The sequence below is a fragment of the Opisthocomus hoazin genome, chromosome 8, assembly GCF_030867145.1.
Source record: "Opisthocomus hoazin isolate bOpiHoa1 chromosome 8, bOpiHoa1.hap1, whole genome shotgun sequence".
NCBI classification, from domain to species: domain Eukaryota; kingdom Metazoa; phylum Chordata; class Aves; order Opisthocomiformes; family Opisthocomidae; genus Opisthocomus; species Opisthocomus hoazin.
The window spans coordinates 44,189,626-44,261,714 of NC_134421.1; the positions used below are offsets into that span (position 1 = coordinate 44,189,626).

The following is a 72,089-nucleotide window of genomic DNA, read 5'->3' on the forward strand; positions in this document are numbered from 1 at the left end:
TACCCATAAATGTCTATCCTTGAACTTGAAACCTTGATGCTAAAAAAGCTTGCAGGGACATTGTGCAGGCATGTTGCTTCTGTCCTTACCAGATAACTCCTAAAATCAGCATGCTTTTGCTCTATGTATCTTTTACACATGTTGAGAGTTTGGGTTTTGGGGATTTGTGTTGTTGATTTGTTTTCTTACTTTTGCATTGACAATTTCATTTTAGTGAAAAGAACTCATACAATGAAAGAAATTGAAGCTCTGGGAAATCTTCTGTTTGACTTTTTGTTTTGTTTTTTGAAACTCATCCCAACCTAACTGGGTCGTGGAAATCCCCAAAGTCACTAATGAAATCACCACTTGTGAGTCTTTCCTTAGAACTGTCTTAATTGTATTTCACGACTAATTTTATGTCCCTCTATTCACGTATATTACTGTTTCATCTGTACATACTGTATTTATATTTTAGAGTCCAGTTTCTTATTTTGTTCCATTATGAATATAAATATTCTGAGGCCTTTTGGATACAGAAAATATATCATGATAAAGCTTCTACTAGCCTAATTAAGACGAACATCCATAAAGATTACTGACAAATAAAAATAATAATTTTTGGTTTTTTCACCGTTACTTCCAAGCGTTTCAATCAGCTAATGTCAAGAAGCCTATCAAATAGAAAACATATTCTGTAGTATGCAATTATATTTTATTTTTTTGTACTCCATTTTTCAGCAGGTACTAGTTACAGAGAGTAGGAAATTCAATGAGGGATATTTTCAGTTTTTTCATTCAGTCTAATGCAGGACAATTTTCATGCAAAAACACCACAACAATGTAACATTATGCCATGGACTTTAGGTGGTGTTTCCACACAGAAGATAACAATCAAGAGGGAACTGTGACTTACCCACTTCAAGTGATTTTCTCTGTGTTTTGACCCACTGCTATTTCGCAAGCAGAAAATAAGTCTGAGTACAAATCTTGCACTTGAAATGGTATTTTTCCTTATCTTGGGAACACTGACATATTTTTCCACCATATCTGAATTTGGTTTACACAGTACTATATTAGGTTTCCCTTACAGTGAGTAATTCAGTGCTAAACTAAACACCTGACTTGATAAAAACTGGAATTACCTTCAAAGCCGCACCCCATGAGTTGTATTTCCAATTTAAAGCAGATGTTTAAAGTCCATGGATGCCTGGGTGAAATGTTCCTGAATGCCTTAAACCTGTGTGTTACAGAACCCAAGACTACTTAAATGCACCATGAGCATGACATTACAAACCTATGTTTAGATGCCTGCAAATTCTAACCTTGCCGTCTGAGTGGCCACAACAGGGAGAACTTACCGCAGTTTCTAAAGGCAGCCAGAGGTAAATAAAGGCAAATCCTCAGCAGCCAAAGATGGACAATAACGAGCGTTTTGAAACGTCACAGAAACTCGCCTTCCTGAGGAGGAAGCATCTACTTTTACCTAGGTGAAAGCCTAAAGAGACATTAAATTATATTCTGCCTCACAGATACACTGCAGGAAAACTAGCAAACACCAGGCTGAAACAGGCCATGCAGTCATACTTGACATCCTTTAGACATATCAGAACATGAAAGATAAAAGACAACTTAGTAAACTGTGTGTATAAATTGTTCTAAGATGTTTGTATCCATGACGATATGGTTTTGGCTGTGGATTGTCCGTGCCCCGGACGCAGATGACAATTTAGGTCCAGCAGGTGTGTGACAGCATCCCTTGCCAGCCCTGGCTTGTGGGTTTGGGAAGGATTTGACTCCTTTCCATATGGCTTGGAGATGGAATGAACAAACCCAGCTGGCTCCATGGAGAATGAGCTCATGCAAATCTGCAAGGTGCTTTCAGAGCTGGAAGCACTTAGAAACATCACAGCAACACCCAGCTGATACCCCTGGAATCAAGATGGCTTCTGCCATGTCTGTTTGCTTTGCCCAGGTAGGACCTGAACTGATTTTATGTTGCTCCTTTAACTTTTCTCATGCTTCACAGTACTTTCTACATACCCTGTAAGAACACTTTTAATTTGAGACCAGTACTATTAGGACACAGGAACCATCTCAAGACCAGCAGTTTGCCCAGCCTGGCGAGGCTTGTTGAAGGCACAATGACAGCACAGAGCTCCTTCCTAGCTCTGTGGGAACCAGAAAAGGTCCAGAAACACTGATAAAACCAGTATCCCAGCTGGACCAAACTGCTGCCTTGGACAGACAGCAGAGTGCCTGTAGTCTCTTCAGCTGTTTTACCGGAGTTTCAATACAACCTCAACCACTGGCTGCCCATTATTTCAGATATGGAAAGCTGCTACTTCTCCAATATGCTTTTGTGTTGAATTAATGCTGCTGTGCTTTTAAAAGGCTAGCAGGTGACTGAACTGCCCTGTAATGGCTTCAAGGAGGGAAGGATTCAAGTGCAGAAATAGATTCTGGCTTGCCAAGATGACTGCAGTGAATTGGTGCCAGAAGTATTGGCCTGGAGGAAGAGAATTGATGAGGTTCCACAAAATCAAAAGGCCAGTTGAAGCCTGAGGTGCAAAGAAATGAGGCACTGCAGTCATGACTGGACCTGCTTGTATGTGTAGTTTCCAAAGAGAATGCTGGTCTAAGTAGGGAAAAAACTACAGAACTGGACATCAGACACCTCCTCAGCCAGCAGCCACCATCTGCCTGGAGCAGCAGTGCTGGATCATTGTTACCCTTTGTGACTGCAAAATTTGTGGGTTTGCAAAGCGCTGAAAGTATGAGTAGGATCCATGTCAAAGAAAAGAAGTCCCAGAATAACTCTCAGTATGTTAAAACCATCAAGGTACGTGAGATCTGCTTCTCTCAACCACAAGTGACCTTTCTTTGCTGTTTCAGCCCCCATATCACTTCAGCTTTGAAAGACCAGTGTTTTCTGGCTAAAGCCAAGATTCTTGGCTGTGTAGCGCTTCATACCTCTCCAGTCTGGGTGGTAATCTCTGCTTTTGTCTCAGCTGGGACAAGAGCTGGGTGCAGAGCATCTGCCTTGGTCTCCTGTGCGGGTAGGGAAGCTGAGGACCTCCTAGGGCACCGGTGGGTCAGGTCCCAGCTGGGGGCACCCAGGGTATGGAGGCCCTGGGCATGCCATTTATGTTTGATTTTTAGACATGGATGAAGTCATTCTTTCAAAACACACTGGATTGAAGTGGCTCATTGCTATTACCATCTGTAAATATTTTTTATTCTTACTCTACAATAAATTTTGGAAGGGTGGTTGTAATATTGACTTCAAACAAGGAATCATCATCCCGAAAAGACTGAGGAAGACTGGCCTAGAACACAAAGAGGTTATTAATGCTTTTGAAAAAAATGCCACCTGAGCGTGAGTCAATAGCCACTGAGGCAATTAATAAAGAGCAAGACGAACAATATATTTGTATTCTCTTTGTGTACAAAATGTAACTGAATAGACATAAAATCCATCCTGCCATTGTCTTTCTCTTCCTGTGGTTTTGATGGAAAGGAGATGAATGGATTTAAGAGTGGTTTCCTATACAGTGGTAGTCTTGTACAGTATCCCATTAACGTTACAGAATAGGATTGGTGCTGCAATGAATTACCTAGACAAGAAGCTCTATATAAATTTCTATATCACTCATGCAGGTATGTGACTAGACTTTCATCCAAATTCACCAACTTTTCACAGAATTAAAACATAAAGTATGACTACTGTAAATTCTGTCTTTAGGGAAGCTGGAATCCTGAAGGTTTTAAAAATACCCATTTTGAGGAAAGTAAAATAATTTCTGATAAAGGCTTTTTATGCACTGATTTTGCAACATTTGGTTTATAAGGTTACATTGCACTAAATCTCTCACTCTATGTTAGATTGTTGGGATGCACGCTGACAGCTGATTTTAGAGCAAAGTGCTGCTGGAAAGGCAGGTTGCCTTCTCCTCACAGCCCCAGCTGCCTTGCTTGCTTCTTCTCTTCATACTGGAGCATCCCTTTTTGTGGTGAGATGGGTTCAGTCAGCAGGTTATTTATTTTTCTGGCATTCCAGGTGGACCCTGGTCTGAGTGACAATTTATGTCACATCCTAGTAAGTGGGTGCAAACCATATCAAGTTTACTTTATTCATATTACAAGGTAGGTTATTAGCTCAGGTATATTTCCAAGCCAGAGTTGTATTCCAGCACAGATATATATCTGTTTGTACATACCTTGAATGGTTCACTCCCAAGCAAGTTTTAAAGTTGTTTTACAGTAACAAAGATTAACTCTAGGCGTTTTGCCAAAATAAACACAATATCAAACAGAAGCAGACCTTCCTGATAGCCAGTCTGTACAGTACTGTTCCAACCACTGGAGCACCTGCTGCTGCGAGTCCCAGTACCGAAAGTCCGTGTGGGAAAGCATAAATGGATTGCAATATGCATCACAAGGCAAGGCATTTCGGTCACAGGTGACGAAAGAGTTGCGACTTGCTCTGTGCCTGGGTGTTTCAAGGACCTTAGAGGCAAATTCCCTCTTTACTGAAAAGATGGCTAAAAGAAGATAAAAACTGTAGAGTAAAAAAAATATCGGGATGCATAAACAAAGCCATTCTGAGCTTTTCTGAGCAGCTTTGTTGAATTTGGTCTGATGCATTGAACATTCCTTTGTCTATATTCCAAGTTTATTATTTCAAAAATGTTGTCAAATGCCATTTACATTCAAGGACACACCTTTTTCTGTGAAGCAGCACAAATCTTTGGGGGGATAAAAAAAAAGCACAGAGAGAAACTACGTCCTTGAGAAAAAAAATTGCCAAGAAAAAAGATGCTGCAAGTGGCCCAGCCACGGATTACAAGAGGACCTGCTCAATGAACACTGAATTTTCCCCATACAAATACTTGCTTCACCTTCCAACAAGTTCTTTTGTGTGCTATTCCCACTTTCCATAAACTGCATTTCGCATACTTTAAAGGTGATGACAAAGAAAAGAAAATCATATTTTAGAATCTCTGGGAGGCAGAATTAATGAGTGGCTTAACCTCAGTTCCTTTGAATGGGCATTTATTGATTCTCACCAGAACATAAAGAAGTGAATGATGGAGAATTCACTTACTCACTTTGTCTAGTTCATTTCTCTGGTGTGGTGGACTGAAAAGGACTGAGGCTAATGGTAGTGAGAGTGTGAAACTAATATACGAGACCTAAGAAACTTGTGTCATTTAACATATCAGGCACTCTTAGTTTCCTCTTACATTCTCACTTTTACAGTTTGCAAAGGTGCACATATGCTATTTTAAAATGCAGAATTTGAATAAATTCACACAAGAAAATTATGTGCTCCCTTCACAAGGTCAAAAGCAGTTTTTTTTTCACTAACAACTCAGCTTGATGATGTCGGACATTTAAAATTCTATTTGTGTTCTTTCTGCCAAATCTAGTACCTAAGCATCAGCAATAATGATTTGGGCCCACATATCTGTACAGTTTTAGCTGTTATTCCTAATGTGACCATAACTATAGCATCTAGGTGGAGTACTGATAGCCTTGTTAAAGATTCATGCAGCACCTGGGACACAGCTCTGTTCTGTAGCTACATCAGTGCTGCCGGGCTGACTAATACAGCATTGTTTTTCTCACTGCGGTGTGACTCACGAGCAAATCTCACAGTCACAAGATAATACTTTTGTAAAATAAGCTTCTGAGCACTGCAGGATGCAACAATAATTTGTGAAATAAAAATAACAATAAATGAAAAACTAACATTTTAACTAACCATCTGTAAATCTCATTCTCATTTAGCTTGTCTTACTGAAGAATTAACATCAGTTATAATATCTAAGATCAAACTGCTTTGAAAACAGTGATACAAACTTCAATTTATGCTGTTATGTCTTAGTGTAAACTGTAATAATTCAAGAATTTTACAACTGCTATTCAGCACATGACCTTATTTGTCCTAATTTTATACAAGTCAAGATCCTAACTCTTGGAAACCATCCTGATTTACCCAGGTGTGAGAACAGCGGTGGGCCCTTCTGTGCAAACACTGCAGGTGCAAACTCTGTGCTATCTCATGACCCACAGTGCCCTGCTGACTGCGGTGTGACCACATCATGTGTGAGCCATCACAGCTAATATTTCCAAAAGCAGCTCCTGTGCCCATTGAAGATGCCTGGCCCATATTCTATTTCAGCCGAGCACCTAAAATCACAAGGCACCTTCACAAATGTGCCAAATGTTATGCCTCTTTCTTAACATTTCTGTTGTGAGCTCTCCTATCATTTTTTCCCACTGGCCAGCTTAAAGTCACATCTCGACCTGACAGCTTGCTGAAAGAGTGTGTGCTGCAGGGCGTCTAACCTGCCACAGGAGCTGCTTAGATTCACTGAAGAAATACGGTCGGCCAAGCAGATCTTTGCTTCCCATTCTGCTCGTTGTTTCTCTGCTACCTCTTGAGGAACTGCAAGGAAAGAGGTGAGCAGTAGAAATTATATTTAATCCACACTATGTGTCCCATGTGTCCAGATCTGGTTTTAATCCAGAGAGGAAGATTCTGCTGCATTCACAGAGTTCTGCTCTGCTCTGAGATGCTGCAAGTTCTCATTGCTCATAATGTGCAAAAAGAGCAAAGGAGATACACACAGACCTAGAGATGCTAGGATATACACTTCAGGACATAAGGCTGTGTTTTGGTAAGAGAAGCCATAATAATAACCAAACAAGCACCGAGCAGCACACCAGACTTCAGCATCTCGCCAGCTGCAGGGCGCAAAAGGGCAGTGGCCAACGCCGCAGCACTGCCTCCCATCCCGTGCCGCTGCCGGCAGATGTGTTTCCCATCACGCGGGCCCACACTAATCCACCTCTGTGCAGGCTCTAGACTGAACCACTACCACCACATGTGGCTGATCCTCACATCTGTCTCTGACCCTGAAGTGGCGTCCCTGTGAACAGCTGCTTTTCTGAGCACTGGATGCAGCCGCACGGGGTGCCATGGGCTGGGTGTGCTGGCCAGCAGCAGCATCGCTGCTGAGAGCTCGCAGAGGACGGCACACTGTGGGATGGCCAGAGATGTGCTGCAGGACACACGGGTGTGGGGAAAAGGCATCGTGGGCCATAAAGAGGTGGGTCAGGCACGTACGATGACTCTGCACTCAGTGCAGCATGGGTCTTTACTTGTTAGAACTTCATTTTTTCCCCATTTTATTCTGTGAGAAATGAGGTTCTGAGACTAGCTTTATTTTGGGGCTGGCTCAGGATGGTTTATCTCAGACTTAGTGCAGTCCCGTTTTGACTGGCAAAAAACTGTGGCCTTATAACTGTTAAACAGGTAATAAACTACAAACTTAGAGTGTTTTTCCCAATTAAAATAAAATCTGCCTTAGTTTTATAGAAATAAAAGTGCTTTACAACTTTACATCCTAATTATAGCTTTAAAGTGCCGAATTCTTTCAAAAATCTTTATGAGCCAGCTAAAAGGAGAGGTAAAAAATGGATTTCTCATAATTATACAATCTGAAAGTTTTGTAATAAAGAAGTATTTCAGAATTTGCATTTGTCTGAAATGCCTTGTAGATTTCTCCAGTGATTTAATTGCACAATCAAAACCAAACACCTGTTTGAAATTAGCATAGATCCAAACAAGATAAAAAGACCTGTATTTTTGACAGCGAGAATAATTAACTGCTGGAACAGACTATCAAAGGATACAATACATTCTCATTCACCCTCTTTAAATCAAGAGTAGGTCCATTTTTAAAAGATGCTGTCTCTTATCCTGGGATCGTTATCTGAAGTTCCATGATCTGTGCTACGCAGGAGATCATAATAATGATGGTCATTTTTTGCCAGAGATGTCAAAGAACATTTTGGCTCCTGGGACACTCACATACCACATCCCTGAGCTGTGCCTCCAGTTAGCTGCCATCAGCCTGCAACCCCTCTTTCCTGCAGATGAAACAGCCAGCACATTTTAGAGGTATTTGTCCCCCTTTGGTCTGCATCTCTCACACTGCCCTTATTACACCTCTCCACCTGGCCTTGAAATCTCTTTACTTGTGAGAATAAAAATAATACAGTAATTGCTCTGAAAACATTTTACAAAAGAAAAAGTTATCCCGCATCTTTTAACAAGATGTAAGAGCCCAATTAAGAGGTGTTTTAGCCGTCTTCCATTGATTTCACTACCCTAATACCTTTGAAAACACAGCTGTTACTTCTTAAATATTTGGACCTCTTTGTGCCAAGAGAAGAGGTGTTCAAACACTGAATTAAATGCTTGCCCAGGCATGAATAGCTTACTTACCTGCTGCAAAGCTGTGAGCCAAACTCTACCCCGATGCAGACTTTTTCCCATTTCTACCCTCAGTATTTCACAACCCTGCTGTGCTAATACTGCTTTCCACTAATACTTTGAGTGAATTAATTCTAAGCATCAATATGAAATTTTCATCAGTTTCTTGAAACCGCAATTGTGTCATTGCAAAATGACACAATGAAACTTACAATTTATACTTTTTATTTATTTATATGACATCAATAAGATTTTATGAGCAAATCTAGGTGAAGAATTTGTCTAAAGTTCATATATTTCAGACTGGGATCTGTGGAATAATTTGCTTGGGTAGACTTTAATCTTCCCCAGCCACATTCAGTTCCTCAGCAACTTCATCTTTACTCAGTCAATATAAGAGCTACTTCTTCCTTTCCTCCAAGCAGGAGTGGGCTCATTGTGCCGTACTTTGCGCCAACCAAAGACCTCTTTCCCGTCCCAGGATTTCAGAGTAGTTTATTCCAGGAAGAGCTGACCAGGCACGCTTGGCAGAGTGCTTAAACATTTTTGCCCAGCAGCAGAGCAGCCCCATGCTGACCCAGTGTAGGAGCCAACCAAGCCTCTGCCTGCCTGCAACGCACCATTTAGAGATACCTACAGTCACAGCACAGCTTCTGCGGCAGCCTTCACGCCAGGAGGGGGAATTATAGGGTGATTAATAAACAGCTTTGCCATTGATGGTGAATAGGAGGGAAAATATTGTGAAGACATTAAGGTGGGTATTTGAAGGATGACCGCAATTTTTAATGATGCAGTTAGAGAGGTTGCCCCTGAAATCTTCAGCATCTGTAGTCCTGGAAGAGCTCCTGTTCTTTAGAAGAGAGGCCATTCAATAGACATTGCCAAGTCAGGAGCTTGAATTGTCTGCTTTTGCAGTCAGTTCTCTCTAGACTTGCTATAGCGGAGCTCTACCTGCTTGACTGCCAGCCTATCTGGCGTCAGTCTGTTTTGGGACATGATATGCCTATCAGTAATGTGATGGTAATAAATTAAATAATCCTATGGTTTTTATTTGCATATGAGTGAAACATCTGCTATAGCTTTGTGTATATATCTCTTTGTGCTAGGCAGAAGTATGAAAAAACGACTACAGTCTCTGTAAAGTTGAACTGAATGGAAGTTCTTGTAGAATATGAACACCTTAAAGGACATAAGTATTAAAGAACTGGGCACCTGAAAATTACATTCTCTTGGTTATAGCTATGATGCCAGACAGGAGGCAAAATACTGTCAAGAAAAAAATAAAGTAGATATTGAAGGGGAACTTCAAGTTTTTATTACTAACTTGTTTAGGAGTAACATTAAATTTGATTCCAAATTTCTGTCTCTTCTTGTGCTCTGAAGAGTCCAGATAATGTTAGCCTACATTCAATAAATGTCTTTGGTGCTTAAAACAAGAATTAGGCAGAGTTGAGTTATGTAAAGCCAAAACTGTAATCCAGTTACTCAAGATGGCTTTTCCTTGTAAGGCAGGGTCCACAGTGTGCCCCAAGTTATGGTCTCCTGGTTATCCCCATCAGGATACCTGACACATACCTGATGTCCCTTCCTCTCAGTGACTCCAGAGAAGGAACCACAGATATGCAGAGGAGTGGTGGGGCAGACCAGTCTCCCTCAACCTGGAGTTCAGAGCAGGAGCTCTCTCAGAGTAAGACTCTCCCGAGTATTGGCACCTCTTCCCCACTCTGTACACTCAGCTGTGGCTTCTACCTAATTCTGGATTTATTTAGACTCACAGGTGCCTTTCTGTTCAAAAGAGAGATGAGACCTTGTTCAGTGGGTTCCTGAGATGTCATTCTGAAATAGCTCATTTTCCATTGAATTGGATGGCGAGCACAGAGGCCTTATTCCAGGCTCTGGGTTGCACTCCCAGCTGGTGGCCACCTGAGCCCTCCACTGGGTCAAGCCCCATGGACTGTGAAGAAAACTTGCCCACAACAGTATGACTGGCTTAAATATCCCACAGATCAATCAAACATGAAAATTGTGATGTCTAGTGCATAGCAAAAAATGTAGCTTTGTATCCACACAATAGAACATGGTTTAGCACTAGTTTATTAAAAATACGATTAATGAGATCACAGTTGTCATGAATCTAATTTATAATCAATGTTTATTGAACTTGTAAGTTCTTGACTTTTGTACAATTAAAAGAAAAGTACATCTCAAGGCACGCTACTGCTTTATGCAGTATCAGACAACACACTTTTGAAAAATCATAATGTTTGCTACTCGCTCAATATGTCTACACTAAAAGATGATGTACAGCTACAGGTGGAAGTCTGTCCAGATCAGCTAGTCTAAAAGGTCGCAGCCCCAGTTGCTGGTGTTGAGTTTCTTGCACTTTATATCTTGCAAAGTTTGATAATTTCAAGATAATGAACAGCTTATTTAAACATTTCCTCGTACCAAATTATATATCATGTAATGAATAAAACAGTACATTACTGTATGTGCAGTTTTCCACGCACTTCAGCTTAAGATCAAAGGCAAATGTCTGTGCTTCAGGACATAAGTGCCTTAAATGATTGATAATGGTCACGTGAGTGGGTGTACGTGAAATGTGGAAGCAGCATCCCAGCAAAGTGGGCTGTTAGCACGTCCAGGCCACACCATCCAGACGCTCTGCACCTACAGCAGCCTGCCCACCCTGCCTGCAAGGCTAGCAGAGGCATTGCCTTCACCCCCAGGAACACAACCTTCATCAGTCAGCTTGCTATTACTGATTCTGTTGTTATCACTAACATACAGTGGGGGAAAATGAAAAGGCTTGTCTGGACTTGCACCCTTTTCTGGAGTGCAACATGTCTTAGAGAACAGCGATGTGTTGATCACAAGCTTAACTTCAACTTAGAAGAGTAAAATTCTCCTATTTCTGAATCTTTTGCCTGCTATGGAACAATGCAGACGCTTGCTTGCTTTTATCTCTCCTTTCCAGCTCTCTCTTGCTTTTTTCTCTTTGATTTTGAAAGGTTTGTTAATAATTCTGCCATAATTCTATAAAAATACTGCATTATATAAAAGGATTATACACTAAAATTACATCACAAAATTGTGTAAAAGTTCTAGTTAGTACTTAGAAGGTCCTTTTATTAGGCAAATACTTTGGTATGGATAAACCAGTAGTCCATCAACAAGTATTTCTCTTTCACACATCATTTCTTATAAAAGCCTGACTTCTGTCCCCCATAACATGAAATTATGATGGGTAGAAGACAAAAGCCCCTGTGACTGCTGGCTCACTTTCCATAGGTTTTTCTGGTTCTCAGGATCATCACAACATTGCTTAGTGTTTCTGACTGTCCCAAGCTATTCAACAACCTAAACCACTCAAGGAGGTAAGAAACCTGCATGAGAGAGGCCTCTTACCTTTGTCATCGGTCAGTAACTGATCCTGCCCCATTCACAACACAGAGGAACAGACAGGCATGTAGCTTGTGTGAAGAAATACGGATTTCTGAGGAGCTTGATCAGTACTTTCCCTCAAACAGGTCATTCTTGTATTTAAAGAGTTCAGGCGGCTCCTAATTGTCCCTGATTGCCCTGGGAGGAGAACGTATTCCTCCCTACTAAAGGGGTTTTAATTAGTAAGCTGGCTCTTTCACTGCCTATCCCTTGGCAGTTCTAATTCCCCCTCCAGAGACCCCAGGGAAGTATGGCAGTATGGAGCTGTCTTCTGCCTTCCCCTGGAGAAGGCAGTGCCAGGAGCACAAGCAGTTGGCATGCTCAGCCCCAGGAAGAATCCCTGGTGGAGAGGAGAAGACATTTCAGCATAAATACCACCAGTGTTATGGACCGCATGAGTCTATATGTCCTGTGAACTCCCTGCCATTCCACATATGCAAGGCACTCTCATGCCCTGTGGTCCCTGGGAATCTGAATGCCCTCCTTCAGCCATGTATACTAAAAAAAAATTGAACAAGTTCCTAGGTGGCTCTGAACTATACTAGACAACACAGGGACTGTAGGAGCTTTTCTTTTTTTTACAGATAGTTTTATATTTCTGCATTAATAACCACAGGCTAACATGTACTTGTTTTCTCCTGATGCACATAGCTTCACATCATTCGAAACTGACCTAAGTAATAGGCCACAAGGCAGGTTTGTGGCTCCAGCCGGAGGCTGTCCCTCCCTGGAGGGCTATAGCATCCTGAGAGGGAGCCTGTGTTTCTGGTCCTCAGAGCTATGGTCCAATCTTGAATCACTGAATATTAAGGTCAAGGGCAAGATATTCTCCACTATAATTCCATGAAGTGGTAATTGATAAGTTACAAAAAGAAGTTAACATATACTTTAATTTTTACTTCTTTATATAGCTAATACTGTATTTGTGTTATCTGTCCAACCTACTCAGAACTTTTTAAACTTTCATGTCTCTAGAGAAGGCTGTTCAGAAACTTTCCAATTAGCCATTCTGTTTATTATTTCTCCTCCATTCACCCATTAAACCTAGTTCTCACCTTTCCACCCACTTGTCCTAGTGCTACCCACACACACATGCACACACACCTCATATGTACCACCAAGTCATACATACCTCACTCGTTAAATGACTAAGCTCACCTAGTTCATGCCTGCTCAGAATGCAGAAATTTTCAGTTCCCTTCAACATACCCAGCCTGTTTCACAAATATTGTTCTTACTCAGGCATATTTAGTTTTGGTCAAAAAATCTCCCCTGACACCCAAAGCATACCACAGCTCTGGATTACCACCTCAACTCTGAATCCTCTGCAGCAGCAAGAGCTGCTGGATCAGCAAAGGAACCAGAGTCTCATCATTATCCGTGTACCTCTATGGTCTCCTTTGCAGACAGTGCTCTCATAAGAACTGCAAGTCTTAAAAAGCTCAGCTGAGATTCACGAAAGGACATGGCTGCCTGAAGTGGGACTGTGTTGGCGTTTAAGCACTTTTGTAGGTCTAAGAGAGAAATCCAGAGATTCCACCTGTCTTTAGATGTTTACACATTTCACCAGTCCAGTTCCTTGGTCCAGTCTATGTAACTGAGTGGAGCAATCCTGACTGTGCTTGATCAGAAGGCGCCTGACCTTAAAGTACAGTTACAAGATCAAGCTCTTCAAAAGCCACAGTGTGCTCAGCCATTGGACATGTTATGCCTCTTGCTACAACACCTTCATGACTAGAACAATTCTCCAGTCCTGGTTCATGAGGCATTGGTGTAGGCCTAGAAGAGTCACTTTATAGACTAAGGGAGAAGTTGACCTGGCTGAGGAGATATGAAGGTCTTGGTGTCAGTATTGTACTTTATCTAACTAGAATTTCACATAAAAAGCACAAGTTATTCTTGGAACGGGGATTATATTCAAATATCCCTGCTTAGTTGAACGTCCCAATCCATGCTTTAAGGGGTTAAACTGTTCCTTTCTGCAGCCCCAAAACTCTGTCATTGCTTTCTGCAAAGCGTTCTGTTTCTGAAAGCAGCAGCTTAGCTACCTCAGTGCACAAGAGAACTGCAGGATATGAAACCTGATCTGACAAAAACATGTCCCTGCGACCCAGCATTAAGTATCTAATCCCTCTGACAGGGCGAGGGTATAAGACCCAGCCCTGCCATCAGAGTTTCCTATTAGATAACTTTGGTAGCTCCATATTTAACACATTGTCTATTTTGATTCTCATTCATATGTTCGATGACTAGAGAGCTTAGGTGTTTTATTCAGGGATGCAGATACCACTAGGCACCTAAAATTTAGTATAGTGACTCCAAATATTACTATGTTAACCTTCCCTTAGGGATCTAGGTCATGCTCAGTACTCCATATTTTTCATTTGCAATATTAAATAGATCTTTGAAGTCTGTAGCTTGTTTCTGTAGCCTGTCTACTGTCAAGTCAAACGTCATTGATGGGTAAGAAGCAACAAGCAATTAGAAGCAACAAATATTTGAGGCATTGATGATGTGGCTTGTTCCCGCTATCTTCTAGTAAGGTGTCTGGGACTTCCTCCCACTCCTTTCCCTGCTGCTCTGAATTTAGGTTTAAGTAAATTCAACAGATTATAGATGCCACAGTACAAAAATTAATGTATTTGTTACACTTGCAGCTCAGATGACAGCCATGAGACACACCTTCATGGTATGGGATGTATATGCCTCATATATTGTGGTAATGCAAGCAAGCCTTTTCCCACTATATTATTTTTAATCTCTGTATTATATCAGAGTTGAGCCTTTCATGACTATGGGCCTGCTACATAGGATCATTTCTTTCTGCTGCACAGCCTAAAAAAAAAAACTAGAAACTACTAGAAATAAAACTCTTGACTAAAAATATGTTACTGAGGCCTGGTAGGCAAGCTAAAGATGAATCGTAAAAACGCAGTGCACCACTTATTCCCTAAAATAAGTAAAAGCCGAATATTTTGCCAATGTTATATAGGTGTTGTTTTCATACTACAAACAAAAGTAAGAGGATTTTTAAAAGATAGCTTATCACATGATAAATAAAAAAGATAAAATTACTTGCTTTGTTGTTTTAAGTACATAAGTACTTAGAAGTTCAGGCACCTGTGTTCACAGATCAGTCTAGAGTCCTATTTTGCAATCATAAGGTACGATACGCTGACTAAATACCTTAAATATAGAACATAAAATCCCGTTCCAAATCTGAGAAATGCTAACAGTATTCCACTCGTATGTAGATGAGGTATGCTTATTCTAACATTCAAATATTTACCCTAAATTCCAACTCTGAATGACTGTACGTGTTAGAATGGCAGACCCAGATGTTTAACCCATTGCACACAGGAATACAGCTGTTTGAAATTAGCTTTCTGTAGGGACTGAAGTAACTTAGCTAAATTTTAGCTGATATTTAGCAACTAGTTTAAATATGTTATGACACACACTAAAAGCCCACTAATTTTTAATGAATGTCTGTATTAATAGATCCTCTCTATTTATCCCCTGCATTCCTTTTGCAGGTCATATTGACTCTCCTGGGCTCTCCGTAACATTTCTCTGCTGTTCTCCAGAGACTGATTCAATTCAATGACTTTCTTCCACTCGTAGTCCTGGGCCCATCAATTATCCCTGACCCCTTTTCCTGCTGTGCAACCAGCTGAGCTGAATCTTAGACAACCGACAAAATATTTTGGGTTGAAATAAATGAAAGAATTCAATTTCAACTTGCATGTTACGTAGAAAGAACCACCACACAGAGGTTCTCATGGCTCCAGGATGTCATGGCTCCCAGGTAAAAGAGCAAAAGCTTTCCCAAAGTGCACATTCCTTGGAGTCCCCCAGATTCAATAAGAAACGCAGCCAGGCTTTCCCACTTCCACGGTGGCTGAACTGCTCAGCTCTGCTTCCAATAAGGCCCGTATGCCAGATATTGAAAAGTATTTAGCTATCTCGGATGCTTAGGCATTTGGACTAAGTCTGATTTAGATTTCTCTAAGAAACAGACATTACCTATCTCTTTCAGGACCAAAGCTCTCGGAGAAGAAAACTCCCCTGGGATGTGAGCTGCAAATAAAAGTCTCTACCCTCAAATGGAAAGCAAAGTAGCTATTATTTTGAGCAGAGAACAACTTTCAACTTAACTCCATTGAGAAAGTAGAAATCCACCTATGCACTGAGGTACCTCCAAACCCTGGGGACCAGAATCCTCCTGACAACAACAGTAGTCCAATGGTCAAAGTACATCCTGCTGGATAGAAGACCCAGTTTTGGTAAAGCTGAAGATATTCTAACATGGGTTTGAATCCTGTGGTTTAGTGAATAGAGCATTCACTTAACAGGACAGGAACCTGGGTTTTGGTCCTTGCTCTGAATTTTGTGAATTTTGTTTTAAGCAGTTATAGGGTAAATTAGACTGAAGAAGGCTTCGAACTGGGAACTGAATCTAAGAATTCTTCTTCCAAGCATGGTGATTTTAACTATTAGACTGAAATCTGTCTTATGTGCTTATTCTCTCTGGCCCCAGTAGTCTGATACTTGACTGCATGGTGACAGTTTCAGCAGGAGAGATGCATGGTGCTTTCTTCACCTTTTTACCCTCTAACTGAGGGCCTGATTCTGTCATAATAGATTAGACACTACTCAAGAGCTCCCACTATACTGGGAAGTGAAGAAATACCTGACGTCTTTATCCCAGTGAGGCTGAATTCTGAACCAATTAAATCAGGGACTTGTCACACTGCAGAGAGTGAACCACCAAAAGTAAGGGAATGTCATGCTTTTTAAAAAAGTGCCTATAAACACCATGAAAAGGCTAGGTTCTTTTAGTGTTTGTGGTCTCCAGGTAAAGAAAGGTTTGCGATCATTATTTTGGGCTTACACAGATTCAACCTCAATCCTGCTTTGAGTCTAAGCCTAAGCTTTTTATTAGATCTAGCTGCTAATGCCTATTGAATTAATTTCTTTATCTCAATGAACATTTATCTCCTACATACCTTTGAACATCTGGACCAGTATTGCAGCCTTCCGTGTCACTCCTTAATGCCTGTAGCCCATCACTACAACTCATTCATGGATTGCTGTCAAAAGCTGTCAAGGTATCCAGCCGCCAGCACACACACCAGCAATAGATCACCCGCACATTTTCCCACCCCACTGAATGCACTGCTCCCAAAATGCTCCAAAGTTTTGTCCCCCTGGAGAACAGGAATGCCAAGGTGCCCCCTGTAGCAGTCTCCTAACACCCTGAACCATGTGAATAAATTTAAGTGGACTTAAAAAGATTTATTTCAGAGCTCAGCTAACAATTAAGTAACTTCACTATTATGTAGCTTCAGCCATAGATTGCAACCAAGCCTTCACAGTTGATGTGGTATTTTACAGTAGGACGAGTGAAACAAACAAACAAAACTTAAAACTAACTCTTTTTCCTTAAATTCTAGGGTTCCAGTAACATTACGTAGCCTTGGTGCTTCTTTTAACATACTACCTATGATGGCGTTTGTGACCGTCATTTGGAAAATGGCTGAAGCACAACATAATCTGTCCATCCTCTTCTTTCGGGACAAACTTTGGCCATGACCCCACGGGTGACACCCGTGACGTCAGAGCAGCAGAACCGCCAGCATGCCTGCCCCATGGGGCACCTGCTGTGTGGGATCAATCTGGGCTCTCCTTAGGGCAGATACCAGGCTTTTCTGCATCACCCAAACCATGCAAAGCAGCCCCACCAAATGCCAGGGCTATGCCCTATGTTTTCTCTTGGTGTTTGATTATCTCTAGGTAACAAGATGTAGAAAAAAACAGTAAACCTAATTCAAACATGCTCAACACAGTCATAGCACTCCTTTGTAAAATTTATTTAATGCTTTGTAGATAGACTCAAGAAACACTGATGAAAAAATGTCATTCAAAGCCTATGTCTGGAATAACAGTTGGTTCAGTGCAATTGTTAGTCATGTTGCAGAGATCTTAATTACAAAAACCATAAACATTCATGTATGTGAGTGAATGGTGAGAGGCCCGTGGCTGTAGCCTTCAACCTTTTTAGAGTGGCAACAGCGCTTCTGTTCTCCTGTGCAGTTACATCCTGAAAGTGACAGGATGTTACCGAAGTCAAAGCATTGCATTTTTCAAAAACAGGGGTGTCACTGGAGCTCTAAGTCAAAACAATGAAATAAAAATTTGGCAAAAAATATTAACCTGTCAACAGATGTCATATTTCTTAGAGCACTGGCTAACTATACTAGCAGATTATCAACTGCAATGTCAGTACCACAGTAGTGAGTTAGTTTTTATACCATTCCTTGTTTTGCTATGTACTACACAAAAGCTTAGAAAAAACTCACAGAAAAATACAAAGCTTTACTGCAAAACAAATTAATGCAAGAAAATGATGGGTTTAAGTACTAAAGAGATACGAAGCATTGCTTCTTCCTATCCTGCTAAGGAGCCACAGCTGTACTTCATTTTAACTTGACGTGTTTCGGAACTCATATTCATATAGGTATTTAATGATCCGAACATAATGGTCCTATGTAGTATAATTACTTATATGAAGGCTCAACTTCATATGTAATCTTGGAAAACTTGATTTGGTTCTAACACTGAATAAGCTCTTTAACAGTGAAAATGCTTTGGAGGGCTTGGAGGCTATTGATTATGGATCTTGAGCACAGTTGACAATCATTGTTATTCTTTCTTGACAGACTCCTTGTGTCTTCCTCCTTCGCAGTATAGCCAATACATGGAGAACAGGTAGAGTGCAAGACAAACCATCAAATCATAGTGGTAGAGTGTTGCAGCAAATAAAAGAAAGAAGAAGAAATAAAAGATATTGGAAGTAATATGTTTTAAACTTGCAGACTTCAGTGCTTCACTCTTCTTGTTAGAAATATCTGCAGAATCAGAAATGTGCTGGCTTTCCTTCTGTGAGTCATCAAGCCAGTTTAGCGTTTTCCCCGCAGTTATTAAACGGTCAGATAGAGACCCTGTCCCCCCAGCTTCTTCGGTAGGCTTACCAATTAAAACCTCTGGCCCTGATAACTTCTCTTGTTTGAACTCTGCTTGATGGAAACATTGACCTGTATTCCTTCCTCTTCCTTCTCTAGAAATTGCTATGTCTGAAGTGGAAGGTACTTCTTTTTTTTCAGCTTCAGGGGTCAGGTTTTTATTAGTACAAGCCACTTCGTTTGGCAGACTTAACTTGTACCCTGACTCAGCAGCAACCTCGTCAATGACTTTGAATTCAAAGTGTCTGTACAGATGCTCCATATCTCCTGCCACAGTGGACCCTTCAGAAGATGCCACTGAAGAGCTTTTATAATGGTAACTGGGCACAGCATTTGTACCAGAAGGTGGCATTTTTGTTTCAGCTTCAGCATGTAAATAGGAAAGGGCACCAACATGGCTTGCTTTCCTACAGAGCGCTTCTGCTTCCTCACTGTATAGATGCTTCTTGGTGCTCGGGGGACATTTGGATACTTCTGAATATAAACTTTGCTGCAAATCTTCTTTCTTTCCTGTAGCAGAAGCCTTTACTGCTTCTCCTACAGGTAGAATATTGCCGATGTCTGGTTGTGCTTTGGCACGTTTTTCCCTGCTATTACATACAGACATCGTTTCTCCTTGCAGTGTTTCATGTACGCGTGCATTATAAATATCTAAAACTGATTCCTTTTCAAATTCAGTGTCATATAATACACCCACTGTGTTGAGTTGACAAAGAGCATAATGTGAACCATCATTTCTCCCTTCATGTGTATCAAATGCTGTTTCCTTTTCCTCTGTGGGCCTGTCACTTAGTGCAGTCTCTTGAGGTAGCTTAGCAATTACTGCTTTTTCACTGGCAGACATTTTTTCTGGAGCACTTTCTGACGTTGTTTTAATTATATAAGCTGTACCTGCCTCTGCTTCCTCTGTAATACCCTGCTCGGAGACAGAAGACTTTTCACAACTCTCTGCCTCCTGGCAGGTAAACAACCCCTTTGTGGAAGCCACACTCGGAGGCCCTGCGCTCCCTCCGGCTCCCTGCCGAACCTCACCGCCCGTTCCCTGCCGCCTCTGCTCCGCGGGGCTTGCCTTGCTTTCCTTTCCTATCAGTCTGCCTTCAGTCGTCTCATCTGACTTTTCCCTGTCTTTTAACCTCATGAATGCTCTGCGTTCCCAAACGTCTTCAGCTCTCCTTTCATCCCAAAGAGAGGATGCCGGGGGATCTGCCGCCGCGGGCCTGGGTGCCTGCTTGTTGTCTTCGGCTGGCAGAGGCGTTGTGTTCAGCGCCATGGCGGCGTGTTTTCCGTGGGACTGGAAAGGCTTGGGTGCTTCCTCCTCGCCGATTAGTGCTAAGTCTGCTACTTCGATGACTTTCTTCTCCTTTCCTGCATCAGTGTTATAGTTCTTTCCTGACACTTCCCCAACTCCTTTTTTTTGCGTATATTGGCTTTTTGTGGAATCTATTGAGACATCAGCATGTGCAAAAGTGTCGGCATATAAATCTCCTCTTAAATGTACCCGAACTTTGCTTTCAATCATGTTGATTTTTCCTTCATTTTTGTCAGCCTCTGACAACGGTGAATCCAGAGTTTGGTGAGACGTTTGTGGCGCTGGGTGCTCCGGAGCTGGATTACCATTGCCATCCAGCGTTCCTGCTATGCATGCATTTAATTGCGTGGATTCATCATGCTCTGGAGAAATGGTTTCTCGTCTCACTTCACAGGCCCCTTTCAAGGTATCAGCAGCATCCTCGCTGATGAATAACCTCTCCATCATCTTACTTCCCAAGGAGCTATCCGTTTCACCTTTCGAAATATCTGTGTGGCTCTCTGCCTGTCGGCTGGAGACAGTAGCCATAATATCAATAGCCTCATTCTGCTTTGTCCCAGCAAAATGTTTTGCCGATACAAGGCTCTCACTGGTACCAGTATGTTTCAAATACTGCTCGCCACTGTTTGCCGAGCAAGCAGTGGCTTCCTTCCCTGATGGCTGACTATTATAATCTCTTAGTGAATACTTAACTTTGTCTTTTAATTCTCCTTCTATCTCTTGTGAAGTGTTTTCAGATGAGGAACCGATAGGCACAGGGTGCCTTAGGAAGTCACTGCTTCTGTCTGTATACGTTATCTTTTTCTCCAATCTTTCAGTTTCACTTGGAAAATTAACTGGTTCAGTTGTGTATAAATTCCTTTCAGCTCGCGAAGAGGTACCTCTAGCTCCTGTGAAGTGCTGATTTAGCTGAAACAAAAGAATAGAAAAGAATGATCAAAAAGTGCTTTGCAAAAATGTGCCAAATAAAGGAGGCAAGATTTTGTTATGGAAAGTTTTGTTTTCAGTAGCAAAGCTTTTATGGAAACATGTTCCAAACCATTTGCAAAATTTGCATTGTGTGTATTTTTTAACATAGGTAATGAGCTTTATGGTGGTGCTGAAAGGAGCAGGAAATAAAATAGCATTCAGACCCCCCCCTCTTTATTCATGAGTTCAGTAAGCTGCTAGTGCATTTTATACAAATCAAAGCAGAAGAGAACATTCCCTTAAAGGAAGGCTAATTCATTCTCTATATATTCGGTTCTAGGTTTGGAGAGAGGGAGGCGTGAGGCGAGGGGGGAGGATTGGCGCCTAAATGAGGGCATTGATACAGTACATCAAAGCCTGGTAATGTATAGTATTGTCCAGAAAAACAAAGACACATTTCACACTGACAAATACTGTAAGGATTATCTGTGCTTCAGTTCTCTCAGGGACCATTTTATAGGCTTCAAACTAGACTGTTTTTAGACAACCTGGTAAGACATGTGTTGGAAATGAGATTAGCAAAGTAAAAGGCCAGAAACTAATCACTCTCCCTCCTAGCTCCCAAACATCATATTGTATTATTCAGCTGTGCCTGCTTGTCATTGCACTCTCTTCTCACTTTAGCATAGTCACAGTGATAGCACTAGCTGATCAATTAGAGGCTAGCTTCTTGGGCACCGCTTTATGCATTTGCACTTGCTGTAGATACCCCCATTACAGTTTCTCTTATTAATATGTTTTCTGCAAAGCCTCTGCAAACTATTAATAGTAAAACGTCACTCAAAGAAAAGTGAGGGAGCTAATGTCTCTGCAAATTCTGTTTTAATGACCCTCTGCCAACCAGTGCTCAAGTGTATTTGAGTTCTTCGGTGATGCCAACTGTCAGGATTTAACAGTGAGATGCCTGGTTTTTTTTTCCCCTCCTCATAACTGACATTTGCATGATCTCAATAATTATATGCAAATCTTACGATTTCCCCTTCTTCTCACATAAGGCTCATGTTACTTGTCAGCTGCACAGCTGTCTTGTGAGCCAATGCCTGCGCGTTTCAAAGATTTGGTTGCATTTCCATCTATTATAAGACTTCATTGTTTAATTCATTAAAGAGCGCATAGTGCAAATTAACATCTAAATTATAGCTCCCCATTCATTTATTGTACGCACAATCCTGGCAATTGATAAACAAATCGTTATATTTGATTCCGCTTTTTGTAACAGGGTGGACTGAGAACAAGGGATTTTAGCGGTCTTCCTTTTTAACTTTCACCGTAAAAAAAAAAAACAGGAGACGTTGACTTTCAGGCAGTGAAAGGTCCCACAATAGGCAACAATTTTCAACTTTTTTTAAGTAAAGACAAGAAAAATTTATATTCAAATAAGAGGAATTTATTGTCTCTCTACCAATAAGGAAAAAAAAAGAAAGGTTCTCATCTTCCTCTCTGGTCTGATTCAGCATTCACATTTTCACAGGTGATAGCTATTATAATCTATGATTATGAATCTATGCACCCAAATGATATGAGCTGAGAATAGACACTGAGAATAATAGATTGCTGTACGTGTCTCATTTATTGCCATTTTTTCTTTCATACTGAAAAATGCAAGCCAAACCACACACACAAATCCAAATAGATTGAATGTTCACTGAGTGTGAAATCTATTATAACAAATTTAATGTCAAATACTGATATAGAAAAATCTGCTAATATAAATATTTATATATTTATTTTGCTCATATAGCATGTTGCATAGTTATCCTTTGAAAAATGCCAAAAGCAAACAGTACCATAAATATAAAAATTTTACCAAATATGAAACATTTATTTAAAAATATTGCCATCCTACAGACTAAGAGGGGAGATTTTGAAATGCTACTCTTTTAATTCCTTCAAACTGTCATTCAGGGCCTCTGGTAAAGAAGTAAAAGGGAGAAGTCATTCATTTAAGACCAGAAAAACTTGATGCACTATACTGAAATCAAAGCACCTCCTATTGTTGAGTCAGTTAGTGATTCAATCAAAGTACAGGCCAAGGCTTCACATTTGTAAATTAGTACATCAGTCAGCTCTGTTTAAAAGGGGCATTTCACCAGCTTTGAAACGTAAATGGATTAATATCATTTAATACTGTAGATATGATTGTATAGGACTTACCAGCAACTCTAATTCTTTTTCATCATCTTCATGATCACTCTGGTTGTATTCTGTATTTTTATCTTTTATATTTTCATTAGCTGGTTTGGTGTCTTTGTCTTCTGCTTGTGAATAAACAATCTCTGGGATGTTTGTGTCTGAAGAGTTAACAAAAACATACTTGAATAATTTCCGTGAGGTTGTTTGTTAGACTATTTTTTAATTAACATGTGCAGTAAGGAAGAACTAATTAAACCGGGTGTTGTACCTGAAGTCCTTGAATTATTCCATGTGTCCTCGTCAGACGTTGCCAATATTTCTTCTTTGCTGTTAAACCAAAAGAAACTTCCTGTGTTATTCTGCAAAAATTATTGTTCTAATTCTTCTTAGACTCAGTTATAAAGACCACTAGTTAATTACACAAAATGTTGAATGCTGTTTGAAATTCTGAAAATAACAGCTTTATAAAATGTAGCTTTTTTTGAGTGACCTGATATTAAGTCATGGTCAAACAAAGAATTGGCCAAGAAAATGAAAATCTGTTGACCTTCAGATTACATTGCAAAGCTGATGGGTTTTCTCAGGCCTTTCCTGAGAAAGCAGCACAAAGGTGATTAGATGGGTCAGTGACAGGAGAGCGTAACTTTGGGGTCAGACAAGGGTCTGGAAGGATGTATGTGTTCGGGAGACTGGGCCTCTCTCTTTCTTATATTTTTCAAATATTTTTATGTATACAGAGATTACTGGAAAAAGACATGTGCGTACACAGTCTAAATCTTGTTGCTAAGCTATGCCTGGCCGGCAGGAATGAATTCTGCTCCCCTGCAGCCGGTGCAATTTTTGCTGTTTCTTTGCTGGCTGTGAAAAGAAAGGCCAGGTCCAACACGACAGACACCTACGGAGAGATGCTGAGTGCTGCTGTCCTCGTCAATATCAATGCAAAGCGATAGCAGTTTGAATTGCGTGCTTATAGGGGGGTAACCTTTAGGGTAAAAGGGAAAAAAAAATGTAAAAAGAATGTCACTTATGTAAAATGCAAATTATTGTATCACTTCTAATGACTTCTCAATTTTTTTTTTCTGTAGGTCTTAATTTATGCGTTTTTCAACCAGCCGTCCACCTCTGTTACTGAAAATTACTTTCTAATTTTCAAATATTAATCTTTTCCCCTTCTATTTTCTCCTGGAGTCTTTCATTTGAACTGATATAACATTAACTCTGCCACCTAAATGCTTAATTCAGAAGAAGGATGCTAAATTTATACTCTGTTAAAAGAACCTAGACATCGACTGTCACCAACTTTTTAAAATCCAGCCTTTACAGGTATTGCCAGACTAAAGTAGACAGAAGATCCCACCAGTCTAGCATCTGATCTCTGACACTGGCCACCATCAGATACTTCAGGGGAAGATGTAAGGTTCTTGTAGGAAAATACTTGGAGTAATTTTCACTGCCCTGTTAAATTTCCTCTTGGCCTTTTGTTGTTAGAAGCTGTCCTTGAAGCACAAGATTTGTCGCTCTCTCAACAGTTCTTTTTCACCATTAATTGCAATAATGCTGAATATTCTTGTTATTCACATGAATGCCATGTCACTCTTGAATTCTAGTACATGCATAGCCTCCGCACGTTTCTCACTCTCTTACTCACACTAAGTTGTACTTTCCCCTGCCAGCAGTTAATCTGCACTTCATCCTGAAAAGGCTGGCAGAGCCAGGCCATTATTTTCAGTAGATCTTTAGGGGGTTTAAGGTAAATAATTACTCCTTTTTATTTTTTTTTTTTTTTTTCTCTTCAAATGCTTGTCTTAGTGGTACATCTTGTTCCCAATTTTCTTCTGCCCTTTCGTACCTTTTTCACCCACCAGCTCCCGTAAGCCTTGACACTGCGTAGATTGGGCCTTAGCCATGAGACAGATGCATTAAAGCATTTAGGTGCTAATAGGGTGTCTGCAAAAGCTCTGAATTAGGAGCCAAGACATGTATAACACATGAGCTGAGTCAGTCACCCCAAAATAATGATCCCAAAACCACATGGGCACAGCAGGGAACCTTCTATTGCTATCCAGTGGGAAAAAAAAGAGCATCTCGAAACTTTTCTTTGAATGTAGCGGGCTACCTGCAGTGTTCAGCCATGTGGATGCCACTCTCGGGACACAAGGATGGCATCCTTTGCTGCTAGAAGGGGCCCTCATCTACTACTTAAAGGAATGGAGTTTGACACATTTTTTCTTTCAAGAAGCATTCCCAGAAGGAGAGATGTTCATCCCCCCATCTAACAAAATAGTCTACTGGCAGCCAGACTTTGCATCCAAGATACAGTGGCACTTTCAGCTCCTATCACACCCTGATCAGATTCAAAACCCCACTGCACACGTATCCAGAAAATACCCAGATTACCAGGATGCAGACCATCTGAGGAGAAACTGGAGGGCAGATTTGCCTACTGCTCTTGAATTTGGATGTACAAGCAGAATCCTTACTCTTTAGCTTACTCTTCATTCCTTGGAGAAAAGAGAAACTGAATTCTGTCTCCTGTTCCCTGTGTTCCCTACCCAGTGATTATTTCTGGTTTTGATTAAGAACTTTTCAACGTAAAATACAGACAGAGTCTTTGAATGAGGATACTATGGAGGAGCACCTGTTTTCTGAATCTTTAAATGAACAAGTATAAAGCTGCTTCAAGCTGGATGCCTACAGGCGTGTGCCAGGATGGGGTTTGCTTGATCTAGCCTTAGCTTTCTAAGAACCTATGTTCAGGCATTCGTGTACATCATCCATATCATCAGCAGTGAGAGATTAACACTCCCGAAAGGAGATTCATTCCCTCTGTCATGGACATCACGAGTGAGATAGAGTGACATATCTTTTGAAGGAGCTTCTCTGCCTCTGGAACAGATGGACCACAAAACAACCCTACAGTGACAGTACAGCCTTAGGCTGGAACCATATGTTTTAGATGATAGCTGAAATTAGCTAAGTGAATCTCACCTTGCAACTCTAAATTCAAGCTGGAATGTAGCTGTTGAGTTATAGTGGCTGGGGCTGTAACACAGAATGTGTGACCTGAGCCCCTCAATTTTATTTTTGTTGTGATTAGAGTCGAATTTGTCCTTAACTCTTGTACTAGTAGCATCTAGAGTCCTGGTCAGCAAGTTTCTTTTCACAACCGCAGCATAGGTAATAAACACCAATGATCATACAGCCTCGCAGCCTGGAACCACACTGCAGGGTTTGAAACATAACTTCTTGCATGTTGCATTGAATTTTATAAAGATTGCTGGTTTATAGCCCATTATTTGTGCACACCTGTCCTACAAATACCTGAGTACAAGGAAAGTCAGTGTAACAGCTATTTTCCTTCTTTTATTTTTACATCAGAAATATCTATCCTTATATAATTATTTTAGTGGGAAATCTAAAATTAACCCAAGTTGAGGATATTGATACTGCAGTCTTTGAGGATCACAAGGACCATAAACAATAGTCATTTAACAACACTACTTCAGTTTAAGAAGTGATATGAAGATGTTGAGACTACGGGTACAGACAACTACAGAACAGTCTCAAACATACATGTACATTCTGAAGACTGAAATACTTCCCAAAAGCCAATAAAAAATAGCCCCTTCATCAAACAGTATCAATTAGAAGGTGTTTGTCTAGTTAGTAGGTTTTGTACTGACTATTTTTTCTTCATATTTCTCTGCAAATTTCCTAGCTCACTATCAGAATTCCATGAGTAGATTTTTTAATTATAATATTAACTAAGTATTTGTTTTCTAAATTAATTGTCTCAATGTGTTGTGGAGGGTGGTCCAAATGTGTCTGCACTGTGTAGTGGCAAAGAGAGAACACAAAATTTGTGTTCTCTTTAAAAACATTTAGTTTTATTTTTAAGTAATCTAGGCATTCTGACCACAATGCAAGCTAGAAAAATCTGTTATATCAGCTGATGCAGTTCCCCTCCAACATAAGCACCTGGATACCTGCAAAAGCTCAGCTGCTTTTTCTCCTTCAGCTGAGTGGGGCACATCTTCATAAAGTACATCAGGAACTTAAGAATTTCTACCAGCTTATCGTTCATTTTGACTGAGTGATTAAAAGGAAGCAGGAATGAAAACAGGTTATCACTATAATTTTGCATTTAGAAAGAACAAATAGGAAGTTCAGGAACTAGTTAATAGGACTGAGAAGACTGAAAAGTTGATGGACATTATGTGAAGGAGTTGAGAAGTCGCAAAATTATGTGAACTTGGCATACCAAACAGAGAAAAAAAGTCGTGCTTGAGCCCTAAAGATGTGAGGAGTAGACAGACAGTGTATAAGTGATCAGAAAAAAAATCATTAGCCAATAAATAATATCGTTTTGACTCCAGAAAGGGTTGGGATAGAATAAGACATGTCAAAGCTTTGGAATTATTCTTTTTAAGTTAAATAGCAAATTTTTTAGAAGCAAGGTTTGAGCAAGATTTCAGATACTCTGTATATAGCCCCACAATCAAAAGACCTGTAAACTTTTCTACCACAGTGCTAGTAGCAGGGCAGAATCTTACAGGAACAGAGATCTTACATGGCATAACTAGTAAGGACAGAGTTAGAAAATGATATCATTTCATCCAGTTTAGGAGCAGAACTCAGTGTTTAAATGTGCTCCAATTAAGAGGAGCAGATAATGTCCAAGCCAAAATACTGAGAGACTCAACAGAGGAAATCACATATTTGTTTAAAATCTTTGCTATTTGAATCTATCAAATTGGTCCTGATACTTCTGAAACAGTATCAGAAGAGTAGGAAAAGTAGTATCTACATTTAGGAAAAAGAATACATGTAGTGTCAGGGAAACTACAGGCCCAGGCGTCTTCAAAAAGTTTTCACCATAGACTTAGAACAAAACTGAAATGAAAGAATAAATACAGATAAATGGAACATGGTATAAAAATTCCAGAATCACCTGACAATAACTGTCTTTGACAAAATTACTATATTTCCCTTGTCTAAAAATCAGTTATCTAATCTATCTGGACTTCATTAAAGCATTTGTTGTGTGGCCACATGGGAAATTTATTAATTAAACTGGAGAGGAGGAGATGAGTACAAGAGCTGGGTGGTGGGAAAGGGGCTCGGTGCCAAGCGGGGCCCCGCGAGCTGGGCTGCGCAGAGCTGGCAGACGTCGCTGGGGATTTGGAAAGGACCGGTTGTGTGATCAGACTTACTCAGTCATGTTATTACAGACCAAGGCACAAAAAGTCAAAGTTAAATTAAATCTGTGGCAGTTAGGAAGTTGGGAGACATCACCAACACAGAGGAGGTTTGAAAGAAACGGGTGGCCGAGAGGATCAGAATAATAGATAAGGGATGAAATTCAAAATTATAAAGTGCCAGGTTATACAATTAGGGACTAGAAGGAGTTTCTGCCACAAAATGAGGGCTCAGAAATTGGAAGAAACAAGCAAACAAGAAAAATATGAGTTTGGTTTTGGCAGAAAACATTTCCAAGCCACCAGTGTGAGATGGCCATGGCAACAAGGCAAACAGACGTCTGCAGTAATGCGTCAGAGAAGGTATTCCCACTAATGAAAGACTTCTGAGAAATATTCATGTCATGGCACCAGGCACTAGTAAGAACTCCTCTGGAACATTTGTATATTATGCTCAAGAAAGATTAACTCAAACTGGAACAGGTGCAGAAGAGGACTACAAGAAGACTGGCAGGAGGAAGAATCTGTATTAACCAAGGGGGAAAATTGAGTGTTTCTATTTTCAGCCAAGAAAAATAGTCTGAGAGGAGAAATAAATGCCCTCTCGTAGTGTAGCAAAGGGGTAAATACTGAGAAGGCAAAGGTATTAAGCAACAAGACTTTGTTAATGCATTAATAGAAAGAGTTCACAAAAACATTTGTTGTGGAAACTCAAAAGAAGATCTGTAAGGGTTAGAAAAGTATATCCTGTAATTTTTCAGTGCGAGTACTAGGCACAAGAAACTAAGAAGGTCTCAGTATGGAAACATGGATATATTTTTGTGAAGGGGACTAGGCAACACATTTCCCAAGGGACAGGGCTTCGTGGTCCCATGGTCCCAGTCCAGACCTATTTCAAGTGCTCCTGTGCAGCTATATGCCCTGAGAGTTATGCTTTCAGAAGCCCACATTTCACTGTGGAACAGCAGGTGCTTTGATCTGGTCTGAAATAGGTTCAGGACGACAGCCAGGAGCTTCTATCTCTTCATAATGGGTGAGGTTGTTATAGCTTGTCGTGGTTTTAATTCACACACTAATATTTGGCAGAAGTTGTGTCTGTATGTTTGTATAACCCACAGCACCGTTCACATTGTTCTGTGTCATATCCACTCATGCTAGATCTTAATACCTAAATCACAAGATATTTATTTTACAGAATGTGGGAAAAGACTAAAATTTTTGGAGTACAGAGAACGGAAAGACGAAAATGTACCTGTAAAACTCTTGAAATTAATGCAAACTGAACAATTTTTTACTGTCTCATATTTAAAAGAAAATGTAGGAACATATTATTTAGTCTGAAATTTAAAGAGGTATGGAGACGTTAAAGTATTTAAAAAACATATTTCTCAAACATGTAGTTAAAAACATGTGAGACAAAAAAAGTTTTCAATACAATTTTATTTAAAGATTCAGATAGACTTAGGCTTTCACAGAATCTTTCATGCTTCTGATTTTTACTTCAAGGTGGATTCAAAATAAAAACAATCCTTTTCTGTTCTGAAGTTGAGATGAATATAAAATGTCCTCATGCAAGGATATGGCAGGACTGAAGTTGCTAACCAAACAGTAATTCTATTTTAATTTCAGGTCAGATTTCTAAACCTAAGAGGAGCCTAATACAGCAGCAACCTTCAATACAACTACAGTGTGTCTGGATCTAGTGCTGAAAATAGCCAGCCTTGCTGAAGAATGCCACTGGGAAGTAAACAACATATAAAATCCTTGAAAAGAAGTAGTCAAATGTGTCAGCAATGTTTTACTGAGAAGCAGAAGAGCAAAAAGTAAATTAGCGGACGTGAGTGCTCGGGTTTGAGGTGTCACCGGAGCCAAACAGGCATCCTGCACAGAACAGCAACCCCATGAAGCTGGGGAGAGGAGGTGCACATGGGGAGGGAAGGGCTGGTAGTTTGGCTTGGTTATTTTTGTATCATTAGCAGCAGATGCCATATCAAAAGGAAGTAGAAAAGGAAATAACTATCTGTATTTTAAAAAAGAACAAGCAACATCAAAATATATTTTTTAAATTTTATCTGCACGTTGAAAACAGAAAGCCTGTAAAAGGTTTGGAGGAGTTGGCTTAAAAGAACATTTATGGGAAACTAAATAAAGGATTTTCCGCATGTAATTCTGAACCTCAGTAGTATGGTACGCAATATCATTCAAAACCCATGAACACAAAATTAAAATAAATTTCTAAGGAAGAAGGAATTTTGGAAAGCAGTACGAAAGGCTCTGTATGTGTAAAGCTCTAAATAGAGCTTTAAAAAGACACAGTAGAGTAAGAATTCAGCCCATTTTTTCACTAAAATAACCAGCCTCAAACAGTTGGCTTACTAGAAAATTACATTAAAAATATTGCTCTAATTATACAGGTCTTAAAATACCAGCAGGATAGGAGAGAAACTACTAGTAACACCAGTTCATGGAGAAAAGAAAATGCAGGAAGTGAAAAAAAGCTGGTACTATAAAAAAAGCGTTAAAAACATAAGCCTGATTCTGGTCTCGTGATCATGGTGAGATTACCACTGAAGATACATCTCACCCATCCTCTAGGATCTAGATCCAGTTTGTGTCCTGGCCTCTCTGTCTTTGTACAACAACTCATGAAAGGGGTTCGGGAGCTGCCAAGGATCCTGGTGTGGATTTCCAAAGTGCAGACTTTGACTTCTCTTGTGAAGGGATGTCCATAGCTAATTCTATTCCATCTCCCTCACTGAAAATGTGAACTAAATATTTAGCAAGTAAAGATAAACTTATTCCTTGCCTCCATAAGTCTCAGTCCAAAACTCACTATAGGGACAAGTCTCCTAACGATTTAAATTGATGCCCATGTTATTGACTGTTGAAGTTTTAGTCTTACAATAAAGCCATTCCACGATCTCTTATCACACATGGTTCCAGCACCCTATAACTATTAGTCTCAAGCCCTGCTGCTGCCAGAGAATTCACAGCCTAGCTCGAGAATGGGACGTACAACTTTGGCTTGAAGCCATCTTTGTGCTTCCTGGGGCCTTGTTTTACTGCTCTGCAGCATAAGCCAGGGCTGTCAGGTGCCATGGAGAAGGCGGGGAGGCTGCGGATCACCTGCCTGCGCACCAGCAAAAGAGGGCATATACCTGATTTCTCCTGTGGAGAATTTGTGATGTGGGAGACTGTGCCTGCTGGAGGTGTGTCAAACGGCCTCCCCACCAAGCAACACTTGACCTGGTATTTCTGGGTGCTTGAAAATCGAGAGGTCACCAGATGTCTTCAGCAGAGCCATGTGTGGTGGGGCATCTTTATGTGCAGCCACCTGTGCGTTGTGGATAGAAGCCATTAAGTGCTCAGCTTCTCAGAAGCAGACCAGTACCATGCACAGAGGCTCCAGTGCTCAGCAGCGCCCAGCAGCGCTGGCCACAGGCTGGTGGGCAACAGGATCTGACCTCGTCCAGAGGTCTACCTGCAAACTGTACCTTCCCAGGCTTTGAGGTCCCTGCAGCTAAAGAAGAGAAAGAGCCCTGATAAAGCTAAGGAGCAAAATCATTGTTGTTGCAGGAGCTAGTGCTTGTTTCTGATTACCCTGCTTCGGCGGGGGGGTTGGACTAGATGACCCACAGAGGTCCCTTCCAACCCCTACTATTCTGTGATTCTGTGATTCTGTGATTTGTTTACCTGCACATTTTGTCTAAACGAAGGCAGAATATTGTTTTTATGAACGGTATGCTCTCATTTGGAATTGACACTAATGAATGCAAGGCCCTTTCCCCCTCTTGTTTGTACCATCAAATTAATTAGCTCTATTGTGACATCAGTATTTTTCTCAAGCAGTTCAAGGCTTGAGCATTTTCCTTTCTTTTCCTAAAGGGCATCTTCAGTGCCCTTTGTCTACCATAAGAATCATGCATCACTTGTATTTTTCACAACTAATGCTGTTTATTATAAAAACTGATTGTGATGTGAACATTGTTATACTGTGTGGCAAATTGCCCAAACAATTACTGTAAATGCATGAGCCATAAACTGTACTGCCAAGGACACTGGTAGGTTAGCTCCTATAAAAGAAACAATTAGAGTCTGAGGTGAAAATAATAGAGATGAGATGATAGTTATTGAAAAGGCAGAACATCCAGTTTAATGTTGTAAATATAGGTTTGTGGATTACACTGATGGTTTTAAAGTGTTCAGGGCTTATTGAATGGAATAGAATATTACATACTTTAGAATGGGGCCATAATTATTATTCCTTTTTAATTGTGATGTCTGATGCATTTGTGAGCAGTTGTTGAGAACATCCTCACATTATACTGATTCTAGTTCTAAATTATGATCCTGCTCCAAGGGTTTTTATTTTTTTATTATTTTACTTTTTTAGCATTTTGTTGTTCAGGGTCTGTTCTGAATAAAGTATTTTCTCTTGAGGAACTTAGAGTGCTGAGAGGGTTACAGCAGTAATTATTTCTGTTTCAGCCTACACACTTCACTGCTTTAAATCATCATTAGAAGTTTCATCCCTCAGCAACTCCTGCTGAGACAGTCTTAAACTCCTAGAAACCATTAGATAAGAATAGCTTATCTTTATAACAATTTGTATATAAGGGTATTGATAAGAATTTGCTAGAAATTAAGGGAACACTTTTTTTGTCTCAGGAATCATCTAAATACAGAATAAAGCTTTTTATGATTGCTAAAGAATTTCAATCATTCAAACCAGATTTGCAGCATATGAAGATCAGGGTGCATAAAAAAATAAGTGCACCTTACAAGAAGACGTGTTATGATAGACTATGGTAGGTATAAAGAAATTGAAAGAAAAGTGACATTGCTGCATGAGAAAATTAAACGGTCCTCTGCTCCTTTAAGATAGGACATAGGGATATAACCCAATGAAATAAAATTCAAATATCAGACTCTAGGGAGAGCACTAAACAACTGGACACAGAATTATGATTGGCTAAGAAGGCAGAGGTGCCGGGCACATAAAATCAGAACTGGGGAGAGTCTGCCCAGGGTCGGCGAGGGGAGGACAAATTGGGCAGCAGAGCAAAGATGACAGTGAGCAAAAGGCAGTCGGTGTCAACACTGCAGCATGTGTGAGCTCCGAAGTACCAAATCCATTAGTAGGGTGGAAAAAAAAGCAGTAAAGTGGCTTGGAAAGAAAGTTGCAAGGAAACTAAGCACTCGGCTGTACCACCTTTCAGGGAAATGCTCTAAGTCATTTTCGGGCTTTTACATACTGTTAAGAGAAGCTGGTCTTAATGCCAGGTAGGGGCATCACAGCTGTGTTGGAAACTGATGGCGCCGGGTGGAAGTCTGGGGAGGCGCTGGGGAGCAGAGCTCGGGCAGTGGCTGGGCTGTGGGCCTGGGCAGCTGGCTGCGTCCTCAGGCTGAAATAACTGCCTCCTACAAAAACTCGAGGCAGAGTCCAGGGAACTAGACCTTTAGGTAGAGCAGAAACCAACAGCTGCACAAATTACAGACAGAGCAACACTGCAGAGAAGGGTGTGAGCACAGCGTGGAGTATTGCTGTCCATGCTGCCAACAAAGCAGAGCTCAGCGAGCACTGTCCCTCAGTTCTGGGCTCCTAACACACAGGCCCGAGTTCCTATTTGCCAGATGGCTTTACCTGGAAATATGGCCAATTCCTACCTACGAACTTTTCAGCTTCAAATGATCCTTCCTTCGGGAGTTGTTACGTGATATGTGCCTGAACCACTGCATCACGTGTGTCAGTATCTTAGCCTTCTGTTTACATAGTTTTTTTCAGGAGGTATTTAAAAAATAGAAGAACAACAGAAAAATAATTTAATTTCAACAATGCAGAAAACAATAATTTAAATTATATTGTTATTCCAAACCGATTGAGACCACACAGGAAAAGATTCAGAAATTAAAGCAAAAACTGCAAAGGAAATCAACAGCCATAAATGAGTAGCTGTGTGAAAATGAAGTAGAAATTATTGAATAATATTTTAAAATATTAAGCCATTACAAGTGATCCTATGAGAATGAAGCTGTACATAAAATCAGAGCCCTTATTACAATTCTAGGCAAGACTGATTTTCTTATATGACCTTCAACTACCAGTGGTGTTAGAGAAGGCTCAATCTAGTTCTTAGTAAATAGGCGTCACCAAACTAACAGGACTGACACTAATTAGCTCCCTTGTTGATGCTGAGGACACGGAAGATAGAGGCATGGAGATGGAGTGACCCACTCGTCATTAGAGCGGTAGGTGAGGACATTTGCACGCTGGCATGGCAATGGAGGCTTACACTGCAGCTACCATTTTGAAACTACGCTGTGAATAGGAGACTGCGTTATCAGGAGAGTCAGACTAGCAACCTTCATAAGCATTTTGCACGAAAATAGAGCCACAAAGAACCTCTGCTTAAATGTTTGAAATCTGAGGAAGACCATATTAACCTGTGGTATTTTTCCCCCTTGTGGAAAAGCCCCTAGTTTTGGTCATCCCATCTTAAAAAGGGACTGACAGAAGCAAAGAAGAAAAGGTGGGCCAACAAAAAGGACAACAAAGGACTGTCAGTAGCTTCTAAACAAGGAGAGGTTGGAAAGGAAGTTTGGAAAGCAAAGTAGAAAAAGATGCTCAGAATAAGCGGTATAGAGTATGAAGATTAATAGTATAGAGGGGGACAATTGATCAAGAGAGAAGCTGTAAGGGAATTTGAGTGTTTTTTCTGAAAAGATAATTCCCAGTAGGGTTCAGGCAATGTTTGTAATAAACCTATTTTTATTAAGATTATTGGATTGGTGCTATCCAGGGGATTATATTTTCCAATTACTAATATTTTCATTTTTCAGTCTTAGTTTATGATTGAAGCAGGGACATAGGTGGCACAGAACAAAATGCATTGGCCTGGTTTGGGATGAGAATAATCATAGCCTCAAAGAAAACAGAGTCCCAAGAAATTAGTCTTTATTTTCTAGCTCATTAAAAAAGACCTTGAGTTTTAATGGCAAAACATTCGTACAATTTTTTTTTTAAATATAGATGCACATCTGTGCATTTGAATATTTTAGTTCCATACAGTCTGAACCAGGAGCCCAACACCAAACCTTTAATATAGCCCTCTCTATCCCCAATCCTCATGACTATAGGTGCAAAGACTGCAGAAAAACCCATGCATAAGTCGTCAGTTATATCTCAAATTAAGCTACAGAAACTATGAACAGGAAGATTGCAACTTTTATCAGACCCTTTTACAGCTCTGTCGTGATTGCTGTACCTTATTATGATACGCAAGTAACAACGTTGAAAAAAAGTTCAGAAGTCTTTTTACACAGCTGTTTTGCACGCAGATTGGTCAGAACATTGCATAAATCCCTTAATAGAGTGGGCTTACTATTTGAGAAGCAAGGGAATTCTTTAGGAAAGACTTCCCTGAACAAGATCAGAAGATTTACCGACAGCTCCATTGTGAATGAGAAATGAAGCACCTTACGATTGGGATTCCTATCTCCAGAGCCAGGCTACAGAAAAAGGAGAAAAGATGAGTTAGAAGACAAGTTTCCTAAGGGCTAAGCTTGGCCTGAGGTCAGAGGAGACACTTCCTAGGTTGTTATTTTGTCTGGAAGGCCTATGGTCAAATATCAAAACGGTATTGTAAAAAGGAGTTGGGGGTAGTGCCCCTCTCTTCTTCTCTTGCTTCTTCCTCCGAGTGTTTTGAAAGATGGAAGAAATGTAAAAGAAGTACCATCAACAGGTCTTGCACTTCTCCCAGGTTGTATCTATTTTGGATACATCTGAGAGGAAAAAGACCTTAGCCTGTGTGGCACCTGGTCTTTCCCTGGATCTAATGTGGAAAAAAACAGAGCAGCAGCAGTTCCCGGCGGGCATGTCAGAAGAGAGTCATTTCCTAGAGGCTGACTGCAATACGCTTAGGCACGTATGCAAGAAGATGACAGATGCCTTAGAGAGACTGTAGATAGATAGATGGCAGTCAGGTGAGATTAAGACACAGATACCACCCCTGGGGAGGAGAAACAGAATGGGTGACCACAAAAAGCCTCATCCTCGTTCTTGGGAGAGGACAACTGTGGTCTAAATCTTGGAAAGAAATTGTAAGTTCAACAAGTATCTCAAGAGGATAAAATTCTCAGGTATTATCATGACAAGAAGAGACTTTTATAATATTTTTTTCCCCCCCACATGCTGTCTTACTACCGCAGAGCAAAAAGGCAGCTGTGATACGTATCAACATTTCTATGAAGACCTGGAATATAACCTAGGAGACAGGGTAGCTGGGGAGAGAGGAAGACCTGCGAACAAATCCTCTACCACAACATGAAGTGATCCAAGCTTGAACGTCTTATGCTTATCATCTAGCAGCCATAAACATCATTGCACGGACAACTCTTCTGCATCAAAGCAAAATGTAAATACAAATATACTTGGTGCACCTGAGTGCAAGGTAAGAAACACCTGCCAGCTTTACCTCATTCACATTCAGTTGTGTAGCTCAGTGCTCTTCAGTGCTCTTTAAGACTGCTATTAGTAACCAGCAGTAATAAATCTTTGGGTTTAGTGTCAGAGTATCAGCTGGTTCCGCAGATCAAGAGGAGAGTGGAGAGACAGTCAGAAAGCCAAGCCCCCCATTATGCTTTGGCATATCAACTGGTATTTTCTTGTGTGTGTCACTGAAGGCCTAGAGATCAAATAGCTACTTCTAACATGCTCCCACTGTATTTAAAAGTTCTTATCTCTTCCTTTGCATTAAGGTAGGGACTGCATTGAACTTCCAAAGTATTTGTTTGGAACATTTCTTTCTACCTTTTTTAACCGAGAAGATAATAAACATTTTATCTTAAAAATACGCTGGGTGATTTGTTCTCTGGACTTACACTGTAGCTGAATCAGTTGCTTCAGTTTCAGAGCTGCAGTGCTGTGGCTGGATCATGGTTTAAAGTTCATAATCAGAATAAACAGCTCAAATGACACTGGTACTGAATGCATTGATTAAATATGACTCCAGTGCTCTCAGTTAATGTTTCACTGACTTTAAACATCTTTTCAGGACTAGCATTTAGCCAAGTCAAGGTGAATGTAATGGAATAATTTTTTCCCAACTGAACGTTTACAAACTGTGATACCTGAACAGTGGACAGGAGACTGAGTATTGAAACGGTCATTAGCATCCTGGTTCAATTTACAAAACAGATATCTCACTAAACAAAAGAGTCATTGAACAATGGAATACAGGAGTTTCTTTAGCAATATATTTCTATTTTTCCAAAGGTCCTTAATCAGTGATATGAAAGAGCATAGAAATAAGCTCTTGTCCTGTAAATATTAACATTCAAGGATACTTTTACACATGCAGAGTTCTACAAAGTTCAGTGAGACTCCTCATGTTCATGAAATTATTTATTGTGCATATTTCAGGATCAAGCCAGTTGCTGCATCAAAGAGCTCTAAGAGCCAGTTGTAATAGTGTTACAGTATTGGCATATTTAAATAAACTGATGAAACTGCAGCAACTGCAAAAAAAAAAATCTTACAAGTATAAAGCCAAGCAATGCATGTATAATTACAAGTACTTAACATGGCTGAGAAACGATACTTGGATTACAAAGCATCCATTTTATATTCTTTTATGCAAACAAGTGAAAAAGCTTTATAGCAACCAATATTTCCCATACATTAGAGCACAAATTTCTGTTCTATAACGTTGGTGAGAGCAGTTTCTAAGGTTTATCGTGGAAGTGAGTGAGAAACCACTGATACTGATAAGATCCAGAGTAAATACTATGCTGAGATTGCCAGCAAAGCAACGTGATATTTTCATGTGTTGTTACTTAAAAGTTTAGCAGCTTATTTTAATATTTCTGCTGCAATAAATGGATGGCACATGGGTAGCACAGTTGACAATCACCAAAAGCAAAAATGAGACAGTTTTTCAGTCTGCAGGTACTCTTCAATTAGGAGACCACAAGTATGGTTAGCAGGTGTCTATTTGCTCTGTGCATGCCATTCTCATCCATAACTTCCACCTGTTTCTTTAGCATTTCTGTGATAGCATTCAAAGCCTTATGCCATTAACTTAGATATCTATCTTTAGGGTCTTTAATGTATTTCATAATTCAAATAGTAAGAATGCCAGGATTTTGAAATATTATGATCAGACAGATAGAAAAAAGACCACTGAGCATAGTTCCTGGCCAAGTAGAATTGTTCCCTGTAGAACATTTTTCAAGTGGTTTATCTCAACTTATTTTAAATTACTTAGGAGAGTAAGGTTGCAGCAATTTCCTTAAAAGATTACTCGAGTCACTATTGAGAAGCATGTCATAATACTCAGCCTCAGTTCCACAGCTTGCTTTTACCCACTTGTCTGAATACTATATTTCAGACCACCTTAAAGATTAATTCTGTGTCCCTGATAATATGGTCTTCAAGTACCTGGAGAAGACTTATTTCGGTGCCAGTGCTACCTACTTCTGCAGCCAGCAAAGACTGGCAATGACCAGGAGGCAAGAGCAGGGCTGGGAGTATGAGGTCGGACTGAAGAGCAGAGGAGTGCTGCTTTTAGCTGGCTCCCTGTGAATGGATAGCTTCTCCAGCAGCTGCTCTCCTGGTAAAAACAGTGCCTGCAGTCACTTCCTAATAATAGTAACAAACTTTAGTTAAATCCCATATCTTTATGCTGATCAAGGTGTAACTTGTGACTTGAGATGCCAGAAACAACCTTGAGATTAAATAGCAGTACACAAGGAAGATGTGTGTTTTAACACCTTTGCTGCTCTCCTTTTCCCTTTCCGATTATGATGTGCAATAATCAAAAGAACAAGGATTAAAAGGGAACATAATTTAAATGCCATATTTTAAATGGACCAGCTGGGAATAATACAGTTGTTCCTCAAAGCAAAGTGTATGTGAAGCTATTTCCAAACATCTTCCTCAGAAGTCTTTGATTTTTTTAATCACATCATGGGTTTGTGGGAAAGGACAAGAGGAGCTGATGCAGAACTGCATTCCTCTGGGCAACTGAGGCACTGGTCTGCCATCTGCCCGGGGTAGACTGACTGAGCTCAGTGCAGTCCTGCCAGGCTGGATCTCCAGCAACTTGATTCCTTTGCCTTCCATCAGACAGGGGATGAGACAGCAGCTGGAGATGGGAGAGCAGTCATGCACAGAAGAAATTATCTCACTGGCAATTGCTGTAAGACCATTCAGTATTTATGTTGCTGAAGCAACAAGTCTGTGGTGGCCCACAGACCTGGGCTTTTTAATCTCTTCTTTCTCACTATGCGTTGTACATAGAGCAACTCTTCTATGAGACATTGCCCCTGTTTTGTGTTCTGTTTTCAAGTGGCATCACGGAGGGAAGTGAATTGATGCACTATCATTCAAAGAAAGGTACGGTCTGGCAATTACAATAAAAAAAGCACAGGTCCAGCATCCGTTCAGAGTGATACACTTGTGGGGTCAGACAGGTGAGAGGGGGATAACTATAACACTAACAGTTATGATAAAAATACTAGCCTCCCCCTTCCTTGACGGAGGACAGGAGTCCAAATACACATTTTACCCTTTTGTAAAACAATTCTCATGCTTATCAGCCATTTTCCTTGTGCTCTTGCTCCTCCCGCTGCTCTCTTGACAGATGGCAAACCAGGTCCAAGCACAGAAATGGGGCGCAGCCTCACCAGTGACGGGGGAAATGGTCTGCAGGTCGTTATCACTGTGCCATGCAGCACGATCTACAGGAGTTTGCCTCATGCAACACACAACCAGTCCCTGTCTGATCAGACTGACGCAGGAGCCCGGGGTCTGCAACAAAACCACATGGTCCAAACCTGAGGACCAGGAGAAATCTGTGTTCAGAGTCATTATCCATGTCCCAAAACCAAGAGAGTCACACAAACAGAGAAAAGAGGGGAGCTGATACAATTCATTTTTCTAAATGTTTAGATGTATATATATATGATAGAAATCAGAAGCTCTCTCTTTTCCAGTGACAGCCTTCAAATTTTAGGAGTTAACTTTTTTCCCAGAAATATATTTGTGAGTATGTATAAGTCAAATGTACACTTTCAGATAGACTAAACCAGTAATTAATTCAAATGTTGTTTTTTCAAACTGTATTTTGTGCCTATGAATCCTTTCAAGATTTTTGAAAAGTTCAAAGACTGTTAAAACTTATGTTGGAAAGAATTTTAGCTTGGAAAAATACAGTTGGAAGCAAATACTTTATGAAAATTTAAGAGAAGACTATTTGCTCATGCCTAGACATAGAAGCAAAAGCAAATGAAACACAGAATGCATAGGCAGGATTTTAAGTCGTGGTTCTGAATATCCAAATCTAGACAGTATTCAGCATTAATTATTCCATGCAGTTTTGCTTTTCACTATCATTTTTTTCAGGTGCAACTTTTGAGGGTTAAGTGCTTTTTTATTTTCTTTCTTAATAATGGTGTCAGATGCCACCTCACTGCCCTCGTTCACACAACTTTGTCTTGGCTCGTATTGTTAAGGGTAACATGATATAGTCTTATTGTGTTTCCTCAGTAACTTCTTTTGAAAGTGCATATTATTCCTTTCACTTAACTAACGCAACTAATCTTCACTAATGATATTTAATGAGCCACACAAGTATGCCGTAGAGTGGATCAGGCTCTGCTTAAAAAACATAATTCTTTAACAGTCCTATTTTCTAACTGAAGAGGTAAATTGCACATTTTAAGAGAAAGTATAAATATCTCATAGCCAAGATTTTTTTTAAAGTTATAACAGATTTCTAAATTTGAAATAGGAGCCTAAATCAGTGTCCTGTTAAAATAGTCTTCTATTCAGATTGCTACAAAGAAATTTTTAATATAATATGTCCAGCTTGTGGGCATGAACAGCAGTATTCCTTACCTGCCTATTTACTGTGTGAGCCGTGGGTACAATTGTTATTACTTCTGTGTATATCTTTGCATAGTTGCAGCTCCTAAGACAAGCTAGTTACGATCCAGGACCCTGCTTTGATAAATGTTCTATAAACATCCAGCACAGCACATATAAACGCTGCAGAGTTTATCATCTGTACATAAAACACGAGGCGAGACAGAGACGGATTGGTGGAGGAGAGCCGGGAAACAGGCAGCACTGTTCAACGTGATGTGAAGGATCCCTAGCACATCAGCAGCCTCATTTTGCCAATTTTGGGGGGTTTGTTTTCTTTGCACTTTTTTCTAGACATCAAAACAAAGGAGTTTTAATAAGGATCTGAAGGAGAATAATGAGGTACTTTTGCAGATGTCTGCAGGGTGTTCCTCCTCATTCAAAGGGGCAACATCTACAAAAACACTTTGAAAAACAAGTGAGCAATGGAGGTTGGCATCTTAGTTCTTTTGAAACGAAAGGCCCTGATGCTGACCTCATTTACACTGGTGAAAGCTGTAACTCCTGTGAAGTCAGTGAAATCCTTGTAGCATAAAACTGGTCCTGGATTACAATCTGCCAGAGCTGTCTTTCAGAGGCTTTGGCAACCACTGAAACTGTATTCCAAAAATAATTTCAGCTCATTTTTGTATTTTCTGTAAGGTCTCTTTACATCCTTCTGCCACTAAAGAGGGTCTTGATAGTGCACGTTAGTTAACTGTTTGCAAAAAATGTATAGCAGATCTTAATGTAAACAAGAATCTGACTCCTTTGGTTTTACTATCACAAATATACGTGTGTGTATGTGCATATACATGAACAAATATGCACATATAGACATATATACATGTACACACACTTATATACATTCCCCTGCAGCCTGATATGGAGGGAGAAAACTTTACACTCTGATTAGAGACAAGGTAATTTTATGTTAAGGAGTAGACCTGTTATCTCCTTTCCCATTTTTTAAAATACCTCTCTTTCTGACTTACATATAATACATTTAGCATATACATATAAAAGCAGATCCCCCAGAAGAAACACTCCTATAACTTATGCTAGCACTGGGTATGTCAAAGGAGACTTCAGCGAAATAAACTTTTAGGAGTCATTCAACCTCAAATGCCCAAATGTATCTATATTTGCAGGGCAGTTCTGAAATCATCTGGAAGCCCAGGGCTCACTAAAGTAAGACTCAACTCTCCATGCCCATCATCTGCGCCACGTGGGCTACCTGAACTCAGACTGATGTCACACTGCCTGCATTTGCCTGTGATATTTGATATCACGGCCCTTCTGCCGGGGATCTCAGGCTATCTTGTTTACCCAGAATGGGTCGTGTGATACTTCTTGAAGGACAGATACGCTGTACAGAACCAGACGCAAATGTCAGGATCTGACCACACGGCAGGTAAAGGCATCATTCCCTCTGCTCTGAAGTACCAGGACGTTCCCCGATGGAAGCATCATCATGGTGGCCTCACAGCTGGCCCAGGGGACACTTACCAGGAGAGCCTTGTGGACTGGCTATGAATCAGGCCTTGGGCTATCCCCAGGGCTGCTCTTACACCATGGCATTGATGCAGGCACTAAGCCATGTTGCACGCTTCCCCTCACAGGGCTGACGTCCGATTAGAGCTGGCAGAGGCTCTCAGAGCAGCAAGTCTGGGTTTTAGGAAGGTAGGTTCTGCACAGGGGAAGCCCTGGCTGTCTCCCTTCTCCTTAAGCTGCCACCACTGCTTCAGTTTTGTTCCCCCTTCCCCATCCAGTTCCTTCCAGTGGAAGAGCACCAGGGAAATCAAACAGCACTGCTTTACCCAAAAGGAGTATAGGAACTAAAAACTCGACATGAGTTCAGTTCTGGGATCAAAGTATTGCAAAGAATGCTGCAGGTATAACACCAATTTGGTTCTGCAGAACTCCAACTGATTTGTAGCAAATTTGGTGAGAAAAAAATTGAGAATTACATTTTCACAGGCAACATTGTTTTGGTTACAGAAAGGAGTTAAAAACAGAGTAGGAAGCCAAAAGTTACTACTCCTGAATGTCTCTCTTTATATGGGGTTAAGTGATAAGTTAACTGCTGCCACTCTGTAGCTAACATAGCGTTTGCCTACGTTTAATTAAAATACGTGAGATAAATTCTATATATCATTTTTCTTTAATATATCACCAATTCTGCCTTATAAATCATTATTAATTTCACCATTTGTAAAACAGAAACATCAACCAGTGTCAGGAAAAGGAATTATTACCCTAATATACAACTTGCAGAATAGCCCAACCTCTTGAAGAAAAGTTTGTATCAGCTATTCCAATTGCAACAGCATCCTTCCCTGAGTTATCAGCCTTCTGAACCACCAGTGCCATTCCTGTTTAAATAATTGCATTTAGAGAATAAAACATGAAATACACCATGTGGAAACCCAAGATTTGCTTTGCTTTTACATTTTTGCAGACTTACCAAGGAAGTGGATGTAGAGTGTTTTAACCGTACAGCTACCTCAGTCTGGAGCAAAGCTTTCACTGATGTCAGCTCCATTTATATGCCACAGAGATCAAAATTGGTGCACAGCCCATAATTCATAGACCCTCACACTACTTTTCAAATGAGTGGCATGCATGCCGTATGTTAAAACTACGACCCCAACCAATCTCTCTGCAGAAAACTAGTGGCGGATATATACAAGAGCATTACTGAAAACAAGTCTTGGTCTAATTTATCATTAAAGAAAAAAAAAGAAGAAAATAGCATGGGCAGTCTTAGCTCCAGCAAGCACACTTAGAATGTTAGCATTAGACAGCTATATTGGAAATTATCAAAAGTTAAGGTGTAACCTCACCTGCTTTGCGTTGTCTTTAAGCAGCCTTTAAGATGTCTATCAGTAACCTCTTTGTGTGGTTTATTATCCACCTTGGGCACAGTTTCTTTCTTGTGACAAATCAGTGTGTAGTTTTTGTCATCGTTGTTTGCCCAAAAGGTACCAACCGATGTCTCGTAGCGTATACAGAACTCCACCTTAGCTCCGTCTTTCTGGTAAGGAGGCACCAAAGAAATCTTAAAGTAGAACTGGTCGGTTTCACTACCACAAGAATTAGGCATGAACTCTGCGAGGATATCGTAGTAACTGAGCCAGTTATTCAGTGTCATTCGAACATACACCAGTTTTTCAAAGGATACATTGAGGACTCGTATAATGCCGTTCATACAGGTAATCCCAGGCAGGAATACGATTGACTCCAGCAGTACTTTCTGCTCTCGCACTTTTTGCAGAAGTTCTTCTTGCGAAGCAGGTAACGTAAACAGTTGAGAGAAAAAATATTCCTCCTGAGGGAAAACTTCATCTTCTATGTCATCAGTTTGTCCTGTATTTGGAACTTCCCAGGTATCAAACTCTTTAACAGACACAAGATCAAACCCAAATGCATCAGCAAATGAAACTTTTCTTGCAATGGTGGTGGGAGTATCTGCCTCCTCTTCCTCTGAAGAAGCAGAATTCCGCCGCCGGGGAAGTGGAGAGAAACGAACTTTAATGTCAGGTTTAATATCTTCATCCTCTGAAGAGAAATCATTTACAGTGGGGACTTCTAAGAAGTTAGCCCTGCTAACCTGACTAGGTTCTTCGGAAGACTCCATTGGGCTCTCTGATATAAACTGAGAGACAACTGTATGACTAGTAGCAGCTGATATTTGAGACACTGTGATTTAAAACAAGGATTAATGTTACAGTTGACATTGCAAGAGGGAGTCAGGCCTATTAATAGATGCTACGCTGTGTGAGCTATGTTGGCTTGTTCTCCACCTGACATTATTAGGTATATTGCATTCTGTATTTTTATGTGACTCTGCGTGCTAAGAAGAAAAATAGTATTTAAAAACTAACTCCTTTGCATTGTTAAACTGCACAAGTGGAGCTATTTTTAGATGATCAACTTTTGTTGCACAACAAATTCCTCACATTGCACAAATGATGAGCTATTCGTCTCTGATTAGGACGTGTACTTGATCAGGTAAACAGCTTTTATACTGTAAACTATTCCTAAATATATTTTCAAAGCTGATTTTTTACAGTGTTTTCAGATTAAAAAGTGCAATGTCACATTTTGCCCTGGCTTTATACCATTCTATCTCAGTGGGCCAGATCCTAGGACTATGCCAGCTTTTTCTAGCTAAGGATTAGCCATCACAGCCGAAATGAACCAGAAATGCTATGAAACACTGAAGGGAGTACGCTGGAGATGAACTTGTAACGCACCATTGTAAATATGACCAAATACACTACTAATTAGATTATGAAATCATCTAGTGCTAGACTGCATTTAGCATCATCCAGCCAAATGAAGAGGAAAGAACCTCGCAGAATTAACTTGTGCAGACAACCCTAAAACACAAACCCTGTGCCACACAGCTACAAACAGGAGGAAGAAACGCACTGAGCTGCTTAAAGGATTTTCAACCTTTATGCGCGCTATCTTCCCATGATATGAAATGAAATTGTGGCTTCTCAATCAACTTAATCAGTTAACATTAGGCTTTTACTTTTATGGCATTCCACACGTGGAAAGACGCAGTCTTTATGGGACAAAGATCATGAAGTCAAAATGCCACCTTTTTGCTTCTTATTGCTCAACCTCTCCTATTTCCCCTGTGTCTGTCTCAAAGGGTAAGCCTGCACTATAATCTAATAGTGCAGTATGAGCTAAGAAATATAACAGGACTTCCTTGGAACTAGGAATGTCAGAGACTGACGGTGTTACTGGCATCACAGATCTCAGTGTAGGCTAGAAACCTAACTCTTCATGTACATTTTCAAATGACTCAAATCTTGCAGGCCACATTGAATCCTTTCCCCTGTTGTTAGGGTGACACTGGTAAATTTAAAGCTGATCTGGGTATGTCTGTTTCCACACAATAAGGTAAACCACTTCTTACCATGAATCCCCTTTTCTGATGAGGCATCCTCCCACACCATGGGAGCATCTCCAGGTCTTTCCAGTGCTTCTCTGTCTTTTAACCTCTAAATAGCTGTCCCACCTGCTACTGTAAAAACATTGATGCTTCCCTAGTACCATCACACTTTGAGACAACAGCATATATGGAGAGATTTGTAAAGCAGCTTTCTACCATAAACTACATAAGCCTACCACAGCCCATAAACTTCAGGGATGTTGCCGATTTTGAACCAATACTGTACAATGCTGCATTTTTCAACAAGCGCCAACAGTAAAAGCATTGTTTAAAGGATTTATTGTTTAAAGGTAGATGGTAGTGCTATCCAGACAGCATTCTTCAGTGCCTAAGAAAGGAATGAGCACTCCAGAGCTGTCCCATGGAAGAGTCCAGAGATTTTCTCACTCAATGGGATCCCAGAAGCATCACTTCTGCCTGCCTCTGCAGCGCATACATAGCTGCAGAGCTGATTTGCTGCATGCACATTTTGGCTTTGTATCATGTGTATTAGGCACAGTCTGGGAAATTAGGTTTCTTGCTGTAATAGCAACTTAATTTCTTCTGTCAACATAAAGTAAAAAAATATTACTGTAGTAATAATGCAAATGAAGAAAACATACTTATGACACTGTTACCCTATATGGTTACACCTGTTTCTGTGAAAAGCCATTTCCCCTTTTTCATTCTGTGTATTTCTTTACAAAAAGCTGCATAGACAAATGCAAATGAGAAGGTAACTTCCTCAGCAGACTCTGGTGGGTCGTGGAGGTAAGAGGTGCAGGAAGGAGGAGGGCTGCCCACTGATTACGCTCAGGAGAAGGAAAGGTGTATCTCAGACTAAGGCATGCTTTGAGTAGGAGTTAATTTCTGGTTGAAAATAGAAGGAGAAAAGCAGAAAAAGAAAAACCATGGAAACTACTATTGCTGCTAGACTGTATGAAAATAGGTCAAAGTCCAGTTAAAGAGGGTTTTGACCTGTTGATTATTTTTTGTTGTAATTTTTGTTTTCTTAATGCTTACTGAAACCAAACAGTCATTTGTCTTGGTCTAGTCCAACACCAGTTCAGTCACGGACACTCTTTCCATTTGCTTCAGCAGGTAGTAGGTTGGACATCCTGCCCAAGACATCAAATAACTACATGCCATGACAAGGGCTGCAGGATATTTTAAAAATAAAGATGTATTAAAATATTTATTTTTTAAACCAAGTAAAATCAGTGACTTTGACTCAGATTGTTCTCTGCACCTGTAACTGTCTTGCCATTCATTGAGTTCAAATCCTTTATTTCTGTCCTGGATATAAAGAAACTTGGGAGCTGGGAACCAAAGGGTTATTTAGCAGTTTAGCCACATGCTACCATTGAGAGACAAAGTCTTCAATCTCATCTCGTGCCATTGTTAGTAAGGTGAGTTAAAATAAGAAACAGAAAAATGTTGAATAAGAAATAAACTTTATAAAAGAGGAAACAGATTCTGCCTTCATATAGTAAATAAATACCAGTGGTTATAAAGGTGGAGACAAACATAGCTGAGAACAGAGGAAGGCCACACTCTCGAGGAGACCAATTTCCCATCCACAAGATTCATCTTCTTCCATGCAGAGTAGCAGAGGTTTATGTCTGTTCTCCATCTGATTTAGGACTTGCCTGGACAGTTTGTACTGGGTTAAACTTTTCATGACAGTGCAAGTATTTTATCAAAAGTGTATATAGTTACCCCGAAGCAAGCATAGTTATACACAACAGAATTGCATTAACACTGTGAAAATATTGTTATGAAAAATAATATCATTTGTTCTCTGCAACTTGCAACATGGTGCCCAAAAAGAACTAAATAAGACATCAGAGTAATTATTTCCTTTCAGACCGTAACAGCAACAGGTAATTTTAGAACATTTTAATGGGACAACTTCTCTAATCACTTCTTTTCTCAAGCCTCATCTTACTGTTTTTGAACACACAAAATTCAAGTGTTGAATCAAGACAAATAGTTTTGAGGTGTTCTCAAACATTGTTTAAGTAACAGTTGAAAGAACAGGTAGAATAGAGGAAGACTGTGTAGAAAGGACGACAGCTCTATATGGGATAACCTGTCTATTGCACAACACAGAAAACATTACAGGGAAGAATTTCACAGAGGTAGCAGGCTTGGGACTTAACTAAACACACAGCAGAGCAACAAAAGCTATAGTCAAATGGACCTTTAATTAAAAAATACTTGCACCTGCCTTTGTCTTCGGCGTATCTATTATTAGCACTGACCAGACGATCTTTCTTGGCCTTAACTGGAAGGAGAGAAAATATACCTTTCCGTGTCAACTGAAAAACAGTTCTGTCTTAAGCATGGACTAAAGAAGAGCAGTATAAAATCTGGTTCCCCTTGGATTCCTAACAGTGTATTCCCTAGTGCCCTAGAAAACTGCACTTCTTCAGCTGAGAGTGAGCGATGTATTACTTACTTCACTGCTATTAAATAAATCTATTAGGATAAGGCAAAAAACCACTTTCTCCTTGAAGAAAACACTATTTTAGCTGACTGTTGAATGGTCAAAAGTTCTGAACAAGAGGCAGAAGAAAGATTTTGAAGGTTATATCCTTTAGAAAAAATCATTGCTGGAATATCACGAGAGGTGTTTTGAAACAGTAATTCATTCTTAAAGTATGCACAGTTAAGAAAGAAAGGACCACTTAAGCAAGATTTTCTCTCTAAATTCCACACAATTTAAGTTAAATATCAGTAATAAAGACTGACTGAGGACAAAATCTGCTCTCAATTGTTTTCTGCTCTTATTTACAGATTGTATGGACTATCAAATTTTTTTTACAAAACTGTGTCCTATGACTGCAACTGATCTACTCTGTGACCCAGAGTAGAAACCAGCTCACTCTAAAATTTGTGCTTTTTCACAGTGCCCAGCAGAAAAAAAAATGCTGTGTTTGTAAATATATGAAAAAAGAAACTTTAGAATTATTGTGAGAGGAAAGCCTGCATTCACACAATCACAGCTAAGTCACTGACAAAACTCTTTTCAACCTAAATTGATGACAGAGCACCAAACATTGACAGAAGAAAAGACAGTCTTTGCACAGTGAAAATTCAGAACAGGTTACATTATTGCAACAGAATTTCCAAATGCTCTGGTTTCCTCATTCATCTTTTCAAGAACATTTCATCTCTTGACAAATTAAAATGATAAACTATTTAACTAGTCTGATAAAGTTGCCTCCTTCTTTGTTATGGTGTTTTGTGGGAAATCTCAGATTTCTAACCATCCAATGTTTTAGCAGCACTGTAGAGAATGCAGTAGTAAAAACACTGCTTTAATAAGATGTGTGTGGATATTTGAAGAAGAATCTGCTTCCCTGGGTTGGAAAAAGTCTATATAGTAAGAGTAGACAGTATACCTTCCCTGCCTCTGATTCTTCTTTTCAGATAAAACTGGACATTGAGCCGTGAAGGTGATTCTCCCTCTAATGCAAAAGCTTTGCAGTTATTTCAGGCAGTGACATGAAGATTCTCACAAAGAATAAGGATAAAACAGGGAATTTGCCTTACATATTTTAGAAGGAACCTTGATTTGGAGAGAGATTTTCACCCTTTCACCTTTAAAGACAGAACTCAGAGGAAAACAAAAGTTGATTCCAGAAATAATGTGGAGAAAGGAGGAATAAGCAAGATGCCCTGAAGTATGGGATGAATATTTTCCTTGAGGGCGTATCTGAGAAAAAAATCTGTATTTCATAGATCAGGGCTTTCAGCCCTTCCAAATGTAGCTCTTTGTGCTCACCCTTATATCTTCCATTCCCTGTAGAATCTTCCCACACTTATTGAAAGGATTGATCATCTGTTCAAGTACAGAGTCCTTTACTACATAGTTTTTCTTCTTGCTTAGGAATTGAGTTCATGTTTTGTTCTTTCAACTTTTGGGCCTTTGCGACATTTAAATTTCTGAACTCTTCAGTCTGGGTCCCTTTAATAATCTCAGTTTCCTCAGTTTCTGAAAACCTACCCTGAAAATAGAAAACCTTAATAAAATGGTTTTGCTTATTCTTGATTTAATTAGGGTATTTGTAGGCACTCAAAGTCTAGTCTCTGTGCTTAGACCTTCTTTAAAATCCTCTCCATTTACAAGGTCACTATTAAAATAGCAGAACATATGGTTGATTCTCTGTTTCTTTGTTGGAGATATGGGGGAAGGAATATATAGTCCTTGTCACAGCGAGTGCATTTGTTCTCCAGCCTGCAACTACAGTGCCCCATAAAAACACAAATCTCAGTAGAAATAACCTAATAATCTATAACAAATCCGGAATTTTGAATTGAAATCAAACTTTTGATGTTATTATTGTAAGAACCCCTTTAGGCATGACCTGCTTACAGTTGCAGCAACAGAAATGGGATGATTTGTAATAAATAGTCTAAAGTACCAGATCACACATTTCAGAGGTAATCTCAACAATTTTTGCTGTGATCTGGCAACCATTCAGCTGCAAATAAGAGAGGAGGAGAACAAACAGGGTAAATTAGTCATCAGAAGGTTATGAAAAGCCGCCAGTAATGGAAAGGTGATGGCAACTTTGGGATTGCCAGGCAGGGAATTTCTGGTAGGGACAGAGCAGGTCGAATGAATGCCTCCCAAAGAAGTCATTGCTGAGATTTCAGACCCAGGAAAAACTATTAGTAGATCATCATGTCATGACTAGGATTTTTGAACAGCCAAGGCTGTTAGAACACCAGGTACATCTCATTCACAATGGTTAGTGGAAAAGCCCTCTATTAAATTGTGCAATCAAGCAGGTGGCAATTCTGCCCTGACACAGAAATGCTGGATAACCCACGTGAACTATAACATTATATTATGAGTCTTGTTTCCTGATCTAAAAACTTTGTGGCTACCAACTGAAACATAGGCTGGTGGATCTGAAAGCCTGAGTAAAGGTTTGCAAGTGCCCAATCAAGATGATCAGCAAGGATGTGAACTTCAAGCTCAGAGGAAAAGTGATCAGTTTAACGGGTGCCCTAGTTCCTCTCTCTCCCCGTTTGCTAGAATTAGCATCTGAAGGAAGCAACCAAGAGTTATTTTTGGAACCAATCAGAGCCTGAACAACAACATCAACTTCAGCCTCGTAAGGTTGAATATTTCAGACTGTTGTTGATACCTTGAAATACAGATCTCATTTGGGAATACATATTTTGAACATCAAAAGTCACCCAAAAGAAGACAAAACGACTTCTTTCAAAGCTTCTACCATTTTGTTTTGTTTTGTTTTAGAATATATTTAAACATATTTAATTACCTTCCTTGCTAATCACAGGAGATGAGTATCTTGCCCTTAGCAGCATCAGACCTCAGGAAGCTGAGGGCAACGTCAAAGTTCAAGCAACAGTGCATGGTTTTACAGTCCCAGAGCACAGCACTCACTTGCCCTGAGTGGTACCTGCTCCCTCAGGTGGTTTCCTGGGTCAGCAGGGCTGTTCACATGCATACTCGGCATGAAAACTAGCTGCACTCAGGGAGTTAATAAAAAAATAGGGAGCAATTTGTGGGGGGTTTGTGCTTTAATTCAATTTCACCAAGAACAGGTACCCTGCAGCTACTAAATTTGATAGCAAGTTTCATTTCACACTGTACCTTCCTTTAGCACGTAAAACAAATGTTTATTGTACTGAATACAACATGTTTGACTAAGTGTAGAACACAGGAACCAACAAGTTGGTTTGAATTTGTTCTGCATATCACTGGAGGGTCTAATCCTTTCACAGCTCTATCTGGCTGCCATCAATGTTTCATTAATCATTATGTTTCAATGGGGAACACTGAAGGGTGTTTTCTCAGATTAGAATGAAGTGAGAGGCTAACGTCATGGTCTGTTTATCTTCATACTTAACATAGCATAATTATTTTGGGGTTTTTTTCATTCAGCTAGGACTTGCACCTTGACTTTTGTAAACATAGGCAGTTCAGTTTTCATTGTTACGGATGTTGACTTAACGAGTATAAAACAGGAATCTGGGTACGTGAGAGCAGCACATTTACAGTCCAACTTTTGTTTCTCCTGCTGCTTATATTCAGTGGACCAATTATTCAACTGACTACTTGCAGTAAAATATCAGGACTCTTGCAATAAATGCTAGACTTCATGCTGCTATAATGAGGGAAGACTTTTGTGAAAACAATGAAGGAAGTCTAGACACCTGTACTGTAGGAGGAGAAGAAGAAGGAAATCTTGTTCACAGGATTCCACCCCGAATTCCCAGCTCTCACATACATGCCAAAAAGGGTCTTTCTGTGACTACGGATGCAGCAAGATTTTTGGAAAAACCACCCCTATCTTACATAGCCTTAATTGCAAAGGCAATTCTTTCTTCCCCTACAAATAAACTTAATTTAGCTGCTATCTACAAATACATTGAAGAAAATTTTCCTTTCTACAGGAACAGAGGTCGAGGCTGGAGGAACAGTGTAAGGCACAACCTTTCGCTAAATGATTGTTTCATCAAGGTGGGAAGATGTGAGGATGGCAAAGGAAACTACTGGAGTATTCACCCATCAAACTTAAACGACTTTGTTCACGGGGACTTCAGGCAGCATCGAAGGTCACGAAGGCGAGGGCGTCAAAAGGAGCTACAGCATTGCCTTGCTGTGAATTATTTCATGCCATGGGGAGACTACCTTTCCTACCCAGCACCAAACTGGCTTTACCAAATGCATTATTTTCTGGATCCTCTGTGGAAAATGCTGTATGCTGACGGACTGCAGTTTGTGCACGAATACCAAAAATGGAATGTAAACAGTGATTTAATCACGGGGAAGTTTTCACCTCCACTACAGACTGACAAGCTGCACAGCATTTCTGTGGACTGGTTTTATGGATCTCCTGCTACTTCAGTTATGCAGCAGAATATTTTCCTAAATATTCAACAGGCTTTCCCTAATTCCCTTCTCTTCTCTTCTCTAAAGCAGCAGCAAAGTGAAGCATTCAGTCACATCTGTAAGTACTAGAAAGTACTTGAAGTGCAGTAACTTTGCAGGCAGCTTGGGACTCTGTCAAGACACAATGTATTAATATTTATTGTGGTTTTAGACATTTGTATATTTTCAAAGACAGCAAAAGGGCTTGCTTACTGAAGTAAGCCAGTGATTACCAATGATTATTACCTAAGTGTATTAGCTTTGAAATCATAACAACGAATACTGTTTTTAATAATTCTACTAGTCAATGGTTGTGCATAGATTACCTAGTGTAAGAGTAAATCCATTAGCACTGACTGCCCAATAAAATTATTTTTTAATTGTCCTGTATTAATCATATTACTGTATGCTACTACTCTATTAGATTCAAATGAATACACAAATATGTGTATTTATAACTATATGTTCAAACATGTACACCCATATATTTACTTTTATATTATATTGGATAGGAAGCATTAATACATTTTTCCTTTGTCAGTTGCGAATGTCTTTGAAATGCCACTTGACACCTCCCATACTGTTGGAAATACTGAGTGAGTTAATCTTCTACTCATTTCATTTCATTTCATACGTTGGTTAGGACTTACTTGGCACTATTAATTCTGCATTGTATTGATCAAAAAGTCACTGTATATTTATGTGTCTTTATCAGTTAGGTGGATACTTGCATCTATTTGAATAAATGTTCACATGAATAAATATTCCCAGTGAAACAGGACTGCAATGTTATCTTTAATATGTTTTTGAGTTCAAATCTGGTTCTTAAATGCACAGCCACATATTAATTAACCTACTTAAATGATTAGTTAGTGATTGCATGACCAATTACAAGGTTACCCATTAGTTGGGTATAATCTGTTTAAGAAACTTTCTTTTTTTCAGATAATGTCACCTATGCAAAATTGCTCAAGCTTGTATCTATACTTTTAGTTTACACAGTCATAGGTATGTACATGGTTGCTTACATAGCTATAGAGTATATAATGACATAAAGTACTTAAATATACATTTTGAATGTATGTATCTATCAAGCAACCTCATTGTAACAGGAACTTTTAATCAGGAAAGTGTAGCAAGCACTACGGTAAGAACCCTCAGGTTTTGCTAAGTTATAAACTTTCAGAAAAACTTGCTTTGAAATATTTGCTCACTGAAAATGTAGGTTTGAGTAGTAAGGCCCTAAAGACTCTGCTGCGCCTTAGTCACAAAGATCCCTAGAGACTCAGACAAAAGGTGGAGGAAGGTGGAGGTCAGGGGCCGGATGGATGGGGACACTGGGCTGAGCAAACGACGGAGACAGCTGGGGTTGAGACAAGGAGCCCGGGTGTGCTGAGCAAGGAGCTAGGAGAAGCCTGAGGAATACAAACCATGAATGCCAGGCAATTATAATCAGATGACAATGAAAGCTAGGGATAAGAAGAGTCCAGGCAGGTTTAAGGAGTAGCAGTTGGGAAAAGTCTCTGCCTGCTATAGTTTATGTACTAGAATGACTGGGAAGGAATTTAATACTCACAGTTCTTTAGCTGTCAGCAAATTACTTTAAAATTACACAAGACAAAAAGTTACTCCTGTTTGCCCTCTCTGGCTCCATTAGCTTACTTGGCAAATGCTTGTGAAGTGCACCTGAGGATATTCCTAGAGGGACACAATGCCATTTGATTTTATCTTCCCTGCTAAAAAAGAGTTGGAGGAGGGGATAAGTGTACAACATGGCTCTTTGCTGAGGTAATGTGACCTGTTGCTTAACGGGAGATCCTTTAAGCCCGGAGTGATGATTTTAGTTTGCTCTGGAAAAACAATTGCATTTTACCAGATTAGTGACAGTGGTGGAAATGTGGCATGAACCAAACCATACTTCTGCTTCCAGATCTTCGTCCTAGTTTCCTTTGGGAATGCAGTAAGAGAACTCACATGCAGGAGGAGACATTCTTCTACTCAGATGCTCAGATTTTTTTTGAAGACCACTTTGGAATAGTTTTCATACCACTAGTGGTACACATACCATAGCCTGAGAACTCCCATCTTAGATATTTCCAGTCTGATTATGTAGCTGTCAGTATACTTTCTTGTGTTTTTTTCAATGCGTTTTAAATTTTTGTTTGTTTATATAACACCTGCATGCCACAGTGGAGGAGAATTCTTTTCAGGCAAGGAGGAACTGTTTATTTTGTCCTCATTCCTGTCCCTCAGTGGGTATCTGTGGCTTTCTTACTGTGCACACTTCAAACACTGCTCTGAAGACAAAATTACCCAATCACTACTTTATCATTATCTTCCAAAGCCGTAATATAATTTACTTTCAAAATGTCCTGAGAGATGAGGAACATCTTGAAACACAGGCTTAAAAAGACTGAGGTCAAATGCACACTCTCACTTTGGACATCACGTTTGTAAAATCGTTGTGTAGCGTTTTATGTGCTCAAAGCCCAGCTCCCAATACCTTGGCTTTCAGCTGAGTGTTCAGAACATTTCCAATGCTCTCGAGCAGTCAGGAAACAAGTGACCATCTGTGAAAAGTTTGATTTCACTAACTTGTCCAGAGATACTGCAGCAGATGAAGGAGAGGAATCCATCTCTAAAAGGCAAACTGCAACTGTCGTTAACATAGACAACCCTTTTTCGTTCTGTAATCCCCAACCGAGCTCACTGAATACCTTCCAACTTCTGCAATGAAACTCAGCGTTTCTTCATTACATGATTCTAATTAATATACCAAACAGGCCTACTTTGACTACTAAATATGGCAAGAGAAAAATATACTTTTTCGTATAATTAAAGGCAATATTGTAGCGCCTTCAACTGAAGTAAGGGCCAAGATAGGAACGTATAATTTAGACAAGGTGCCTTTATTTTTCCCCTGGCTTCTGAAGGCTTGACATTGCAATCTTAATAATGTTTTTCACCACAGCTGAACGGGTAGAGTTAGTATGTCATTTTGTGATAAAAATGTCAAAGTACTAATTTGCAAACAACTTGCAGCAAAAATTTCAGAGCAAGAAGAAACAAATCAAGTTGTGTATTTTACCTGAATTCCAAACATCAAATCCACTTAGCATATAAAAATAAATAAATTGCTAATCTCGCAATATTATCCTACAATTAGAGAGGACATTAGATTCCTGATACAGGAAATTACCATTTAATGAGAAGATAGAAAGGTTCTTGAAAATTAAACAGATGAATTACATGCTTGAACAGGGATGTCTGAGGTAGTACAAGTGGTGTAAGAGATTGCCTTAGAAGTAAAAATAATGGTTACAAATGCTGAATTACTGAAAACCTGAAAGGAACACAATATCCAAAAATTGTATGTTCACAACTTCAGCATTTTCCAGGGTTGATAAAAATGTCAGGAACTCAGAATCTCAGCATTTTGACCATTGTCACCTCTGTTCTGCCCATAAATAAGACATAGGTCATCTTTTTACAGAAGATCTACTTTGGGGGCACACAGATGAAATGCCAGCATATGACATAAATAGCTGGAATGGAGGTCACGTATGCTTTCACAAATAAACACTGCCAATTGCTCTCCTCTTCTTTTCTCACTAAAAAAAATTATTTCCACATAATGAAATTATGTTTGAACCATACATTTGTTAACACTATCAATAAAGCATACCCTAATGATGAGCAGTAAGAGAACTAGGCCTGAACATGAGAACCTTTTATTAACAACACTTTACAGGTATTCATTTTAAGCCTGATAATAACTTTGCCTTTGCGGCTGACCTTCACCAGTTTATACAAATATTTATTCTAAAAGCTCAGTGAAATGTCTCAGCCTATAAAGCCCAGAAAGTTAGTATACAGTTTAATTTCTGACACATTTGCTGCACAGCACAATTGCTGACTGAGGTTTATCTTCTTTCACATTGAAAATAACCACTGTCCAGAGGCACAGATGAAAGCTTTGTAGAAAAAGCAGCTTCCAAGCTGTATAGCCACTCAAACATACGTACACTAGTTTATGCTCACCCGACAGTTATCCATTTCTTGTACTCCCTACCACAGCTCATGGAAGACAACTCTCCCTTTGGAGGCAGCAGAGCACAAATACCTCTTCCAGAGTGGTGAGGCTTGTGTGTATGAATGCATGAGAATACGTCAGGTTTGGCCTGTAGTGACACCATGAGGGAAAAAAAGAAAAAAAAAGCAATATTCAAAACTTCTTTGAGAGTTGGTGTAATCAGAAACGAGATTATGAAAATGAAAATGACCCAACCACAATCACACAGGAGCAATACAGCATCACTATAGGACACATCTATGGCTGATCGATTTAAACATGCTCCCCTGTATCTAAACCTCTGAATTTCTTTGAAGAGTAGTTTTAACTAGGATCTTTCCAGGTTTGCATTATCTGGCCTGTGTATGTTGAAACAATGAAACAGTTGTAACATCCTTAATCTCTGTTATGTGCCAAATAGTGATAATTATTTACAAGTTTAATTCCACCTCTGTTAGTAAGGTGTAATGTTGTGTCAAATGGATCATGCGGACATGGCTCAAAATGCACATTTTTTGTACCATAAACCAAGTTTTGAATCTTTTTAGTCAACACAGACTCGTGCCCAGGTGCATCCAAGCACCTCAGAAATGCCCTGGAAGGGCCACCTCAGATGGCTGAAAGCCACCACAGCACCTTGCATACCACCAATGGTACTTTGGCATAGAGCACGTGGTTGAAAGCTGGAGGACACTCTCCTGTGATCTTTAAGGCTGTTATAGTCTATGTTTACGCTACGTTTAGGTACAAAGTTGGATATAAATTCCTTCAATGGTTCCTCTGCATCTTACCTGTTCCCAGTAAAACTGAGGACCTGGCCAGCTGCACTATTTCATGCTCTCTTCCTGCTCCTCCAGTGTTTACTCAGTTCCTCTGTGTCTGCCCTCACTTTGCTGTCTCCCAGTTCCAATCTGAATTTTCCACTTCAAGATTTCCTGTGGCCCTACTCTGTTACCTTCTTAAGTATGGCTCAGCCAACACTGTCAAAGCAGAACCACAGATCCCAATACTGCTGGTTCTTCAGAGATAGAACGCAGCTTATGTCAACATACTGGAATAAGAGTGTAACAACTGATGTAATAACAATATAGAAAGACAATATAGAGCCTGATTCTGATCCTACAAACAACCATGGGAAAAAGAACTAATTTCATTGGAAGCAACAGATCATAAAGTTAGTAAAATTCAGGCTTGCAGACATTATTTCTATCATAAGACCATACTGTACTAATTTTTCTGTGCACCCAGCAGATTTCTCATTACAACCTGTAGTAGACTTGACTCAATCTGATAGCTCAGCAAGCAAAGTCTCAGGTAAAGGATTTGCTTCTGGAAAGTTGTTGTCTCCAGATAGAGCTGTCATCTATTTGAAAACCATTTAGAGCTTTCAACATTTAGCATTTTTAACTGGTTTAACATTCATTTTAGTACTGTGTTTTCAGCACATAGAGCTTACCTACTTGTATCCTTTGAAGACAGTGCATGGTTTACACTACACTTGTGAAGTGTTAATGCATCTGAGGTCTGGAATGTCGAGAGCTGAGAATGAACATCTGACCAGGTAGAAACAAGACAAAGTGCCAGGGCTGCTGGATGTTTACATGGCTGCCTCTCTCCAAGTGAAGGAGTAGAAAAACAATGGGGGAATCCTCAGTGTCAGGAAAACACATCAGATGAATTTGAACTTGAACTGAAAAATAGCCTGAGAATAGGCTTCTTTTAGAGATTATTGGTTTTGTTTTGGAGAAGGAGGCATTTGCCTTTTTTAACAGTGAGTTGCAACAGAACAGTTTCCCACTTTCATTAGAAAGAAAAAAGACATTAATTTGCCTGCTGGGAAAGTGTTTTCATGCTTCCATGCTGTCCAAATTGGTGTAAGAGAAAGCTTTAGTAAAGATATTGCACAATAAAGGCAGAATAAATTTAAAAAAAAAAAGGAAACCCCTATATATCAGTGAGTGTATACTTAATTTTGCAACTAGAGAGGGCAGGGTATAGAGGGCCACCTAACTTGTAACAGAAGCTGCAGCTTTTGGATGTCATGCAAGACTGAGAAATTGAAGACTCCTGACCCTCAGCACTCTTCCCCATGCTGGCCTTCCCTAGGAGAGCCCAGCTCTCCATACCCAGGAAAGCACAGTTCTGCTTCCAGATGGCTACTTTAGGGACACACCAGAATTTTAGACAAAAGAGGTAGAAATTTACCCCTAAATAAATTGATTTAACATGTAATTAAACAGTTTCACTGTTGTAGAAGCCAATTCCGTGACAAGTCGAAATGGAAATAGAGTGACCACATTTCATTCCAAGCAATTCAAATACTCCAGTCTTCTAGTGCTGATGTTGACAGATACGTATGTATTTCTGTGCTGTAAATAGATTAGACTTAGCCATATGTGCACAGACTAAAATTATTAATAATAGAATATGAAATTCAATTTTTAAAATAAGCATTTAAAAATCAGAATGTTTAGTTAGAATACTGTAGTGTGTCAAAACCCAACAAATTATAAGAAGTCTAGATAACAATTAAAAAACCCCAGTATTTCTATAGCCTGAGATACACAGCTCCACTATAGGAGAAAAATTCATTATACTTCTTTGTTCCTCTTTCATAAAAATTCTGAAGCTGTGGATCACAATCCAGTCTGTTCGAGGCTTTTGGAATTATTTAGTAATTCTAATACACAAGCAACATGCTGGGGTTCCTTGTATGACAGTAATACATGTAAATACTAAGGACAATAAAAATATCTAAACAATCAAATAAAGCAGCCATTAAATGCAATTAAAACAGCACATATTCCAGTCTTCCCAACCTACATATGGATTCCACAAATTAAACTATTTTTCTTTCTAACTTTTAACTTGCTAAGAGTATTTTCATGGCTATCTTTATGTGTAAAACCAGTAAGAAAATTACTGAAATAAGAAAAAGTTATAAAGGAAAACCACAGTAATCAGACATTGTTCTAAATCTGGAGACTGTAGAAGGAGTTTGAGTAAAGCCTGCAGACACTCTGAAATGGATTTGGTCTGATAATAGCTGCTAAAAAATGTTGTGAATGTATTTTAACAGAATATATACATACTTCATAATCTTCATAATCCAGAATTTCATGATCCAGAAATTTACAGTGTTAAGAAAGTAGTGTTGTAGATGAACTGACCTATTAGTATGTTTTCAGTACAAGACACATTTTAAACATCTCATTAGTAAGTTATTGAAATTGTTTATCTATATATAGAAATGTTCACAGACATTTGCAGCATGCATGTGTGCGCACACGCAAGCATGTGTGCCTCTTTATGAACGCTTAAAATCTCATTCTTAAACGGTTTATAATTTCGCAGCAAGTTGAACAACTTTCTTAAGAAGTACAGCTGGTGTAGAAGGCAAATCAATGATGCTCCAGTATTAATAGCTGGTATGTTTGCTGCCTTCATTGCTCCTCATAGTCATGAAAGAGAAGCTAGACATGTGGAGATAATTATCCCATTATGTTAGCAGTACCATCTCAAAGATGAGATTAAAAACTGTAATTCTGTTTAATCCCTGTAGCCTGTGACACAATCAAAGAGAAAGCGTAATGAGAATACAACTTGCAAATCAGAAGTAAAAATAATGTCATAAAGGATGCTCCATCAGTTAAAATCTCTAGGTCTACATCTGATTGCTGCAGATGAAGAAATCATTGTATAAAACATCAAGCATTGGATTTAAAGAACAATTCTGAAATGCAAAGCAACAAATTAAACAGCACACAGTAAGAGTCAGAATCAATCAGGACAAAATTTATGTCATGCTTGAAAGCCTTACTAGAATTCATACAGCAATGCTTCAGTTAGTAGATCTTTTGTTAATTGAGATACAACAATACATACCAAAATTTAGTAAGAAATGGCAGATGTGCTACTAGCTGATAATTACTTTGCAAATCTGAATCAAATAATAGCTTTCTAACAATTAGAGTAATCATAGTAATTTTAAGGGTGGAGAGAACAAGGATGATATGGAGTTTGCGATATAAAAAACTGGAATTAATACTTGAATAATCTCCATCATTAATCAAGAAATAAATCCATCTTGCAAGTGGATTTCTTGAGAGCAGTTAATAACTGCCATCACACTTTCCTGAGCCTGCAATCCAAATATAGATAAAAGAATGACTGATATTAGTTGTCTGAAAGTGACAATTCCCTTCTGAATATCACCAGAACACGTGACCTGTGTAGTATGAAGTTTCAAAGTTAAATGATCTTATAAGGAAATAATTCAGCAGCTAGCTTGATGACTACTGTGCATCACAAGCATAGGGACTTAGGTAAACCTGCTGTACTTCAAAGCTAAAAAAAATGTATTATTTTTTGGTGCACATTTATTTAAATTAAAAATCAATGTTCAGTTTCTACTAGTTTTAAAGCTTTTCACTGCATTCCTAGCATCTCCAGAAGATTTGAACCTCGGTTTAGAGGAACACGCACCACCCAACAGGTCACGGGATATTTCCCAGGCATGCTGATCTTCCTGCTCAAGCTGTTCCTCTCCGCATTGCAAAGCTAAGCAACACAAAGTGAGGAAGAACTTAACGTATGTTCCTACTGCCCAGTGGCAAGGGGCATCGTCCTGCGGGGAGGGAAGTCCGAAATGCAGTGCCTGCTGCAGCACATCCTTCACTATTACCCCAAAATACACAGTATATCAGGGGTCAGAGAAGCGATCTTCTCTGCCTCTCAGAGGAGTTTCATAAACGTGCTCACAAAGCCAGAACCTCACTCGCTCTTGTCTTTTCCCTGATCTGCTTTCCTCTTTGATTATTTCAGACCACAATCAAAATGGACCGCAATCAAGACAATCTCCTGGTCTTCTGGGGACCTGACCTGTGAATGTTTGAGAATGCCAGTAGCACTGTAGCTTGTTAAGGAAGAATCCAAGCAACACACTTTGGTCATGATAACTCTGTGAATACAACCCGGGATCCCATTTGTCAAATATGTATTACAATTAATTTTTTTCCTTCATAGCCTGATCCTTAACTCATGGAAGTCACCTCTGATTTTTGTGCCGATGTGAATGATTGTGAAGGGCAGTAGAGAACAGGCCAAATGTATTATAGTGAATACATTGTTTTACAGATTCAAAACATGTCTAAATGTACTTTGTAAATCCATTGGCAATGTGCAGTGTGACAAACTCCACAGAGGTCAATGACTGTACGTCTAGGGTATCAAACATTTCAAACAATTAGCCAGGAGAAAATGTACGAATATGAAAGACAAGTCCTCCCTCTCAGTCACCAGAAAACATCTATTCATATAGAACAAGAACAGATGAATGAAAGGCTGCTGGAAAAAAAACAGGGTGCTTGCTTAAACCTTTGGAATTAACAAAGTAATCTGTTAGCAAACAAAAGCAAAGACAAGTTTCCAAGATCCAACAGGCCAGGCCAATGAACTGTTTCCTAGAATGGCAGTTTGATGTATACATGTGAAAAGCAACTGGAAAGGGTAATTTTTCTAACCGCACTTCAATAGAATTCTCTCATTTGAAAGACCAAAGAAGAAATATGGCCTAACATGGCCAGCGGATGTTGCTGTGAATTTATGCTGTCGTTTAAATGGTACCTTACAAGGGACAAATACTAAAAGAAGAAATAAAATTTTAGTTCTACTGGAAACTAGAACTTTGTTTTTTAAAAGTAAATACTTTTTATCTAAAAACTATCACAGCAGCTACTCTGAAAAGCAAAATTACCCCCTTGTCTGCAGGATGGCAAACTTTTCTAGAGTATCTTAACAAAATACCGATGACTTGTCTACGTTAGGGATTGACGCTTCCAGGCAAAGTACATATACAAACCTATTGCAAAATAATGGTGTCCAGGATTTTACTGCATGGTGTATGCCAGTGACGACATAAAGTCTGGCCCTCCATGGCCATGTGAGTGAAGACATTAGTTTCAAACATACTTTTCTGAATTTTTATGTCTGTGACCTACAAGAGGAGACTAAATTAAAGGTTTGCTGTACCTGCTACATAGAGCTGTGTACTTTCATAACTGTGTGTCAGAGATGTATTCAACATATTCAATACATCTGGCTTTTTGGCAAATATATGATCTGACACTTGAAACAAACCATCTCCATTTTCCAAAAAGTGGCAACACCATCATTTTGAATAAAAGAAGGATTCAAAATGCTTTAGCCTTGGTTCAGTATAGAATATCTCACAAATATATATTGTCCCAGCCTTCTGAAGATATTTCAGATCTGACCAGAATCTTGAAATAGCACTGAATGACATTGATTGATTGGAGAAGACAAAAGGAGGCATGTCATGAAGCAAAGAGATGTTAGGCCAGCATGTGCACGGAAGGCTGATAACAAAAGAAATGCTCCCAAGTTTTTAGAATGGGAGCGAGTGAGGGTCGAGGAACAGACACAGAGGACAACAGCAGCACACAGGTGCATGTTCCTCAGTAAAGTAAAGCCCTTCCTCTTCCCTCTTTCTTCTGTGTCCTTTGAATTGTCTTTGAGAATTTGTATTCACCTTGGACTTGGATTCAGAAAGCTTCACGAGCTTCTATTTTTTTTTTTCTTTTCTAATATTTTGCAGTTATCACATGGGTGTACAGAATGGTCAGTGTAAGGGGAACTGAGGGAACAAAGAACAGGACTTCTGCCAAGCTTTTATACAGGTGGAGCCATGCACTGAGCCTGTGGCAGGGGACACTTACTCAGTGGGGAGAAAACAGAAAATGGGGTGAAGAGGGACAGGCTCTGGAAGAAAGTCTGTCCATTACCGAATCAGTGAACTTGCTCATTCTGGCTTATCACAGACTCCGTCTGCCTCTCAAAAACCTCGTTTAGTCAGGACGACAGAAGAAAAGCGGTGACCCAGCACAAGCAGGAGCTGAGCTGCTGCATTCTCACAAGGTTTCATCACTACTTTGGGTCCATCACGTTGATGGTGTAAGCCAGGGATCTGGGACAGTGCTCATAAAAATTACTGGCTCACGAAATGGTGATCTGCAGCTCTAAAGGAAAAGCTATATGCTAGATAATGTCACAGCCTGTCAGACCTGTGACCTTTAATTAAAGCATGTGCAGTCATGCTCTTCAGTCCTCTCAGCAGTGATATTCAGCTCAAAATGAGATATTTTCAGATGCAGAACTCTGGTTGGCAATGGGTCTGAAGGGAAGGTGCTAGGTCAGTCTTTCTAAGGTCCCAGTTGGATCTGGGTGAATCAATAGCATCCTGCTATCCAAAGTTGTGCCTGATATCAGTCTTCCTCATTGAGGCAAGTGACACAAGACTGACACGAGACTGAGACAGGAGACACAATCCTTTTGTGCATTGACTGTGTCTGAAACGAGATACTGGCTGATGCTGGCAGTCTGTGTAAACAACAGTCTCACTAACTGCTCAAACACGACGAGTCCTTAGCTTTCTCTGAGAACATCTTCGTAGCCTTTGTTTCAGTAGAGGTCTGTATGAGATTGCACTGAAGACTTTGCACTGCCTTTTTTCTTAGCAACTTCCTCTAAAATGTTGGAGTGGCTAGCTCTGAACTCCATGAATTCCTTGTCTCTACTTTTGCAAAGAAATCGAGGAGTTACAAGATGCTACAGAGCTCTCACTGGAAGCACAAACATAGATATGACACAGATATGAGCCAGCACTTAATGAGATGTAACTTCTAGCCACCATGACGATGAAGTAGCAAAGATCGTTCAGGCAAACAGATCAGCTGGTCAAGACAGGACAGGAGTTTACAGTGAACATCAGCCTCAGGAATCACCAGTACTAGCTAACTTATTGCGAGATGAAATCTCTGATGACTCCAACGGAGTAAAGCCACCAGAGTCATCTGCTAGCTACATTGCTGCAATTATACTGTATGGCTGCAAGTCTGTTTCAGGAGGTGCAATTCATACTGCACGGGTGAACTACATGTGTAGATAACCTCCTCCTTTCCCCCAGACTTTCATAGTGTCAGCATTCCCGTTCCTTCAAATGTTTGTCACTTGGTTGGATCTGTCAGCAAGGGTAATCGTCATGACAAATTGCAGCAGCGGGTTTCTTTGGTGACGTGGTTACTAAGCCTTGGGAAGAACTGAAACTCCCACGTCACTGGAAGTTCACTAACAGAGTACCAAGGTGTGATTCTAACCCACAGATGAGAGGCCCTGCATACTGTTTTCACCATGAAACCATGCAACCCTGGATTTGGCTTTTTTCACAGATTTACTGTAAGAATTATCTTGCCATTAAAGACTAATCCTGTTGTGAGAGAATTTGAGAAGAGCATTACCAACATCTTTACCAAAAGCTATACACCTTCCTGCAACATGTAGTATGTCTTATAATGCTTTCCTGAGGCTCCCGTTTGTCGATAAGTACATGCTGATTTAGGGATTCATTTTCTGCATGCTTACCTCTCATTTTTGTCATTTGCACATCTAACTTATAAGCAATGCACCTTTAATTTACCCCATGGTTCCCATGGAATACAATGAATTGTAATTAAATATCAATGTAATATCTAGAGATAAAATCCAACAGAAACATTTTACTGTGAAATCCAGTCTTTGTTCCCTCATTTTTCCACTTCACTGACTGTTGCTTTTTCAAAGTACTCCTAGAGCTCTCTTGCACAACCCTTCATTATGCTGCATTATTTCTTTATTTGGGAAATAAAACTAAAAAGTATTTTTATACAACCTAATTTCCCATAATTGTTGGGATGATGTTAAGACAGTTTTTCAGGAGAGAAAGTGCTAATCAATTTTATTTCAAAAACACATTGAAATTCCACATAAATTGGTGCCAGAGTGCAAATGCTACTCAACTGGGAATGGAGAGGGAGGGAAGAGAAATATATGCCAACTCTCACTGTAATACAAAGGATGTGAGACACATTTTATTTGAATCAAATGTTATTTAGCAACTTAAGCATCTGGAGTGCATCTGATAACTTGGGTAAAACATATCGATTTCTCTATTAGTCTTTCTAACATACTTCTCTACGAGGGAGCTATAACTGAAAGCAGCAAGTGACTCAGCTAATGCCAACTCTAAGTAGTGCGGAGATGTTCAGATATGCAAGATGGGTCATCACTGAATTCCAGGGTATGATGTGTCCTTACCTTCCACTTGGAGGCAATTCTCCTTGGCTTGCAGTGTATGAATTTTTTTCAATATTAATATTTTTATGCATTTTTCTGCTGCTATGAACAAATGTCTTTGTTCATAAAGTAAACGTACATATGGATTGAGATAGTATATAGCCTTTACACCACTATACATTAACTTTAACCTTAGGATCAGGCATATAGGGCCTTTTTCTTCAGTCCTAAAACCAGTTCATATGTTGAAATAATACACAGGGGCATACCTAATACCTGTGAATTTCTGGTCAATTTATTTTCAGGAATAACTGTGAAACTCTGCAATGATTGTCACTCTCTCTGGGCAATTTTATATAACCAAAGGAGAGCAGGAAGTTCTTGCACCCTAGTGAAAACACTAGAACTTCTGGCATTGCCTTCAATGGGACCAGAATTTCCTGGGCACAAACAAAATCCACCACTGAACACACAGCAAGATTTACTCTGTACCGTTGGTTTTAGCCTTACAGTCGATATTCTTAAAATTAGATCACAGTCACAAAATACAGCTCAGAAGAAAAGGAAGTTTTTTCTTTTAAAAAAGGAAAAAAAAAAGCCTAAAAAATCCAGGAAAGGCAGCCTTGAATTACACTTAACATTCTAAATATTTGCACACAGCAAGTAATATTTGAAAAAGACTTTGAGCAATAGGAACCCAGCCTTTAAGTTTCAACTCTAAAGCTCCAAGAACGGAGTCTGTAACAAAGAGTATCCACGGCCCCCATAGACCTTCAGCCAGCTGCCCACAGGATTTTCTGCATGCCTTGACTGCAAAGAGAAGGTTGATACCACTCCTCAGACACTAATTGTCACGAAGGACAGGGAAGAGCTAGGCTTGACAGGTAAATGGCTGCACTATGAGATGCTTTTGCTACTCTTCATACAGAGGCATCATAAAATCAGTGGTCGCTCTTCTTTCCCCACAAGCATTATGCGTACTCCTCGTTTCTCTGTTGGACTGCATCCAGACATTGTTTGTTGCAATAAATGGAGAGGAGAGAAACAGCCCAGATTACACTGCCTTTAACACGCTCTCCGGATTTGGCCTGGGGCTTCCAGATGAAACCCGAGGTGGCACGCACCTGACTCACTGCGAGACTCCCCGAATTCCAGGAGTCAGAATTTACCCTCAGATATTTTTCTGGGCTCTCTGCTGCTGTAACATTCTAGAAGCAGTTCCTGACCTTTGTCGCAACGTGAAGGGAAACCTCGCACCCAGTGGTTCTGACAGATGCACCCGGAGAATATGTAGTTCACAAAAAAACGAAAGTATGCATTTTGGAAGAAGAAAAGTAGGCAGAGAAGATGCCTTCGGCCTGCTGCATTCCAGGCACCACGGGCTGCCCTGACCCGCGGCTGCTGGTGGTGGGTCATCAGGGGCTGCTGGCGGTGGGTCATCAGGGAGACATCAGACAGGGAGAATCACAAAACCACGAAGGCTGGAAAAGGCCTCTGAGGTCACCAAGCCCAACCGCCACCCCGACACCACCACGGCTGCCACAAGCGTTGCGTTGCCCGGGGCCGGAACCCCGGCCTACCGGTACCACCGGGTTAAATATCCCCAGAGAATTTCCTTGTTGAGTGCTGGACGCTGGAACGCCTCGCACAGCCGCGTCCCGGAGACAAAGCGCCCTTCCCGCGCCGCGCTCCCAGGCCGAGAGGTAATTAACACGCCGGGAATGGCCGGGGGGTAATTAACACACCGGGGGGGGGGGGGGGGGGGGGGGGGCTGGGTCCGCCGCCCTGCTCCGCCGTGAGCCACGCGGTGGCACCAGCGCGCCGCGCCCCGTAGCCCGGGCGGAGGCCGCGCTGCCTGCGGGCCCTGGGCCGAGGCCGCGGCGGGGGGTGGGTGTCCGCAGGGGTGTTCGCAGGGCTGCTCCCGCACCTCCCGAGCTCTCCTCTGGCCCGGTGACGCTTGGTGTTCTCGGCACACGGAAGTCGCCTGCGTCCACCAGAGGAGCAGCCCGGGCCCTCCGAGCGCGGCTCGTTGCGGCGGCGGGGCCGGCAGAGCTCCGGCCACCGCAGCAGGGGTGAAAATAAGCCGGCGCGCTTTTGCGGAGTGCCTTCAGACTGCCTCTGCGCCCGTCTGGTGTTTGTCACCTGCAGTCACCAGTCACACCGGTGCCTGGGACCGAAACCCCTGTCTGAGCGGGTTGCGTGATCTGGACTCTTATTTTAAATGCGAATCTTGCCTGTTCACTAATCCGAGGAAGCTGAATATCCTTTCTTTAAAGTATTCTAAGTCGAGCCTTTAGAAGAAATATCAGTATTAAATATGTTTTTATGTATTTAAATCATCAACAGAAAATAATCAATACAGTATCAATTTTTTTTTTGCAACTAATTTGCTTCTTGCCTTTAAATATTGTGTTTGCACTTGTCTTTTCTCTCTCCACGCTTTTCTTTTCCTCAGCGCTTCCTATTCCGTATTAATTATTCCCAGTTTTATGCACCATTTCCTATTTCAGGTTTCTATGTTGTGTGTTTATTCATGTGTGTTCCCACCAGGTATCAATGAAACTGTTCATGTGCTTAAATGAACACCGATAAAATTTTGTAAGAGTATTATTTGGCTTTTTATGCAACGATTAATCCCTACATATTCTTTTCCGTAGCTCTTTGCATCATACCTACCTACCTAAGGCAGTGGTTCCAGAGCTGCTTCAGTTCAGCCTTTTACCTTGACTGTGGGATTTGAGGTCCCCAACCTCCAGCCACACTGACCGTCCCCAGAGTAGAAGAGTCTATTTCTCCTCCCTGAAACTTAATTTCAAGGCCCAGCGAACCTGCCCCAATCCAGCTTTCCAACCCCCCAGGTCCTGCTACTGACCTTCCAGCAGAAGCCCCCTGGACCCCCTCATCACTTTTGACCATCAAGGCAGCCTTAGCCATATTGCCTTGTCCTGGCCAGGTGCCCGTCTTCCAGCTGCCGTCAGGGCGTCACAGCATCCCCCAAAGACTGGTCCTCCACCTGCATGAACAGCCACCTTCCCTGCTGAGGAGGTATCCTGCCTGGACAGCCATTTGCTACACAAACTCTGTGTGAATACTGCTTACCTCCCTGTCCTCACTGATTCACACTAATTGTTACAGACTTACAGGAAAGAGAGGTCTTCTAGGATGAGGGGAGGGCAAGGCAGGAAAGGGAGGCAGGGAGGGAAAAGAAATTGAGGTGATAGGAGAGGAACTATATGCGAAATCCCTGAGGGTTTTGAACCTCCTTCAGCTCTCCTTCATGTGGTAGCATCCCCTCCCAGCTTGAGATCTAAACTGAGATGAATTTATTCAATTGTAAAGATATAAACCGTAAAAATGCCATACCTTTTCCTCTTTTTATTTAGTCAAATTCTAAACGTCAATAAATTTGCTGAGCTTGATTTCAGAAACTTGTTCAGGTTACCCTCCATCCGTGTTCAGCACTTGTGCCTGCAGTTCTTCTGTGTCCTCAGAGCAATGAGGCTTTAACAGGGAAGAAACCTTCAGGTTAGTCTTTGCCTTTTAAGCACCTGAGGTATCTTTTTTTTCCCCTCATTGAGCAGACTGTCTCCAGGAGGAGCTCTAGCTGTTGTTCTTTTGTGGGGAGTAGCATTTTCTGGATCACCAGGAGGCATCACAGACTTCTCAGCTGAGCAAAGTAACTCCTTTTTTTATGTTTCTTATTTTAAGAAAATGTAAGGCAGTCAATGAGACTCCTTTTGTGCTTACTTTTTTGAGTAATTTTTGACAATGTTGCTAAATTGGAAGTATCAACATGGTTTGGAATGGATTTTTGGTATAGCTGTGTGCTTCTTATTAAAGATCTACCAGCAAATTAGGAAGGCTTCATATGAACACATTGCTGCTTACAGTGAAGCTGCCTTTCTCTGGACCTCTGCAGATGGCATGACAGTGGGACTTAGTAATTTTCCCTATCCCCTCTCCTCAAGCAAATTCTTTACTTTACAGAGCACCAAGTTGTTTTTTTCAAATGCTCCTTGGGAGATATTCGGGATCCCCACCTTCAAGCTTGAACTTCAAAGTGGAGCAGTATGCCTAGCACTCATCTTCTCAGCATATTTTTCAAGAAGAAATTATAAACATTTCAAGCAGAGTGCACTTATTACAAGTTTGTTTGCCAAGTGCTGCTGCCTCCCTTCCAAGTTCCAGCTATGTCAAAGCATCTGGTTTACAAACAGGTTCCTCCTCTCGACTGGTATGTGGGTGCCAGGGCACAGAGCCTTATCGCTAATGAAGGAGTTTCCCAGATGAAAGGGGAAAATGCCGTGGGAGTCACTCAACAGACTCTCACTTGTCACATGATGTGTAGGTACGTTGTAGTCGCTGAGAAGATGAATGAAGTGATGTGCAGGAGGAGTGATTTCCTCAAGTTCTGCCAGAGCCTGATCTAAAATTCCCTGAAGTCAATAGGTTCTGGTTGATTTCTATGGACCATACACTGGGCTTTCGGATAATTACTTTTCTTAATTGTGAGACACTGCCTACTCTGGTTTTATCTTCTTTAGAGGAGTCTGAGGTCATCTGAAATTCCTGAATATTTGCAGCTTAGTTTACAAAAAGATGTTTATTGGGGAGATAGATATATATCAGTCTAAAATACTTTGTTCAAAAAGCAAAGCTGCCTTTAGTCTCATTTTTACTTATAGCTAGACCAAATGCAACTTATAGAAAGGTTAAGTTATTTTACCTTGATGCTCAGGTCAACCCCAATTTCAAGAGAACGTAAATCTGGCATAAAGCCATATGCTTCTTGTGCATCACACTCCACATTGAGATCTACCGCTACAAAACTCAAATGCAGACCACCTACACATTGCTTTTTCTTTATTTTTTTTTCTGTCATACATTGCATAGCAGAATTAAGAACTTTCGAACACCCCTCTGTATATTTGTGGGAACTCAGGAAGAATTTGCATCGATAAATGTTAGCCCGATCGGAATATTTAATATGTATGACAACTGCTTTTGTTACATTCTCCCACGCCTCTACACTGAAGTCGTATTTTCCTGTCTTTTACAGCAGATTTTAAGAATATGTCTCCTGTTTTCAGGGGATTTCACCCTAATTTATAGTGATATGTCAAATGTGGACTTAGCTCAAAAGAGAGATAAGTCTTGTCTGGGCAATAGTGCTGGTAGAATTTTTCAGAAATCTCTTCTTTTTTTCCATTCCTGCTGAAGAACGTCACTCTTTCTGTGAGTCTGTGTAAGTGCTGGTTATAATAACCTATATAATATAGTATAATTTGCATAGTTTGTCTTTGCATAATTTCATCCAGGAACAGCTCTGTGTGAGATTGAAGCCTGATACTATGCCATACTGTACACTGACTTTGCCTTCCTTTGCTACAAGGAAGGAACGCTGAGTCATCAAGCAGTGACGATGATCCCAAACTCCGTGTCAGAATTGTCCATCTAAATCAGCGGAATTAAGCTTTCAACATCACAGAAAATCTCCAAACCTTTTTCTGCCTCTGTATCAAAATGGTGAACTGTGCTTGCTCACTTGTGTAAGTCTTTATTTGCACACACACTAGACAAGTTATCAAATGCATTATCCTCACATGGTGCCTTGCAGCCTGGATGGGTCTGTCCCTCTATTTTGCACGCGTATGCCAGGCAAAAGGGCAGTAGGAGCCTTCCTCAGATCTTAAGGATCCCTTGCAAAGCACAAGACAAGGACAAATACAGTGTTTGCAGAAAAGAGAAGGATTGTTTCACTGTGGCCCTGGCT

General features: G+C 40.2%; 1 protein-coding gene and 2 long non-coding RNA genes across 3 annotated transcripts in view; 2 read left to right on the forward strand and 1 right to left on the reverse strand.

Annotated features, from left to right (window-relative positions):
* Window positions 1-17,568: 17,568 nt before the first annotated feature.
* PPP1R3A (protein phosphatase 1 regulatory subunit 3A) lies at window positions 17,569-44,914 on the reverse strand. The gene is made up of 4 exons (XM_009943438.2): window positions 44,095-44,914; window positions 23,415-23,473; window positions 23,168-23,304; window positions 17,569-20,953 (listed from the first exon to the last, which is right to left on the reverse strand). Exons 1-4 carry the CDS (start codon window positions 44,886-44,888, stop codon window positions 18,416-18,418), a joined length of 3,528 nt encoding a protein of 1,175 aa, XP_009941740.2. The 5' UTR covers window positions 44,889-44,914; the 3' UTR covers window positions 17,569-18,415.
* On the forward strand, window positions 36,338-53,766 carry LOC142362167 (uncharacterized). The gene is made up of 3 exons (XR_012764730.1): window positions 36,338-36,444; window positions 36,553-36,794; window positions 52,638-53,766. It is a non-coding gene; the product is annotated as an uncharacterized LOC142362167 (long non-coding RNA).
* Window positions 53,767-67,535: 13,769 nt separating this feature from the next.
* The window catches only part of LOC142362316 (uncharacterized), an 18,063-nt gene continuing 13,509 nt past the window's right edge, over window positions 67,536-72,089 (forward strand). The window contains exons 1-2 of the long non-coding RNA XR_012764957.1: window positions 67,536-68,019; window positions 71,709-72,089. The exon at window positions 71,709-72,089 is cut by the window's right edge and continues 1,395 nt beyond it. This is a non-coding gene — a long non-coding RNA (uncharacterized LOC142362316). The remainder of the gene's footprint in view (window positions 68,020-71,708) is intronic.

Coding starts and splice junctions, on each gene's coding strand:
- PPP1R3A (XM_009943438.2), bottom strand. CDS start 44,888: ATGGAGTCTTCCGAAGAACCTAGTCAGGTTAGCAGGGCTAACTTCTTA. Junction 23,474..44,094: donor TTAAAGACAACGCAAAGCAG/GTGAGGTTACAC, acceptor TTGGTTTAACAG/CAAAGAAGAAATATTGGCAA. Junction 20,954..23,167: donor AAAAAGAATTAGAGTTGCTG/GTAAGTCCTATA, acceptor CTTTTGTTTCAG/CTAAATCAGCACTTCACAGG.